Source organism: Salmo salar, chromosome 05 (genome assembly GCF_965601325.2).
Source record: "Salmo salar chromosome 05, fSalSal1, whole genome shotgun sequence".
NCBI lineage: Eukaryota > Metazoa > Chordata > Actinopteri > Salmoniformes > Salmonidae > Salmo > Salmo salar.
In genome coordinates this window covers 86,953,948-87,026,036 of record NC_138295.1, presented here as the reverse complement: position 1 = coordinate 87,026,036, position 72,089 = coordinate 86,953,948, and the positions used below count along the sequence as shown (strand labels likewise).

Sequence of the window (72,089 nt, the reverse complement as noted above, 5' to 3'; positions counted from 1 at the left end):
GAATATGACGCTAACTAAGCTGCTTAGAAAACCCTGAGTAGATTTAGCTTCATAGGATACCCCTTTGAGGGGCTGCTCTGGTGTTTACTTAGGCTTAACAGTCTGTATGTCTCCAGTCAGCATTTGCATTTGGGTTTCTGCCAGATCCAGACAAGCTTGCATTTGACAACCAGGGAGAGGGACCAGTTTGTCTGAGTCAATCAGACTGGACACAGGGATCAAGCTGCGATCATCATCATTTATCTCCTCCACAAAGTTTCTTGTGGGCGTGGAAAATCTTCAGTAGGAGGCAGACACAGAAATGGTAGAGGATGATGTCTCGGTTTGCAACAGATAACAAAAACACGACAAGAACATCAGATAAAATATACAATTACATTCAAATTGAAAAAGTTCACAGAAATGTAGGCTACTATTTAAACAAGTAAACGTTAACGGCATAGCTAATGACCCGAGTAGCAGACTGGATAGGCTCAGAAATCAGGGTTAGGAGGCTAGCTAAACAGACTAATCAAAAATATTGTGGTTATTTTCCCTGTATCAGTATGTTCAAAATAATTTATGCTGCTACCTGCAACCTACAAGAGTTATTGACCGTTTCCCGTGTCGATGTAATGAGTGCTGGGAGTCCGTTTCAAGTTGGTGAATGACAGCTAGCTGTTTGTTTGCAAACGGAAAAGCAGAACAAGTACACAAAAGTTATCTCCACCCCTTTTTCTAGCCAAGTGCACAGGAAGCGGTTTGGGAGAACTCCCTCACGCACACGCTTATTTCTATCTCCACCTCCTGGCCTCTATCTCCACCTCCTGACTGCACAACATGACTTTGCACCAGCCTCATAGTGAAAAATTTAATGATGTTGTAGCCATGATGATGCTAATATTTTATTACAGCTCCCTGGAACCTTCAATGCATAGACAAGCTTGGCTCCACGAAGACATGTATGACCTCAGCCTCAGCAAACCAAGCCTGTTCACCCCGCTACCATCTAGAAGGCTGGGTCAGGACAGGTGCATCCAAGCTGGGACAAAGAGACTGAAAAACAGCTTATATCTCAAGGCTATCAGACTGTTAACAACTGCAGATTTCTACCTCTGAGATTAGTTTCCATGGTACTTATAAAACCAGATAGAAAAGGTGTACATGTCAAATATGTATTTGCACCTGTCTAATGCCTTATTAATGGTTGAACTATATTGCTTTTATTTTATTTTCAGTTCAAAAACAAACTTATAGGTTTTAGAAGTGTATGTGTCAAGTCCTGACCAGTAAAGGGGCTTTTTGTTATTGTAGTTTGGTCAGGGCGTGGCTGGGGGTGATTGTTTAGGGTGTTTCGGGGTTGTTTGGGTTATGTTCTATTTTAGTGGATTTCTATGTTATTTCTAGTTGGTCTATTTCTATGTGGTGTTTATTGGGTTGACCTTCAATTGGAGGCAGCTGCTTCTCGTTGCCTTTGATTGAAGGTCCTATTTATAGGGGTGTTTGTTCTATGGGGGGTTGGTGGGTAGTTATTTCCTGGTTTAGTGTTTGTTGCACCTGACGGGACTGTTTGGAGTCGTTTGTTTTGTATACGTGTTTATTTTGTTTTTCCTTCTTCAAATAAAAAAGAAGATGAGTATACATTTTCACGCTGCGTTTTGGACCACTCCTTACGACAATCGTGACAGTTTGTGTGAGGAGGAATTATTAAAATGTGCTGCATATCCTCACTCTTGAGGAATCTTGATCATCTGACCATGTTTGTATCAATACTCATCAGAGAGCTATATGAATCTGTCTGAAAATGATCCACCATCATATCAGTGAGATTTGGAAGATGCAACATTTGGAACACCAAGCCTAAAGCCAAATGGCATCCTATTGCCTATTGTTACAGGCTTTGGTTTTTCCATTGGCATGCTGACTGCAGGAATGTCCACCAGAGCTGTTGCCAGAGAATTTAATATTAATTTCTCGACCATAAGCCACCTCCAACGGCGTTTTAGATAATTTGGCGATACGTCTAACCTGCCTCACAACCGCAGACCTCGTGTAACCACGCCAGCCCAGGACCTCCACATCTGGCTTCTTCACCTGCGGGATCGTCTGAGACGAGCCACACGGACAGCTGATGAAACTGTGGGTTTGCACAACCAAATAATTTCTGAACAAACTGTCAGAAACTGTCTCAGGAAAGCTCATCTGATTGCTTGTTTTCCTCACCAGGGTCTTTACCTGATTGCAGTTCTGCAGTTATGAGTCGTAACCGACGTCAGTGGACAAATGCACACCTTCGATGGTCACTGGCATGCTGAAAGTCAGTTATACATTTTTCTGTCCTGATTAAAAACAAGTTATCATCCAATAGGCTTTGATTAAATGTCCAATATCTGCGCCCACGTGGGAATTCTCAGAGAGTAATGTATATGCAAATGATTTGATGGTCCGACCGCATTCTGTCCCTTATCAACACTTTTTAAACTTTTGGTGCCAGTGAGAATGACATAAGAAAGTAGTCAAAACGACTAGCTTGATTAAGCCTCCGCCATGTATATCTCACTAAGTCAGGATATTTAAGCCTCCAGATGTGGGATACATACACAAATAAACACTCACCTGGCCCAGGTGCTATTTAAGAGTGGCTGTCCCAGTGCTCCAGTTGTCTTGAGAGATGTGGAGGGTTTAGTTTTCTCTCCCCATTTGAGTTGTAGAAAATCTTTTAACTGATCTTCCTTGTTTTCATTTTGCTCTACTTTATGGTTTGCTTCCTGTCTCTAAGTTTGGTTTGGGTTTTTATTTTGTTTGCCTATTCTTGGTGAATTTAGTGGGCGCTCGAGGTGGGTGTCTTTTAGGTTCCAGTTGTTGTTGCTAGTCAACTTTCAGTGGACACCCCCATGACTGTCTTTCAGAACCCCTCCTAAACCTGTTTTGTTTTGATTGTTGTCAGTGACTCTTTGTTAGTTACCTCCTTCTGTTTGAGCGAAAATGTTTGGTTTCTTGCTGGGGAGCGTAACAACTACATAGTGAACACATTTTGACTGGAGCCGTATGTAGGGAATAGGGTGCCATGCACATGTGGATACACAGACCTGTGAGCAACTGAGGCCCCTCATGATGAGTTTAGAATTTGTGGCCCCCACCCCCATCAAAGTTGACCATCCCTGGTCTACTTGGACCTTCCAGTTAAGCACATTGGACATACGTACACAGAGGTGCTTCTACGACCTAACCTGTGCTATGATGAATTACATGTAAGAACTACTCCCCAACACTGCTTCACTGCTATGAGGATGACAACACTTAAACAACATTATCCTTCCCTGTAACTTGGCATGTGCCAAGGACATAGCAATGGATGACAGCCAATTCCCTGCTCTTAAACACAAAATATTACAGGCATGTTGCTCCTTGAGTTCTAACTGCTTCTAGTGAAGTTATTTTCTCATGAAATAAAACAGAAGTGAAGAGCAGGAATGCAAGAGTGGAAGAGGACAGTTTCCCAAGAATAGGTTAAAGACACTCCTATGATTATGTAATGAATTCTTAGCTAATGCATTTAAGACATAGCATATTATTCTTAAGCCAGCTAATTAGCTTATTTTAATTTTTTAAAGATATGTTGAAAATGGGCATGGATTGATTCAATTGATTAAACCAACCCAAATACGTATAGCTACACTCTTATAAAAAGGGTTCCAAAAGGGTTCTTTGCATAGGGTTCTACCAGAGCCGTTTTCATCTGAAGAACCCTTTTTGGAAAATGATGGTTAAGGCAAAGGATTCTACCTTGTCAGTATGTAGTTCAAGGAAGCAGGAGAGGTAGAGTCAAGCGCAGAAGACAGTAAATTCTTGAACACACTTTTAATCCGTATGCACAAAACAGTCCAAAAAAGTCCCAACACGGCAGGGCAGGACGCCAAACAGATACCAAGCTCCAAACCCTTATTAGATGTCCAAAAATAGGGCCGCAGCCCATAAATACCTGTTTGATGAAAAACACAAACAATCACAGGCAGAGGAAAAAAACCCACACGTTTCCTCAACTTTCCCCAAACTTGACAAGGAACAATCAAGCACAAACACAGACATACCTTGCTAGACTAAATAACCCCCCCTACTAATAACTAAACCAAAACAGGTGCATGCCTACCTAGACCTAACCAACAGAAAGTGAAACAAAGGATCGATGGCAGCTAGTAGGCCGGCGACGCCGAGCGCCGCCCGGTCGAGGAGGGGCGCCACCATCCGTCGGTGTCGTGACATACCTAGAACTTTGTATATCCCCCAAACCATTTTTGTAAGAAAGGGTTCTTTGATGATTATTTGGAAGGAAAGAAGGGTTCTACACAGAACCCTTCTGAATCTGAATAAGCTTTTTATTGTACTTTTATTGGAAACCACATACATGAAAACCCTACAGTTGCGTGCTAGCAGCTAGTGCGCTGTTACAGCACAGTGTACAGTTGTAGAGAGAAACCTACATAGAATTCACATAGAAACCTGCTATTTTATACAGTGCATTGTGATTGTGGACTGGTTGGCATAGTTGGTTCAAGCTGTAATAGGACACTACTGTATTTAATCAAACTAGGAAACAAACTGTGGATGTATTTGGAATGCAGCTCCTGTGTCATTGTGAGAAGGAGGTGTGGCAAAGACACTCCTCAATGATGTGTTTACCAAAGAGACACCCTTAAACCCAGGTAAACTCCTGATGCCTTATTTAAAACCGTATGTTTCACAGTAAATATCAGCGTGCGACATTTCTTAAAATACGTACGCATGAAAATATTGAGAATTATAAACTTGGCGCATGTCACTTCCTAAAACTGTGCTCATGAATGAGCATTACAAAGCCAAAATCACACAAACGTTTATTTCTCATAATGGAAATAGAATGCATATGAGTGAATGTGAGAAAACAGACGGTTTACAAGCATTAATGGTGTCATAGGATGTCAAATTAGAAAGGAAGTCTATTTTTCTCACGTCTACGTGGAGCAATGCCGGTCAAATTAGTGGATAAATTGCCAGAAAATAGACTGATTTTACGATGTTACGTCTGGAATTTTGTAATGTATCGTTAAAAGTGCCAATGCTGATAAGTTTAACTGTCAGTGCCAATACTATGTACAGGCTAGGGCTTATGATAAACGGTGTAGCAATGCATGAATGCAACAAAATCCTATTAATTTATCAACTGGATTGTGTTTCAGAATTATATATCAGCTGTCAATGCCATTTATTGACAGTAGGCTGACACCATAGTAGCTTAAAGCCGAGTTGATTGATAAAGTATTTTCATAACCACTGAAGAATAAATTCATCACCTTTTCGGACTGTGATGGGTTAATATTCCCACATATAACATACCGTCAAATGTAACAGTTGAACAGACAGATTATATTTTACAGTGTAGCATACAACTACTATATGTTACTGTTGTCACAAAAAGAGCCGTGTTGAATAGACCAAACTGCAGCGGGGATATGGATACTCATATTTTAATTCAAAAAAATAAAATAAAGCATCCACTGGGAAAAGAAAAACCAATACACACGACAGGCCCACTCTTACAGGCATACAAAAACGCAGTGCAAGAACAACAACCCACAAACCCCAGGTGAAAAACATACTCCTAATATATGACTCCCAATCAGGAACAACGATAACCAGCTGTTCCTGATCGAGAGCCACACAGACCAACAAAGAAACAGACATACTAGAAAACACATACACAGACTTCTGCCACGTCCTGACCAAAATACTACACAACTACTCCCTCTGCTGGTCAGGATGTGACAACTGTGCAGTCATTGCAAAACATTGTTGAGTTCAAACATTCTGCTGACAGGTCCAAAACTATTTGCCATTGTTTTTTGTAATTTGAATAATTTAGCAGACAATCTTATCCAGAGCAGCTTACAGGAGCAATTAGGTTTAAGTACCTTGCTCAAGGGCACAGAGATTTTTCACCTGGTTGGCTCTTGGATTTGAACCAGCGACCTTTCAGGTTACTGGCCCAATGCTCCTAACCCCTAGGATACCTGCCACCCAGAAACTGGCATAGTCCTTTGGCGAATACAGCATAAGTTACTGCAAAATACCTCCAAAAACATTTGATCAAATTTGCCATTGCTCTTTCTTTTAGAAACTGCTGTGACCTTTTTCCAATATTCTCCAAATTATACAGCATTATTGTCACCATAAAAGGTGAATAGAGGACATGCTTTCCAGGCGGAGTTATAATGCTCGTTCACGGGTCTGATGTATAACGGGAACTGCGAATGTATGGCGTCTGCCAAGTTGGTAAATCTCAATTTTTAACCATAGGCCTACGTATTTGTTTCAGAAATTGCACACGCAACAAATATTTTGTTTGAAATGTATGCAATTGCTACAAATGCCTGAAGGTGCCACGTTCATCTGTACAAACAATAGTACGCAAGTTTAAACACCAACGGACCACGCACCCATCATACCGCTCAAGAAGGAGAGCGAAAAGTGCAAATCAATCCCAGAACAACAGCAAAGGACCTTGTGAAGATGCTGGAGGAAACAGGTACAAAAGTATCTATATCCACAGTAAAACAAGTCCTATATCGGCATAACCTGAAAGGCTGCTCAGCAAGGAAGAAGCCACTGCTCCAGAACCGCCATAAAAAAGCCAGACTACAGTTTGCAGCTGCACATGTGGACAAAGATCATACTTTTTGGAGAAATGTCCTCTGGTCTGATGAAACAAAAATAGAACTGTTTGGCCATAATGACCATCTTTATGTTTGGAGGAAAAAGGGGAGGCTTGCAAACCGAAGAACACCATCCCAACCGTGAAGTACAGGGGTGGCAGCATCATGTTGTGGGGGTGCTTTGCTGCAGGAGGGACTGGTGCACTTCACAAAATAGATGGCATCATGAGGAAGGAAAATTATGTGGATATATTGACATCTCAAGACATCAGTCAGGAAGTTAAAGCTTGGTTGCAAATGGGTCTTCCAAATAGACAATGACCCCAAGCATACTTCCAAAGTTGTGGTTTAAGGACAACAAAGTCAAGGTATTGGAGTGGCCATCCCAAAGCCCTGACCTCAATCCTATAGAAAATTTGTGGGCAGAACAGAAAAAGCGTGTGCGAGCAAGGAGGCTTACAAACCTGACTCAGTTACACCAGCTCTGTTAGGAGGAATGGGCCAAAATTCACCCAACTTATTGTGGGAAACTTGTGGAAGGCTACCCGAAACATTTGACCCAAGTTAAACAATTTAAAGGCAATGCTACCAAATACTAATTGAGTGTATGTAAACTTCCGACTTCAACTGTATATATACAGAAGGAAGAGCTGGAAGGATAAATTGAGAGACTCTGCCTTAGCCAGAGACCCTAGTGACGGAAGAAGGTCCCAAGCCAAAGGGACCGACGCCGGCCAGGAGTGGTGGCCCAGAAGTAGATGGTCATTGTAGAAGGAATCCTGAGGCAAAGGGGCTGACGCAGGCCTGGAGTATAGGCCCAGAAGTTAGACGTAGCAGAAGAACAGTACAATTTATTCCTGAGTAAAACTGAGTTGGTGGCTAAAGCAACCGTTGGTGAGAGGTCATGTTGGACCTGTGCGCTTGCTCCTCAAGGGTGAAACAAGGGACTATCATATATGGGAGTCATCCTGGGAATGAATTACACCCTAAGTGTGATGTCATTCCTGCCCTTTAACACCTATCCCCCAAAGAGACCAGATGACATGACCTTTTACCAGATGTATAAAGCCCCCAAACTCTGTGATGCTTATGCACGTACTGATAATAGTGGTAGCCCCCCTATCCCTTTTGTGGGTTCTCTGGTGGCCCCCTGGTGTATTAAAGGAAAAGGTAGTAATCATGTGAGAGAGACAGCCTGCAATTGTACATTGGACCAGGAGGGAGTCAACAATTACAGCCTGACTGTGCATAGTCTGGCCACCGGAGCCCCTTCTACTGTGTCTGTTGTTGTGAAAGTTAATGCTGTGTCAAGGGATCACCTTATTTTAACAGGGGCACCAAATGGAACATACTGGCTGTGTGGTAAGAACACCTATTATAACCTGCCCCCTAACTGGGGTGGTAAATGTACTGAGGGCAGAGCTAGAGGAAACTGATGCAAATGAGAGAAGCCTGTTTGCTCCTCGTGAAAGGAAAGCAAAGTGCCCCCTTGCTGGTATCACTCACGTTCATACATCTGGCTCGTGATTTCTGGGTGTGCTCGTGCCTCAATATGGGATAGCTTGTGCCCTTGATCAAATTTGTGATTTAGCAATGAAAATGGGAAATGCCACCAGAGATGCTAAATGGGGAGGTTTAAGCAATTGAGAATTCTTGCCCTGCAAAACAGGGAAGCGCTTGACTACCTTTTAGCAGGCCAGGGTGGCACGTGTACAATAATTGGAGATGAGTGTTGCACTTTTGTCCCAGATGTAATCTTTAATGTGACTCATCTGGCCAATTTTATTGCAGACACTGCCAAACGTCATCAGGGACCAGAGGGGTGGCAGCTTACCACATGGTCAGAGGGCTTGTTCAGGGCCTGGGGATCACAGATAGCCCAGTGGGTTATTGTTGGTTCAGTTGTCTTTGTTGGTATTGTTATGCTGCTTGCCTGTTGTAAAGTGATCTGTTCATATTTAGCTTCTCATATGACTGCAGTTTTGACGTTTAATGCCCGCCCCCCAGGCAATGACTGATCAGATGTTTTTTCATGCTGTTCTACCCTGAGGAGGAGAAGAACACACAGGAATGAGTGGTACAGTGCCATGTTGAAGTATTTACCACTAAGGGTAAAGGAATAAGGGTTAAGGCACACTGGGGTTTCTTGGGTGTTCTCTCTTCGTTTGAGTTTCTGATTTTAGTATAGATACCTCCTTTTTGATAGACAGGTGTAAAATATTCTTAATTATCATAAAGAAGTGATAAAAGGAGGGAAGTGTAGTGGAATTTTACTGTGACTCTTTCTGCTTACAGTGTGTCACACATACATGGTTGACCTGTTGCATACTTAGAAATGCTCCTGTGAAGACAGACAGGATGTCTGAGGTTTGCTCTCACAAGGTTGTCTCAGCGGGAGTGAAAATATTGGCTGAACGCCCAGACTCTGTGTTTGCCAGGTGTTTTCCTCCTCTGCAGCCGGTCTCTGGGAGTAAACGCTTTGCTGAGAAAATATGCACTTGGCTATGTTTGTGTAACCCGTAGTGATAGTATAAATTCCACATGAAGTGCTGTTTGTCTGTAATCTCTCCGCTGGCGGGAATAAACATAACTGAATTTAAGCTTGACTTTGGGGTCCTTAGTGGTAACTACCACGACAGTGTGACAGTTGAACTAAGCTCATAAGTTATATTCTTGAATAATCAATGGGTAACACTGTCCTTATTACAGTGTAATTACATGTGTAACAAGTGGTGTAGTTAAGTGTAACAAATCAGAATTACACTGCAATAACAACATGTAACTGGTGGTAATTGCAGTCTGGAACTATAGAAATTATTGTTACCATGCTTGCAACAAATGGTCAAGTTAACACTAAATTCACAAATTTTAGAAAGGTTGGATGAGCTCTAATTCACTACCTGTGAATGCGCACACTTCAAAATCTCCACTCAATGTTGTTGCTGTCTGTAAACAATTGTTGGACAAATTACTTGTGTCATTCACGAAGTAGATGTCCTAACCGACTTGTTAACAAACTATAGTTTTGGCAAGTGTATGTATAAACCTACCAGTCTGCCTCTATGACCTTTGCAACAATTTATCATTTTACAAATGTGACCTCTCCCATTCCAGTAGGCTAGCCAGACCGAGAATGAATGAATTCCATTAATTCATTAACCAGTGCAGCCTATGTAGGACTTTTGGATATTTATTAAAACAATTATTTATTGATGTTCTGGTCTCTTATCATCATTAAATATGTGCTAGATAACTACATGCCAACATAGCAACGTCGAATGAGTAGAATGATTAGAATGAAGACTGGGTCAAATCATGACAAAATAACTAAAGACCAGCCCTCGTTAAAATAATGTATTTTAATTAAAACATTTAATTAATATTTGTATAAATATGTTGGCAACCGTTTTATAAAAGCAATAATACCCTGGAACCCAGTGATTATCGTGTGATAACTCCCCCTAAGGGCTGTTTCCGGCCCTCGGCGAACAGCCCTTAGTCGGGAATTATCAAAACATTACAATAAAAATAATAATAATAATAATAAAGGTTAGGGATAAAAATACAAATGTGGCGAGATTTCTATCAACAACAATACACTTCTTCATACTTGTCAGCATCCACATATTATAGTTACATTTCAACCAACATCACAGATATTTCTAGAGGGTGATCAGGACAGAGGTCATTCAACACCATTAACTGAGTCTGTTATTTCACTTTGCTTTCCCTGTACGTCAGACTCATTGTTTTAAAACATTCAAAATATTCAAAACAACATTCAAAACAACATTCAAAACATTCCCAGTTCTATTTTTATTTCATCAGACCAGAGGACATTTCTCCAAAAAGTATGATCTTTGTCCCCATGTGCAGTTGCAAACCGTAGTCTGGCTTTTTTATGGCGGTTTTGAAACAGTGGCTTCTTCCTTGCTCAGTGGCCTTTCAGGTTATGTTGATATAGGACTTGTTTTACTGTGGATATAGATACTTTTGTACCTGTTTCCGCCACCATCTTCACAAGGTCCTTTTCTGTTGTTCTGGGATTGGTTCTAGATCCAAGATGGCGTAGCAGTTAGACGTCTTTGTCCTCATCTTGTCCCGTGTCCCGTGTATATATCTTTTATATATTTTTTCTTCGCATGTCTTTTTTATCTTTTTCCTAAACCTCAACTTCAATATACTCTCCTGCAACCCGCCTCACCCAATATGGTATGGATCTGCTATTTTCTAAAGTATTTTTCTTTACTTTCAAACCGGAATCCCCCTACAGAAGCCAGCTAGCTAACTAGCTACTAGTCAGCTAACCCCTGCTAGCGGTCATCAGCTAACCTCTAGCTTGGAAATCTCTCGCCAGTTTGCACAACGCGATTCAAACCAGAGCATACCGGACTTATTTTCTCTCCATATCCCCAGATTCCTACCGCCAGCTCGGAACCTTTTCACCTGGATCATCACAGCTAGCTAGCTGCAATCCGAGTTGCTAATCCTGGTTAACGTCTCTGTCCCGAAGCAAGCACCAATTAGCCTGGAGCTAGCCCATGCTAGGCCCATCTCCCGGCTAGCTGAAGAGGTCCATCAGCCACTCCTTGGGCTACAATACCTATTTTGGACACGTTTTACTAATCAAATCAAATGTATTTATATAGCCCTTCTTACATCAGCTGATATCTCAAAGTGCTGTACAGAAACCCAGCCTAAAACCCCAAACAGCAAGCAATGCAGGTGTAGAAGCACGGTGGCTAGGAGAAACTCCCTAAAAAGGCCAAAACCTAGGAAGAAACCTAGAGAGGAACCAGGCTATGAGGGGTGGCCAGTCCTCTTCTGGCTGTGCCGGGGTGGAGATTATAACAGAACATGGCCAAGATGTTCAAATGGACATGGGCAAATAATAATAATCATAGTAGTTGTCGAGAGTAAGTGTCAGTTGGCTTTTTCATAGCCGATCTTTGAGACTATCTCTACCGCTCCTGCTGTCTCTAGAGAGTTGAAAACAGCAGGTCTGGGACAGGTAGCACGTCCGGTGAACAGGTCAGGGTTACAGCAGGTCTGGGACAGCAGGTCTGGAACAGGTAGCACGTCCGGTGAACAGGTCAGGGTTCCATAGCCGCAGGCAGAACAGTTGAAACTGGAGCAGCAGCACGGCCAGGTGGACTGGGGACAGCAAGGAGTCATCATGCCAGGTAGTCCTGAGGCATGGTCCTAGGGCTCAGGTCTGCCGACAGAGAGAGAGAGAGAGAGAAAGAAAGAAAGAGAATTCACACAGGACACCTGATAAGACAAGAGAAATACTCCAGATGTAACAGATTGACCCTAGCCCCCCGACACATAAACTACTGCAGCATAAATACTGGAGGCTGAGACAGGAGGGATCAGGAGACACTGTGGCCACATCCGATGATACCCCCGGACAGGGCCAAAGAGGCAGGATATAACCCCACCCACTTTGCCAAAGCACAGCCCCCACACCACTGGAGGGAAATCTCCAACCACCAACTTACCGTCCTAAGACAAGGCCGAGTATAGCACACAAAGATCTCCGCCACGGCACAACCCAAGGGGGGGGCGCCAACCCTGACAGGTAGACCACGTCAGTGATTCAGCCCACTCAAGTGACGCACCCCTCCTAGGGACGGCATGGAAGAACACCAGTAAGCCAGTGACTCAGCCCCTGTAATAGGTTTAGAGGCAGAGAATCCCAGTGGAGAGAGGGGAACCGGCCAGGCAGAGACAGCAAGGGCGGTTCGTTGCTCCAGCCTTTCCGTTCACCTTCACACTCCTGGGCCAGACTACACTTAATCATAGGACCTACTCAAGAGATTAGTCTTCAGTAAAGACTTAAAGGTGGAGACTGAGACTGCGTCTCTCACATGGGTAGGCAGACCATTCCATAAAAATGGAGGTGTATATTGAGAAAGCCCTGCCTCCAGCTGTTTGCTTAGAAATTCTAGGGACAATTAGGTGGCCTGCGTCTTGTGACCGTAGCGTACGTGTAGGTATGTACTGCAGGACCAAATCGGAAAGATAGGTAGGAACAAGCCCATGTAATGCTTTGTAGGTTAGAAGTAAAACCTTGAAATCAGCCCTTGTGTCACGTCCTGACCAGCAGATGGAGCTATTGTATTAGTTTTGGGGTCAGGACGTGGCAGTTTTGTGTTTGTATTGTTGATTGGGACTTCCAATTGAAGGCAGGTGTGTTGAGTTGCCTTTGATTGGAAGTCCTATATAGGTGTGTGTGTTTTTCTTTGGGGTTGTGGGTGGTTGTCCTTGCACTGCTTTTCATGTGCCTGCAAGACTGTGAGTATCGTTTGTTGTTTTTTCCTGTGGATGCTTTACCTACGTTTTTTGTAACTAAAACATGAGTATCCACATACCTGCTGCGCCTTGGTCCATCTTTGAAGACTATCCTTACAGAACCACCCACCACCAAAGGACCAAGCAGCAGAAGAGGAGGAAGCCACAGGAGAGGAAAATGGAGGAATGGACATGGGAGGACGTCCTGGACGGCAAGGAATGCTACACCTGGGAGGAGATCCTGGCCGGAAGGGATCGCCTCCCATGGGAACAGGTGGAGGCACTGAGAAGAGCGGAGGCAGGTGGAAAAGGGAGCGAACGTTATGCTGGCTGGCGAGGAAGCCGGAGAGGCACCCCCAATAATTTTTTGGGGGGGAGCACACGGGTAGTTTGGCCAGGCCAGGGAAGAGCCGTAAGCCAGCTACCCGTGACTATAGGGAGGTGCGTATGAGGTGGAGGGCGCCATGTTACGCTAAGGTACGCACCATCTCGCCTATACGGACGCACAGCCCAGTCCGCCCGGTACCAGCGCCCCGCAGGTGCCAGGGCAAGGTGAGCATCGAGCCGGAAGGGGTGATGCCAACCCTGCACTCAAGACCACCAGTGCGCCCTTTCGGTCCGGTGTTTCCCGCTAGACGCACTAGCATGGAGGTGCATGTCTCCAGGCTGGCACGTCCAGTACCAGCCCCACGCATCAGGAGTCTAGTGCGTCAGCCCAGCCTCGCCAGTCGTAAGTCGCCAGAGCTGCCCGCCAGTCAACAGTCGCCAGAGCTGCCCGCCAGTCAACAGTCGCCAGAGCTGCCCGCCAGTCAACAGTCGCCAGAGCTGCCCGCCAGTCAACAGTCGCCAGAGCTGCCCCCCAGTCAACAGTCGCCAGAGCCGCCCGCCAGTCAACAGTCGCCAGAGCCGCCCGCCAATCAGGAGTCGCCAGAGCCGCCCGCTAGTCAGGAGCCGCCAGAGCCGCCCGCTAGTCAGAAGCCGCCAGAGTGGCCCGACTGTCCGGAACTGCCAGAGTGGCCCGACTGCCCGGAACTGCCAGAGTGGCCCGACTGCCCGGAACTGCCAGAGTGGCCCGACTGCCCGGAACTGCCAGAGTGGCCCGACTGCCCGGAACTGCCAGAGTGGCCCGACTGCCCGGAACTGCCAGAGTGGCCCGACTGCCCGGAACTGCCAGAGTGGCCCGACTGCCCTCCGGCCCAGCCCGAGTGGCCCTCCTGCCCAGCCCGAGTGGCCCTCCTGCCCTCCGGCCCAGCCCGAGTGGCCCTCCTGCCCTCCGGCCCAGCCCAAGTGGCCCGACTGCCCTCCGGCCCAGCCCGTGTGGCCCGACTGCCCTCCGGCCCAGCCCGAGTGGCCCGACTGCCCTCCGGCCCAGCCCGAGTGGCCCGCCTGCCCTCCGGCCCAGCCCGAGTGGCCCGCCTGCCCTCCGGCCCAGCCCGAGTGGCCCGCCTGCCCTCCGGCCCAGCCCGAGTGGCCCGCCTGTCCTCCGGCCCAGCCCGAGTGGCCCGCCTGCCCTCCGGCCCAGCCCGAGTGGCCCGCCTGTCCTCCGGCCCAGCCCGAGTGGCCCGCCTGTCCTCCGGCCCAGCCCGAGTGGCCCGCCTGTCCTCCGGCCCAGCCCGAGTGGCCCGCCTGTCCTCCGGCCCAGCCCGAGTGGCCCGAAATCGTCCCACCTACGCAACAGCCAGTCTAATCCTGTGGCGCGGTATTCAAATACCTTAACCTGTTAGGGCTAGGGGGCAGTATTTGCACGGCTGGATAAAAAAAATGTACCCGATTTAATCTGGTTACTAATCCTACCCAGTAACTAGAATATGCATATACTTATTATATATGGATAGAAAACACTCTAAAGTTTCTAAAACTGTTTGAATGGTGTCTGTGAGTATAACAGAACTCATTTGGCAGGCAAAACCCTGAGACATTTTCTGACAGGAAGTGGATACCTGATGTGTTGTATTACCTTTAAACCTATCCCATTGAAAAACACAGGGGCTGAGGAATATTTTGGCACTTCCTATTGCTTCCACTAGATGTCACCAGCCTTTACAAAGTGTTTTGAGTCTTCTGGAGGGAGATCTGACCGAACAAGAGCCATGGAACGATGATGTCCCATTAGACACCTGGCGCGCGAGTTCATGTTGGGTACCCTCGTTCCAATACGTTATAAAAGAGTATGCATTCGTCCACCTTGAATATTATTCATGTTCTGGTTAAAAAAGGCCCTAATGATTTATGCTATACAACGTTTGACATGTTTGAACGAACGTAAATATATTTTTTCCCCTCGTTCATGACGAGAAGTCCGGCTGGCTTATATAATGTGCTAACAAGACGAAGATTTTTGGACATAAATGATGAGCTTTTTTGAACAAAACTACATTCGTTATGGACCTGTGATACCTGGAAGTGACATCTGATGAAGAGAATCAAAGGTAATGGATTATTTACATAGTATTTTCGATTTTAGATCTCCCCAACATGACGTCTAGTCTGTATCGCAACGCGTATTTTTCTGGGCGCAGTGCTCAGATTATTGCAAAGTGTGATTTCCCAGTAAGGTTATTTTTAAATCTGGCAAGTTGATTGCGTTCAAGAGATGTAAATCTATAATTCTTTAAATGACAATATAATATTTTACCAATGTTTTATAATTTTAATTATTTAATTTGTGGTGTTGACTTGACTGCCGGTTATTGGAGGGAAACAATTTCCTCAACATCAATGCCATAGTAAAACGCTGTTTTTGGATATAAATATGAACTTGATAGAACTAAAAATGCATGCATTGTCTAACATAATGTCCTAGGAGTGTCATCTGATGGAGATTGTAAAAGGTTAGTGCATCATTTTAGCTGGTTTTATGGTTTTGGTGACCCTGTCTTTGAATTGACAAAACATTACACACAACTCTTGTAAATGTACTGTCCTAACATACTCTAAATTTATGCTTTCGCCGTAAAACCTTTTTGAAATCGTAAAACGTGGTTAGATTAAGGAGATGTTTACCTTTCAAAGGGTGTAAAATAGTTGTATGTTTGAAAAATTAGAATTTTGACATTTATTTGGATTCAAATTTGCCGCTCTTGAAATGCACCTGCTGTTGATGGAGTGCACCACGGGGGGGACGCTAGCGTCCCACCTAACCCATAGAGGTTAAAAATGCTATTACTTCAATTTCTCAAACATATGACTATTTTACACCATTTTAAAGACAAGACTCTCGTTAATCTAACCACACTATCCGATTTCAAAAAGGCTTTACAACGAAAGCAAAACATTAGATTATGTCAGCAGAGTACCCAGCCAGAAATAATCAGACACCCATTTTTCAAGCTAGCATATAATGTCACATAAACCGAAACCACAGCTAAATGCAGCACTAACCTTTGATGATCTTCATCAGATGACAACCCCAGGACATTATGTTATACAATACATGCATGTTTTGTTCAATCAAGTTCATATTTATATCAAAAAACTGCTTTTTACATTAGCATGTGACGTTCAGAACTAGCATACCCCCCGCAAACTTCCGGGGAATTTACTAACAATTTACTAAATTACTCACGATAAACGTTCACAAAAAGCATAACAATTATTTTAAGAATTATAGATACAGAACTCCTCTATGCACTCGATATGTCCGATTTTAAAATAGCTTTTCGGATGAAGCACATTTTGCAATATTCTAAGTACATAGCTCAGCCATCACGGGTTAGCTATTTAGACACCCGGCAAGTTTAGCCTTCACCAAAATCACATTTACTATAAGAAAAATGGTCTTACCTTTCCTGTTCTTCGTCAGAATGCACTCCCAGGACTTCTACTTCAATAACAAATGTTGGTTTGGTCCCAAATAATCCATCGTTATATCCGAATAGCGTCGTTTTGTTCGTGCGTTCTAGACACTATCCCAATGGTAAATAACGGTCGTGCGCATGGCGCATTTCGTGACAAAAAAATTCTAAATATTCCATTACCGTACTTCGAAGCATGTCAACCGCTGTTTAAAATCAATTTTTATGCAATTTATCTCGTAGAAAAGCGATAATATTCCGACCGGGAATCTGCATGTCTGTAAATAGAGGGAAAAACAGAAAGACGGGGGCGGACAGTGCACGCGCCTAAAGCCCTTTGTCTACTGATAGACCACTTAGCAAAAACGCTCGTGTGTTTCAGCCAGGGCTTTGAATTACGTCATTCAGGTTTTTCCCGGGCTTTGAGAGCCCATTGGAGCCGTAGGAAGTGTCACGTAACAGCAGACATCCTGTGTAATGAATAGAGATGACAAAGAAGGGGAAGAAATGGTCAGACAGGGTACTTCCTGTACAGAATCTTCTCACGTTTTGGCCTGCCAAATGAGTTCTGTTATACTCACAGACACCATTCAAACAGTTTTAGAAACTTTAGGGTGTTTTCTATCCATATGTAATAAGTATATGCATATTCTAGTTACTGGGTAGGAGTGGTAACCAAATTAAATCGGGTATGTTTTTTATCCGGCGGTGTAAATACTGCCCCCTAGCCCTAACAGGTTAACATCAGTACATAGCATCTCAACGTATTCCAAATAGCTTTATCCTTGTTAATACATTTTATACAACCATTTAGATGCAAGTCCTATAGCTGAGGCTATTATATAAACAGTATTATGGTAATATGACTATATTGTCTCTTCTGAGTATCACAAAATTGTACCAAGCGGACCAGTTCGTAGCTGGATTCTTTACCGATCTTTTATACTTTCTCCAGAACATAAATGCCGTTCGGTTCCCCAATTCTGTGAGTTGGAAGAATTTCCTTTGTCTCTCTATGAACCCCTCTCTGTCTCAACTGGGCCACGCGGCAGGACATTCTCCTTTAGAATTTTACAACCCCTTCACCCAGGGCCTGGGTGGGGGGAGGTAGGTTGGGGGATGGTGCAAGGGGGAGGGGGTCAACTGTCCTCCCTGTACTCAAAGAGGGCAACGTCATGACACACTCTAGACCCAAACTGCTACAGACCCCTATCTATCCTACCCTGCCTTTCTAAGGTCTTCGAAAGCCAAGTTAACCCGTATTTGCAGAGCCAGGTTAACAAACAGATCACCGACCATTTCGAATCCCACCGTACCTTCTCCGCAATGCAATCTTGTTTCCGACCTGGTCATGGTGCACCTCTGCCACGCTCAAGGTCCTAAATGACATCATAACTGCCATCGATAAGAGACAATACTGTGCAGCCGTATTCATCGACCTGGCCAAGGCTTTCGACTCTCTCAATCACCACATTCTTATTGGCAGACTCAACAGCCTTGGTTTCTCAAATGACTGCCTCGCCTGGTTCACCAACTACTTCTCTGATAGAGTTCAGTGTGTCAAATCGGAGGGCCTGTTGTCCGGACCTCTGGCAGTCTCTATGGGGGTGTGTCGTGGATGAATCAGAATTAGTTGGGTAACATAGATAATTAAGATGTTTCATTAGTTTAAAGAAAGAGGTGAGCAAAACACACTTGAAGTTGAGTCTTTAGAAAAGCCTCTGTTACGTGAGCTCTGAGTGTGTATTCCTTTGTGAGGGGGGTACCTTGGAGGCGTAAACAGGGCCGAGTCAAAGGAGAGTAATCTGAGAGTTTGCTGATTCAATGATACTCTGCCACTGGTTGGTTGCGGGCGACCTAGAGCCGTCCTGACACTGAATTAATCACAGTGGGGATTGGTGCGGTTTGTGGGGGTGAGGGGCCAGGGTGACTGTGTGTTCTGTGTGAAACATGGTATTTGGTGAAGCCCTATTGGAATAAGGACCTAGTTCTGAGAATGTCTGTGTGACTGTCTAAGTGACCCTCAGAAGTGGTGACTTCCAATTATTTTAAATGTGCTAGCCAGGTATGCCCTGGGCTACTCTGTGTGAGTATTTTGTTAAAGTTACCACTAGGTAATCTTTGTAGGAGCGTTCTGTGTGAGCGTGAGTAGGTTTACTCTGTGTGAGTAACCTTTCAATTATGTTCTGATGTTCTGTGTGAATATCGGGCCAATCCTGTGTGGGTGATCCTTAACCTCTTGGGTCTAGGTGGGACGCTAGCGTGCCACCCGTGGTGCACTCCATCAACAGCAGGTGCATTTCAAGAGCGGCAAATTTGAATCCAAATAAATGTCAAAATTCAAATTTTTCAAGAATACAACTATTTTACACCATTTCAAAGATAAACATCTCCTTAATCTAACCACGTTTTACGATTTCAAAAAGGTTTTACGGCGAAAGCATAAATTTAGAGTATGTTAGGACAGTACATTTACAAGAGTTGTGTGTAATGTTTTGTCAAGTCAAAGACAGGGTCACCAAAACCATAAAACCAGCTAAAATGATGCACTAACCTTTTACAATCTCCATCAGATGACACTCCTAGGACATTATGTTAGACAATGCATGCATTTTTAGTTCTATCAAGTTCATATTTATATCCAAAAACAGCGTTTTACTATGGCATTGATGTTGAGGAAATCGTTTCCCTCCAATAACCGGCAGTCAAGTCAGCGTCACAAATTAAATAATTAAAATTAGAAAACATTGGTAAAATATTATATTGTCATTTAAAGAATTATAGATTTACATCTCTTGAACGCAATCAACTTGCCAGATTTAAAAATAACCTTACTGGGAAATCACACTTTGCAATAATCTGAGCACTGCGCCCAGAAAAATACGCGTTGCGATACAGACTAGACGTCATGTTGGGGAGATCTAAAATCGAAAATACTATGTAAATAATCCATTACCTTTGATTCTCTTCATCAGATGTCACTTCCAGGTATCACAGGTCCATAACGAATGTAGTTTTGTTCAAAAAAGCTCATCATTTATGTCCAAAAATCTCCGTCTCGTTAGCACATGATGTAAGCCAGCCGGACTTCTCGTCATGAACGAGGGGAAAAAATATATTTCCGTTCGTTCAAACATGTCAAACGTTGTATAGCATAAATCATTAGGGCCTTTTTTAACCAGAACATGAATAATATTCAAGGTGGACGAATGCATACTCTTTTATAACGTATTGGAACGAGGGTACCCAACATGAACTCGCGCGCCAGGTGTCTAATGGGACATCATCGTTCCATGGCTCTTGTTCGGTCAGATCTCCCTCCAGAAGACTCAAAACACTTTGTAAAGGCTGGTGACATCTAGTGGAAGCAATAGGAAGTGCCAAAATATTCCTAAGCCCCTGTGTTTTTCAATGGGATAGGTTTAAAGTCAATACAACACATCAGGTATCCACTTCCTGTCAGAAAATGTCTCAGGGTTTTGCCTGCCAAATGAGTTCTGTTATACTCACAGACACCATTCAAACAGTTTTAGAAACTTTAGAGTGTTTTCTATCCATATATAATAAGTATATGCATATTCTAGTTACTGGGTAGGATTAGTAACCAGATTAAATCGGGTACATTTTTTTTATCCAGACGTGCAAATGCTGCCCCCTAGCCCCAACAGGTTAAAGTTCTGTGTGAGTACCTAAACATTTCTAACGTTTTATATGGATTCTGTGAATATATGAAAATATGATAAATTGTATGTGTGTGTATAATCGATTACTAGAGATTTGATAAAGAATGCTTAGAATATAATTAGATACAATTTAAACCACCCATTCGTAGACGTAAGTAGGTTTTGAGTTGGTATCTTTAATGGATAATTTGATAAAGATGAGGTTTTAAGCGTTATTAAACTGTCTACAATGTTTGGGAAATTGTGATCTAGAAACTGATTGGAGTGAGTCCACTTTGGTTATCTTACCCTAACGATGTAACTATAAATGCTTATTGGATTATCTCCGTCTGGGTAAAACAGTTGAAATAAAACTGCCCTTAAGGTCTGAAACTGTTTTATTTTTTCCTCTCAGCATGAGAGGAGTTGCTGGATTTATTGAATAAACCGTTTTCCATAAAGTTAGAGCGAATTAAGATGGAATCTCGACGTAATTTATAAAGACTGACAAAGCCTAGGGTATCCATCAAACTAATTAGCATTGTCTGATTTTAATATGATTAAGTAAAGTAATTGAAATACGTTGAGAAAACATAATCTACTTTTATTAAAAGGCGCAAGATCTGTTTCCTAGTCTATGAATGTTGATTTTACTCTGACTGCTAAATCTATTCATTTTGCATGTGATAATCATCGCCGGAGAAAAGCTTGGACGTTGAAATTAAGGCTATGTCCTGGGAATTGTCTTGGTAGTACGTGCCTGATTTTACGACTACATACAATTGTAAATGGGTTTATTTGCTGGGAGTCTTATTCATATAAATAGCATTGGTGGTACAGGAGTAGAATTGTCGCCTGCCACGCAAGAGGCCAGGGTTCGTATCCTAGCCCATGCACCAGGGGACTAAATGTTAATTTAACTATTGATATGTTTTGCCTGGAGAGAAACGGTGTTTGTTTAAGATATAAACTTAACGTTTTGATAGCTTGATTAGTTTAAATTGAAAGACTAATTCATTAGAAAATAATAGCGAGGCAATTTTGATATAATACTTTGTCTGTTGCTGGAAATGATATGTAGAGTAAAAGAGTTGAATGATGTATGTTATAAGTATGGACATTTCATAAGTGTGAAGCTGAAAGAGAAGAGGAAGTTGTAAAGTTTGGTTTTAATCTTACGATAGAGTAGTGGGTTATATTTTTGCTTACGGGTGAAACAAAAGATGAGAAGAGAAGAGAAGAGAATTGGTTATGTGCGCTGAGCTATGCTTGGGCTATGTTTGGCTGGAAGAAAACATTTTGTGATGTGAAAGCTGGTTATTGATTCTTGGTTTGAATGTTTAGGTAACACCAGTGAAATTGAAAAGGAAGTTTATGTATTTAAACATTATACTCTGTTTCCATTATGTGGAACAATGTCAGGACAGTACAGTGAATTGCAGGTTGAGTTAATTTTATTTTACAGGGGCAGTGCAAATTAATCACAGTTGTGCGTGTGCTTGGACGGTGGGCGCGTTCCTGTAAGACGTTGAGTCGCAAGATAGCGCGAGGACGAGCTCTTTGTAAGGGGGGTGAGTGTAACCGAGGTGGTGCGCGCTAATAGCGTTTCAATCGGTGACGTCACTCGCTCTGAGACCTTGAAGCATAGTTTTGTTACTTCTGTAGTAAAACAATTTCATATGTTTTGGAAATTAGCTAGGTTGCATTTGGTTATTTGAATTACCTTTTTCATTTGCTTTTAAAAGAGAGGCTGGTATCAAGTATGATGCCGTGGAACTTAAAATCAGATATCATGTGGAACCTTTCCCCTGATACATAGACATCTGTCTCAGGGGCATCAGCTGTTTTCTTTGTGAGGAACATGCAGACTGTGTTTTGTGTTTTTTAAAATTTTATTGAGATGCAAACATGAGTCTCTGAGCAACTTTGTCATCTCAACCATTACAGTAGTGAGTTCTTGTGTAGGTTGTTTGTTAATTGAATGCATTGATCAATGTATCATCTGCATACATTGGAACTTCAGACCCTGTACAGACAGAAGGAAGATCATTCATGTATGAGCTGAACAGTATTGACCTTTGGGGAATGAAAACATTGTGTATTATGAGTGGAAAAAAGTTAGTTTTGATTCTTACGCTGATGAGACAGCACAATTGTTTACTGTTTATTGTTTATTTTTGGTGTTGTTTTCACTTAATTAAACATTGTATTGTCTGATGTGTTTGAGTAGGATTTTTTCCTCCAGGACGGATGGAAGTCAACTGAAGTATGTATGTTAAAGGCGACATGGGAGAAGACGTCTCAAACTACATTTTATTAAATGCCTGGGATTAAATATTGCTGATTCCTTATGCTGTGAAATGTACTACATTTGCGACAGTATTTTTTTTTTCATTTAGTGGGGTAACAGGAACAATCCAGAGGTGAAAAAGCTATCACATTTGTTGGACATTGGTCTAGTAATGATACCAGGATAATTGTATCTAAGGGTCAATTAAGCATAGATATACATTGATGTAGATTAAATAAATGATTAAGCATTCTCTCAATTGGCAAACTGTTGTTATACTAGCTAATCACACCCTTTAAGTACAGTATGTCATACATTTGAGGATTTTATTGATCATTTGGTGTGTGTCTAAATAAAAAGTTTAATTGCTGTTACTCAATTTAAATGAAGGGAAATTACATTGGGGGCAAAATACTTAATCATATCTCTTTAGTAAACTATTTTTAAAGGGTTAATGACCTTAGATTTGGACATAAATGCTGCATACTTTACATGTCGTCTCAAGTGAAAATGACCTTCCGTGGTCTGGATTGAATCTAGACCCTACGATTCTTTAGTGTTATGCTGATTGTGATAGCAGCGAGTATTCTAAGCTGTATTCTAAGTATGAGGAAATTGCTAAACCATTACAGTTCCACTTCTTTGTTATCTGACAGAACTTCAACCAGAAAACGTCCTTTTTACAACCAGTATACAACCTGACCATGATGTCAGAAAAGATGCCAGCATGACCGCATTGCAATCCATTTTGCCCGCTGGTCTTGGGTCTAAATATTGACTCTTTGGGCAGGTGAACCGTATGATTGTAGTTAACATACCAACATGGACTCAGGGATCGAAGTAAACATAAATCTGTCTCTCTCCATTTAGTGTAATTTGTTACGTTTCGTATGTATTCATTTGTGGATGTCCATCATTCATTTCGTATGATATGATATGAAATACGATTTGTATGACATGTTACTAATTGCAATTCGTACAATATGTTATGAATTTGCAATACGTATGATATGTTACGAATGTCACTTTGCTGTGGCTAACGTTAACTAGGTGGCTAGATGGGCAACGTTAGCTAGGCGCTAGGGTTAGGGTCAGAGGTTAGGGTTAAGGTTAGGAGTTAGGGCTAGGAGAAGGGTTAGCTAACATGATGTGATTCGAACACACAACCTCCCTCTTTTTGTTTTTGGCTCATGTAACCATATGTATCATACTAATTTGAGTGTCACAGATTTACATTTACGATGTTACGTCTTTTAGGCCAGGCTGAATATACACTGAGTGTACAAAACATTTACACCTTACTAATATTGAGTTGCACAGCCCCCGTTTACCCTCAGAACAGCCTCAATTCGTCGGGGCATGGACGCTACAAGGTGTCGAAAGCGTTTCACAGGGATGCTGGCCCATGTTGACTCCAATGCTTCCCACAGTTGTGTCAAGTTGGCTGGATGTCCTCTGGGTGGTGGTCCATTCTTGATACACAACTGTTGAGCGTGAAAATCCTAGCAGCGTTGCAGTTCTTGGCATAATCCGGAGCGCCTGGCACCTACTACCATAGCCCGTTCAAATGCACCTACATTTTTTGTCTTGTCCATTCACCCTCTGAATGGCACAATTAATGTAGGAGAATATAACACATTAGATCTGGTGAAAAATAATACAAAGAAAAAAACATGCGTTTTCACATTTGCTTTTTGTTCCATCATCTTTGAAATGCAAGAGGAAGGCCATTACATAACTTAGGAGTCTAGCTGCAATTTAGATGTTGTCCACTAGATGGCAGCAGTGTATGTGCAGAGTTTTAGACTGATCCAATGAACCATTGCATTGCTGTTCTGCCCAAATGTGCCTAATTGGTTTATTGATACATTTTCAAGCATATAACTGTGCACTCTCCTCAAACAATAGCATGGTATTCTTTCACTGTAATAGCTACTATAAATTGGACAGTGCAGTTAGATTAACAAGAATTTAAGCTTTATTCACATATAAGACATGTCTATGTCCTGGAAAGTTTGCTGTTACTTACAACTGTCATGCTTATCACATTAGTGCATGTTAGCTCAACCGTCCCGGTATAGGGATCCCGATCCCGTAACCGGTCTCCTCCCCTTCATCTACACTGATTGAAGTGGATTTAACAAGTGACATCAATAAGGGATCATAGCTTTCACCCAGATTCACCTGGTCAGTCTGTCATGGAAAGAGCAGGTGTTCTTAATGTTTTGTACACTCAGTGTATGAACAGTATAGAGCAACTCACTTGTCTTTCGAGTAGTTAACCAACTCCTTCACTTCCACCGCCTCTTTCTTCAGTCTGCCAAAGGACGACTCTTGTTCGTTGAAGCGTTTTAAGCACAAGTTAAGTTTTAAATCAGCCGCCAATCCCTCCACATTTCCATCTGAGTTGATTTCTTTCTTGTCACCAAATGTCCCACTGTGGTCCACGAAGTCCGACTTCTTCACATCTGAGGGAACATTCAACATTAGAATAGACACATGATCATTTTCATCATTTTTCATGAAGGGGGAATTCAGACCTGAGTTATGAGCACATACATTTCATTTATTTCACTTCTATGCACTTTTCTCTCTACACGCATTCTGACCTTGAACTTAAGCATGGAGAAACGCAGGTGCCAGCCAGATATTCATTTGGGGTGGAGATCACAGACATGCAGGTGTGTCTACAGATACACCGTATTCTGACCTTGATTTAATTCCCTCATAATTCCACCACCTTCACACACAAAGAAACCATGAATAAGGTGGAGCAACCTGTGGGTTCCAAGTGGAAAACATGGACTTGGTCCTGCGTAGCTCAGTGGGAAGAGCATGGGGTTTGGTGATATTTCACTCACGTTAGTCTGTCAACCATGTCCAATCACCCACCATCTCCATGTCTACATTTCAAAAGCCAATCATGTATATAGCCATAGCTCACATTACCTATATATCTATGAGGGGCGGCAGGTAGCATAGCGGTTAAGAGTGTTGGGTCTGTATCCGAAAGGTTGCTGGTTCAAATCCCAGAGCCGTCAAGGTGGAAAATCTGCCGTTCTGGTCTTGAGCATGGCTAGGACTCCCCATGTCCCAATGATGTTGATTAAGGCAGCCCCCCACCTCTCTGATTCAGACACAGTTCAGTTGAATGTCCAATGATGTTGATTAAGGCAGCCCCCCACCTCTCTGATTCAGACACAGTTCAGTTGAATGTCCAATGATGTTGATTAAGGCAGCCCCCCACCTCTCTGATTCAGACACAGTTCAGTTGAATGTCCAATGATGTTGATTAAGGCAGCCCCCCACCTCTCTGATTCAGACACAGTTCAGTTGAATGTCCAATGATGTTGATTAAGGCAGCCCCCCACCTCTCTGATTCAGACACAGTTCAGTTGAATGTCCAATGATGTTGATTAAGGCAGCCCCCCACCTCTCTGATTCAGACACAGTTCAGTTGAATGTCCAATGATGTTGATTAAGGCAGCCCCCCACCTCTCTGATTCAGACACAGTTCAGTTGAATGTCCAATGATGTTGATTAAGGCAGCCCCCCACCTCTCTGATTCAGACACAGTTCAGTTGAATGTCCAATGATGTTGATTAAGGCAGCCCCCCACCTCTCTGATTCAGACACAGTTCAGTTGAATGTCCAATGATGTTGATTAAGGCAGCCCCCCACCTCTCTGATTCAGACACAGTTCAGTTGAATGTCCAATGATGTTGATTAAGGCAGCCCCCCACCTCTCTGATTCAGACACAGTTCAGTTGAATGTCCAATGATGTTGATTAAGGCAGCCCCCCACCTCTCTGATTCAGACACAGTTCAGTTGAATGTCCAATGATGTTGATTAAGGCAGCCCCCCACCTCTCTGATTCAGACACAGTTCAGTTGAATGTCCAATGATGTTGATTAAGGCAGCCCCCCACCTCTCTGATTCAGACACAGTTCAGTTGAATGTCCAATGATGTTGATTAAGGCAGCCCCCCACCTCTCTGATTCAGACACAGTTCAGTTGAATGTCCAATGATGTTGATTAAGGCAGCCCCCCACCTCTCTGATTCAGACACAGTTCAGTTGAATGCATTCAGTTGTGCAGCTGACTAGGTCATTTCTTTGTGAATTAAAATCAGTCAGGGCATGATATAGCCAAAGTTAACTAATTTGCCATGATGCTTGATTAGCATACTTGCTTGAATACTGACTAATTTCCCAATAACACCATGTGTTATTGTAGGCTAAATGTTTTAGCCTAGTTTACATTAGGTTTCCATTGTATTGCTAATTGTTCTTGTGGTAGTGTGTTACATTCATCCTGTTGGTTACAGCCCCATAAGGGAGTGGATGTCCCACTTGCAGACATTTGCCACCACAGGGGTTTGGCCTGTCGATGCGGCAACATGCCAGCTCTGAGGAAGAAAAGGTGGCATGACCTCTTTCAGAAGGTACTGTATGTATTATGACAAGAGATAATGGCCATGCATAGGCACATGACATCTGAACTTTGTGTTCATCTAGAAAACAGACTGTATTACTAGAAATACCTGTCATTAAATGTAGGTCTTAAATACTAATGAACTGCAACTTTATTACAATATTAGGCCATCAAATTGTCATGGCATATTGTAACAAAGAGGCTACACACAGTGTCAAAGTCTCAAGCTGTGATCTTGTCAACCAATCACGACAGGTTAAGGAAAGTTCCAGAGAGAGCTAGAGTTCATCACCCCTTGACTCCCGGGTTCAGGTGTGGGGGATGCGTAGTGGGGTGAGCTGCTTGAGAGTGGTGTGAGATGGTGGACACCAGCTGGGACTTCCTAACACATGCTTCCTTACGTATTGTTACAGGTAGAGAATTGCCCAATGTAGGTTTGTGGACAACTCTGCTCGGGGGCTTCAGAGAGGGGCTTCAGAGAGGGGCTTCAGAAAGGGGCTTCAGAGAGGTGTCTGTGGATTTCACCCCCAGGAGGTAACATTAATAAAGCTTTTAAGCTAAAACAACATTTCTTTTTCTGATTTAATGATTTAGATACCATAGCGCTATCTCTGTATTTTCCCCCCTATGTTTTAAGCACATGGTGTTATTGGGAAATTAGTCAGTATTCAAGCAAGTATGCTAATCAAGCATCATGGCAAATTAGTTAACTTTGGCTATATCATGCCCTGACTGATTTTAATTCACTGCGGACCTGCTGGGCGGCACCCACAACTCCACCAGCGCCTGCGTCTGCTGTTCAGACTCCTGCATTGAGGACTACATTGAACTTGTTGTCAATGGTAAATATGAAGAAAAAAAATCCTTCAACTACTATGGCTCTGCTGCCATGAGTGAACACTGATTCAGATAATCCTTTTGACAGGTGACTTGATTCCCTCCTCCGTTAATTGTGACTATTAGGTTTTGCAGTTCATTAAGCAAAGTTTTTGGGGGCTCTCGTGTCTGCAGCAAGACCCAACCTTAACTTAGCAAGGAAGCCTGCTCAGGTAAATAAAATACAAGCTAACCTGTCAAAAGTGTGGTTTGTATTGATTGGTTCTATAACAGTATGACCTTCAATAATCTTAATGCAACTACATATATTTTACAGACACAACATGTCTGTAGCCTGGCCACGTTGTCTACAGCCTCTGTGAGTACCTCAACCCTTCCTCTGGCCTCTGTGAGTGCCTCAACCTTTCCTCTGGTCTCTGTGAGTGCCTCAACCTTTCCTCTGGCCTCTGTGAGTGCCTCAACTCTTCCTCTGGCATCTGTGAGTGCCTCAACCTTTCCTCTGGCCTCTGTGAGTGCCCTCAACCTTTCCTCTGGCCTCTGTGAGTGCCCTCAACCTTTCCTCTGGCCTCTGTGAGTGCCCTCAACCTTTCCTCTGGCCTCTGTGAGTGCCCTCAACCTTTCCTCTGGCCTCTGTGAGTGCCCTCAACCTTTCCTCTGGCCTCTGTGAGTGCCTCAACTTTTCCTATGGCCTCTGTGAGTGCCCTCACCTTTACATGGTGTATGCGAGTGCCCCAATGCCTGCATTGCTGTCTGTAAGGGACATTTTACCTACTACATTGTGTGTCATGTTTTAAATATCACATGACCATATGGTCCGTATTGTTGGATTCGACATTTCGAACATTGAGATATTAAATAAATGATAGAGAAGAAGCAAAGAATATGAGGAGTGAAAGAGACGACTGGGTTTTATGTCAGAAGTTAATGGTTTTCTGTAGAAAGACAGATGGTGTTGGAATGTGTTGGGGGACAGAAGGAGAGCACCGTGTTGATACAGGAAAGACAGATGGTGTTGGAATGTGTTGGGGGACAGAAGGAGAGCACCGTGTTGATACAGGAAAGACAGATGGTGTTGGAATGTGTTGGGGGACGGAAGGAGAGCACCGTGTTGATACAGGAAAGACAGATGGTGTTGGAATGTGTTGGGGGACAGAAGGAGAGCACCGCGTTGATACAGGAAAGACAGATGGTGTTGGAATGTGTTGGGGGACGGAAGGAGAGCACCGTGTTGATACAGGAAAGACAGATGGTGTTGGAATGTGTTGGGGGACGGAAGGAGAGCACCGTGTTGATACAGGAAAGACAGATGGCGTTGGAATGTGTTGGGGGACGGAAGGAGAGCACCGCGTTGATACAGGAAAGACAGATGGCGTTGGAATGTGTTGGGGGACGGAAGGAGAGCACCGCGTTGATACAGGAAAGACAGATGGCGTTGGAATGTGTTGGGGGACGGAAGGAGAGCACCGCGTTGATACAGGAAAGACAGATGGCGTTGGAATGTGTTGAGGGACAGAAGGAGAGCACCGTGTTGATACAGGAAAGACAGATGTACATCTGTGGATTAGGTAAGGTCAGGAGGTGAGGTCAGATCCCCTTAAGGGAGTAATAAGGGTTAGATATCCTGTTACCCTTTTCCTGTTGAACCATAAGATCTAAGGATTGGAGAGAGGGAGTGTCTTAAGTGGGATGTATATAACTGTGATGGTGAGAAATGTTTTTCTGTCTGAATTACAGCTGTACAGAACCTTTGGGCAGAATTAAACTTGGTTAAAGCTTCTCTAGCGTCCGTGAGTTATTTACTCAGAAAAATAAGAACCTAACAGATGCACTGCGAGCAGGGTTCACCACGATTTGTAGTCAAACCAAAGAGTCCACATCAGTGGAGCAGAGTTGGCAACAAACAAGGTAGGCTAGTTCCTATATCTGTTTCCACTCATTTTGACATCTTGGGGAGATGAGAATCGTTGGCTGAACTAATTATGGGATACAGACCTGGACAGCCTAAGTTTAATTCTATAGGCCCATTGTGTAACGACCGGTCGTAGCTTTATTGTAAATGGTAAGGCCCGGAAGGTAAACTCACACAGGCTGGTCCCTGTAGGGTAAGTCCCAGGGGGTAACTCCCTAGTAGGTTGGTTCCTGCTAGTACTATAAAGTCAATAGTAAATCCCAGTGGATTAATATCTGTGATTACTATAAATATAGGGTGAGTCCCGGAAAGTAAGCCCCCGTAGGCTGGAACCTGCGAAGGGTGAGTCCTAGGGGGTAAATCCCGGCGGGGTTGGTTCCCTGCATAGCTATAACGGGGTGAGAGCCTAGTTGTATTGGCCATACAAGTGTGTGTGTGAATGGAAGGTTAGTTGTGTGCCCTGTTGGGCTGGTGAACCATGGCAGATTATGTGGAAATAGGAAGACAAGTGTGAATAATTTTGATGATGTGGGTTATCAATAATAGTGATATTTGAGGAAGTACTGGAATAGGACATGAAATTATGTGTAAGGAAAGAAAATTATGTGGATATATTGAAGCAACATCTCAAGACATCAGTCAAGATGTTAAAGCTTGGTTGAAAATGAGTCTTCCAAATGGACAATGACCCCAAGCATACTTCCAAAGTTGTGGCAAAATGGCTTAAGGACAACAAACTCAAGGTATTGGAGTGGCCATCACAAAGCCCTGACCTCAATCCTATAGAACATTTGTGGGCAGAACTGAAAAAGTGTGTCCAAGCAAGGAGGCCTACAAACCTGACTCAGTTACACCAGCTCTGTCAGGAGGAATGGTCCAAAATTCACCCAACTTATTGTGGGAAGTGTCACATCCTGACCAGTAATAGGGGTTATTTGTTATTGTAGTTTGGTCAGGACGTGGCAGGGAGTATTTGTTTTATGTGGTTCGGGCTGGTGGTGTTAGTAGTAGGGTGTTTGATTTATTATTCCCGGTTTTGGGCACTGTTCTATGTTAATGTATTTCTATGTTCAGTCTAGTCATTTGTATTTCTATGTTTAGTTAATTGGGGGTTGGACTCTCAATTGGAGGCAGGTGTTTTCTCGTTGCCTCTGATTGAGGGTCCTATAAATAGGTATGTGTTTGTTTTAGTATTTTGTGGGAGATTGTTCTTGTTTAGCTGTTTGCCTGACGAGACTGTCAAGTTCGTTTGTGTTTTTGGTTTTCCTTCTTTGTCCGCTAATAAAAGAAGATGAGTGTACATTTTCCCACTGCGTCTTGGTCTCAACCCTACGACAACCGTGACAGGAAGCTTGTGGAAGGCTACCCGAAACATTTGACCCAAGTTAAACAATTTAAAGGCAATGCTACCAAATACGAATTGAGTGTATGTAAACTTCTGACCCACTGGGAATGTGATGAAAGAAATAAAAGCTGAAATATATCATTCTCTCTACTATTATTCTGACATTTCACATTCTTAAAATAAAGGGGTGATACTAACTGACCTAAGTAGGGGGATTTTTACCAGGATTAAATGTGAGAAATTGTGAAAACCTCAGTTTAAATGTATTTGGCTAAGGTGTATGTAAACTTCCGACTTCAACTATATATATATATACACTGCTCAAAAAAATAAAGGGAACACTTAAACAACACAATGTAACTCCAAGTCAATCACACTTCTGTGACATCAAACTGTCCACTTAGGAAGCAACACTGATTGACAATAAATTTCACATGCTGTTGTGCAAATGGAATAGACAACAGGTGGAAATTATAGGCAATTAGCAAGACACCCCCAATAAAGGAGTGGTTCTGCAGGTGGTAACCACAGACCACTTCTCAGTTCCTATGCTTCCTGGCTGACCACTCCTTTATTTGGTCACTTTTGAATGCTGGCGGTGCTTTCACTCTTGTGGTAGCATGAGACGGAGTCTACAGTCCAGAGCATGGAGGCGCTACCAGGAGACAGGCCAGTACATCAGGAGACGTGGAGGAGGCCGTAGGAGGGCAACAACCCAGCAGCAGGACCGCTACCTCCGCCTTTGTACAAGGAGGAGCAGGAGAAGCACTGCCAAAGCCCTGCAAAATGACCTCCAGCAGGCCACAAATGTGCATGTGTCTGCTCAAACGGTCAGAAACAGACTCCATGAGGGTGGTATGAGGGCCCGACGTCCACAGGTGGGGGTTGTGCTTACAGCCCAACACCGTGCAGGACGTTTGGCATTTGCCAGAAAACATCAAGATTGGCAAATTCGCCACTGGCGCCCTGTGCTCTTCACAGATGAAAGCAGGTTCACACTGAGCACATGACAGACGTGACAGAGTCTGGAGACGCCGTGGAGAACGTTCTGCTGCCTGCAACATCCTCCAGCATGACCGGTTTGGCGGTGGGTCAGTCATGGTGTAGGGTGGCATTTCTTTGGGGGGCCGCACAGCCCTCCATGTGCTCGCCAGAGGTAGCCTGACTGCCATTAGGTACCGAGATAAGATCCTCAGACCCCTTGTGAGACCATATGCTGGTGCGGTTGGCCCTGGGTTCCTCCTAATGCAAGACAATGCTAGACCTCATGTGGCTGGAGTGTGTCAGCAGTTCCTGCAAGAGGATGGCATTGATGCTATGGACTGGCCCGCCCGTTCCCCAGACCTGAATCCAATTGAGCACATCTGGGACATCATGTCTCGCTCCATCCACCAACGCCACGTTGCACCACAGACTGTCCAGGAGTTGGCGGATGCTTTAGTCCAGGTCTGGGAGGAGATCCCTCAGGAGACCATCCGCCACCTCATCAGGAGCATGCCCAGGCGTTGTAGGGAGGTCATACAGGCACGTGGAGGCCACACACACTACTGAGCCTCATTTTGACTTGTTTTAAGGACATTACATCAAAGTTGGATCAGCCTGTAGTGTGGTTTTCCACTTTAATTTTGAGTGTGACTCCAAATCCAGACCTCCATGGGTTGATAAATTGGATTTCCATTTATTATTTTTGTGTGATTTTGTTGTCAGCACATTCAACTATATAAAGAAAAAAGTATTTAATAAGATTATTTATTTCATTCAGATCTAGGATGTGTTGTTTTTGTGTTCCCTTTATTTTGTTGAGCAGTATATTAACACGCTAGAACTGATGCGGACCAAGAAATAACGGCGACAAAACACTGGAAAGACTTTGGGACCACGAGAGCGCAATGGAAGCAAGTCGGTCGGAGGTGGTTTAAACTTGATTCTAATGTAATCTTTTCTTACATGCTGACCAGACCGGACACCGTGTACGCAAGTACCCACGTGCCATCTCCTCATTGGTTATACCCACACGGGTGATTGAAAGACTGAACTGTTTTTCGGGTAGTCGTGGTAATACCATGAAAGTTTAGATGCCAATCACCATGTAAGTTCAAAGATGAAAAAGCCTGGAAGGAGGAGAGGTGACTAGAAACTATTCGGTTGACTGTTTTATGTGTGGATTAATTGTCGGAGTAGAGGACCTTGTGCATTTCAGGTAAAATAACAACTCAATGTTTATATCCCAGGACAAATTAGCTAGCAACAGCAAGCTAGCTAAATAGGACAAATTAGCTAGCAACAGCAAGCTAACTAGCTAAATTGCCATACATGTTTAATGCTTTTCGACCTGTCCCCAAATTAATGTCATTGGTTCAGAGTTTGTTTTGATATTTTAACCTGCGTGTCGTGATCATGTTTGGTGTGGGGGGGACAAAATAAATGTATGCAGGATGGCGCACGCGCAGCCGGTTTGGGTTCAGTGTTATGGAAAACAGTATCAAGCATAGTGTTTTACACATGCTCAGTTCTAGGGTCTCGGGGGCTGCGTGAGTGGAAATGTGAAATCTAAGTTATGGAACTCCCTCGCGTGATTCTGTTGTGGGGAAGAATCCTCAATGAAACTTACATTAAATGTGAAGAATGACACATTTGCATCTGTTGGCCATCCAGTAGCCTATTAATTGATATGCCATTGTAGGCTACTGTAGAATATCATTTGACAAAATAGAAAAGACTATATCACTGGAGTCATTCCAAATCAATTTGTACCACTTGTGTAGCCTACTTAGAGCTGGCACACGGATTTAATAAATAGCCTATAACTTCAGTTTATTGTTGTTGTAGCCTTGTGTTATTATGCAGTTATTAATGGCCATGTTTAGTTCATTAAATTGAAAGTTATCAAAGCTCTATCACAATTGCCGATCAATTGTTAGAACACATTAGAATGACGGTAACAGTCAGTCAGATTAGGCTACAGGTAAACAAACACTGGCTGTTGTTGACGAGCATATTCAGTTCATATACATGTTATTCATATTTCATTCAGTGATTGAAATGATGACCTCATCCCCAGTAGCCTATTCCAGCAGGCTATTGGTTAACACAAGCACCCTGCCTGAGGGGCTGCTCTGGTGTTTCAAATCAAATTTGATTTGTGACATGCGCCGAATACATCAGGTGTTGTATTGTATTGTACCTTACAGTGAAATGCTTACTTACAAGCCCCTCACCAACAATGCAGTTTTAAGAAAATACCTAGAAAAAAGTAAGAGATAAGAAAAACAAATAATTAAAGAGCAGCAGTAAATAACAATAGCGGTGCTATATACAGGGGGTACCAGTACAGAGTCAATGTGTCAATGTACAGGGGCACCGGTGTCGAGGTAATTGAGGTAATTATGTAGATGCAGGTAGGGTTGTTAAAGTGACTATGCATAGATAATAACAGAGAGTAGCAGCAGCGTAGGGGGGGGATAGTCTGGGTAGCCATTTGATTAGCTGTTCAGGAGTCTTGTGGCTTGGGGGTAGAAGCTGTTTAGAAGCCTCTTGGACCTAGACTTGGCGCTCTGTTACTGCTTGCCGTGCGGTAGCAGAGAGAACAGTCTATGACTAGGGTGGCTGGAGTCTTTGACAATTTTTAGGGCCTTTCTCTGACAACTCCTGGTATAGAGGTCCTGGATGGCAGGAAGCTTGGCCCCAGTGATTTACTGGGCCGTTCGCACTACCCTCTGTAGTGCCTTGCTTTCGGAGGCCGAACAGTTGCCATACAAGGCAGTGATGCAACCCGTCAGGATACTCTCGATGGTGCAGCTATAAAACATTTTGAGGATCTGAGGACCCATGCAAAATCTTTTCAGTCTCCTGAGGGGGAATAGGTTTTGTTGTGACCTCTTCACGACTGTCTTGGTATGTTTGGACCATGTTAGTTTGTTGGTGATTAGAGGCAGAGAGAGGGGAAACTCTCAACCTGCTCCACTACAGCCCCGTCGATGAGAATGGGGGCGTGCTTGGTCCTCCTTTTCCTGTATTCCACAATCATCTCCTTTGTCTTGATCATGTTGAGGGAGAGGTTGTAGTCCTTGCACCAAACTGCCAGGGTTCTGACCTCCTCCCTATAGGCTGTCTCATCGTTGTCGGTGATCAGGCCTACCACTGTTGTGTCATAAGCAAACTTAATGATGGTGTTGGAGTCGTGCCTGGCCATGCAGTCATGAGTGAACAGGGAGTACAGGAGGGGGCTGAGCACGCACCCCTAAAATACCCCGGAGTTGACGATCAGTGTGGCGAGTGTGTTGTTACTTACCCTTACCACCTGGGGGCGGCCCGCCAGGAAGTCTAGGATCCAGTTGCAGAGGGAGGTGTTTAGTCCCAGGATCCTTAGCTTAGTGATGAGCTTTGAGGACACTATGGTGTTGAACACTGAGCTGTAGTCAATGAATAGCATTCTCACATAGCTGTTCCTTTTGTCCAGGTGGAAAAGGCAGTGTGGAGTCTGTGGATCTGTTGGTGTGGTATGCAAATTGAAGTGGGTCTAGAGTTTCTGGTTAATGGTGTTGATGTGAGCCATGACCAGCCTTTCAAAGCATTTCATGGCTACAGACGTGAGTGCTACGGGTCTGTAGTCATTTAGGCAGGTTACCTTAGTGTTCTTGGGCACAGGGACTATGGTGATCTGCTTGAAACATGTTGGTATTACAGACTCTGACAGGGAGAGGTTGAAAATGTCAGTGAAGACGACGTTTACCTGGGTTTAAAGGATTTATCTATAGTTATGCACATGCACAAAAGGGATGTATTTACAATTATAAACCGGGTTCGAGCCCTGAATGCTGATTGGCTGAAAGCCATGCTATATCAGACCATATACCAAATGTATCACAAAACATTTATTTTTACTGTTCTAATTACGTTGGTAACCAGTTAATAATAGCAATAAGGCACCCAGGGGGTTTGTGGTATATGGCCAATATACCACAGCCAGAGGCTGTATCCAGGCACTCTGCGTTGCATCATGGTAAGAACAGCCCTTAGCCGTGGTATATTGGCCATATACCACACCCCCTCGGGCCTTATTGATTAATCAGAGGATCCCTGTCTTATAAGAGTTGATTGTTTATCTTGTCATTATTGTACTGCCGTGTTTTGTTTATATGGTCTGTCTTTGAGTTTAATATCGACATCCATTGATGGAAAATTATCTGGTGAGTTTAATAATATATTTTCTCTTGCAACATATTCAAATTCCTTTATTACATCATGTTATAGTTCACAAATAAATATAATTTGGATGAAAAAACACATTTTGCTTCTAACGTCATTACAAGTTACGTCGATATTGCTTCTTAATTGGTTCGATTAAATTATGGAAAAAGGGTTTATTGTATAAATGTAGCAACTCCTCTCTTGCTGTAGGAAATAAAGGTTGGACTAGTTATCAGGCTTTTTGGGTGGGTTTTGAGTAGTCAACGTTCCGGGAATTTTTTTCTAAACCTGGCAACCCTGCCGGAGGAGCTGTTCTGGTGTTTACCTGGGTTTAAAGGTTTGTCTTCAGGTTCTCCAGGCTTCAGCACATCACTCAGGGAAAAGCCTCTGGACTGGTATTTCGGTTCCTGCCAGAAGCATCCACATCTGGGCCTGGTCTTCACAATGAGTGAGAGGAGATTCAGTTTACCAGAGCTGTCGTTCAGACTGGACACAGGGATCAGGCTACCGTTAGAATCTACTTCCTTCAACATGGATTTTACGGCCTTGGAAATCATGATGGTGGTGGATCGTGTTTCTGGCTGCAGCAAATGACAAAGACATAAATGACAAAGACGTCTAAGATGAACTAAGATGAACACATAAACATTCAATCAATACAACAGCTTCCCGAAGTGCATTCTAAATACATTTCACACACATGAAAGATGGCAAGACAATCAATACAAACACAAGATTCACTTTCCCTGGGAAAAGAGTGGATCAGAACGGAGTAGCATTGCTTTTGACAAGACAGGAATACAAACAGGAAATCATTTCAGTCAAAAATGCTGGTCATTCAAGTCTATCCAAAGCATGCTGTATATTTTTCTGATCGCAACACTGCAAGAGCTTCAATACCAGGTTCTCGCTGCTTTTTCCTCTGGGTCCTTATGACTTAGAGATACGTTATTAAGAATGAGATATGAATATGTCTGAAATGCATTAGCTAAGATTTCATTACATACTAGTAGGAGGAGTCTCTTTATCTTAACCCCTTGCTGGGAAACTGTCCTGGTCCACTCTTATGTTCCTGCTCTTCACTTCTGTTTTATTTCATGACAAAATCAGTTAGAACTACATGCCACATTACTGGGAAGTATATTCCGGTTTGATGTGTTGTCATCCTCATAGCAGTGAAGCAGTGTTGGGGAGTAGTTTCAAAATGCAATTCAACAAAGCAGACAGTTAGTTCCTACAAGTACCTGGATGTTCATATGAACAATGTGCTTAGCTGGAAAGTCCAAGTAGAGTGTCTGCTCCAGTGTCCAACAACACCTCTATTTCCTACACAGACTCAGGGTTATTGGAGTTTACCAGAGAATAATGCTCCTGTTCTTACATGTAATAACTCAGTAACTCATCCACTTTCACTTTCACTTTCTTCAGGCTACTGAAGCACAGCTTTGTTTTTATACTGCTGCTACTTCCTGTTTATTATCTATGCACAGTCACTTTACCCCTTCCTACATGTACAAATTACCTCAACTAACCTGTACCCCCTGTATATAGCCTCGTTATTGTTATTTTATTGTGTTACTTTTTATAACTTTTTACTTTAGTTTATTTGGTAAACATTTTCTTAATGGCTTGTGAGTAAGCATTTCACTGTAAGGTCTACACCTGTTTTGTATTTGGCGCATGTGACAAATAAAGTTTGATTTGATGAGGAATGTTTCCTTTAAGGCCCTGTACACACTGAAGTTGTAGAACTAATAATGCACAACTCATTTGGTAAAACTGTTTTAATACAACAGAGTGTTTCTGCACAAACAGTGTTGTTTGTGAAATATTTGGTTGTGTGAAATATTTTGTGTAGATGAACTCTGTTATAGCACAGGAATATCAGTATTAGCCTACAGTATTTTAAGGCTCCCGAGTGGCGCAGTGGTCTAAGGCACTGCATCTCAGTGCTAGAGGCGTCACTACAGACCCTGGTTCAACCCTGGGCTGTATCACAACCGGCCGTGATCGGGAGTCCCATAGGGCAGCGCACAATTGGCCCAGCATCGTCCAGGTTAGGGGAGGCTGGGGTAGGCCGTCATTGTAAAATAAGAATTTGTTCTTAACTGATTTGAATAGTTAAATAAAGGTTAAATATATATATATATATATATATTTTTTTTTTTAAGTATCATTCACAATCTTTGTGTCCAATGTGTGGTAAATCAGTTGTCCAACCTGAGTGTGTACGGGGCCTAACTGTTACTACAGGGTCAGAAAGTCACATCCATATACTTCACCACTGTACTGTAGGAGAGTCAAACACTAACAGACAGTTATCAGTTCCAAAGTGCAATAACAGTTCTCAAGGTCAAGTTTCAGTTTCAATTTGAACAAATCCCAGGAGCCTTGCAGTAATAACATACTGTGGTATAGGGTTTCTGATGACAACATGTCTATGTTGTTCAAACACTGTGAATCAGACATCACAGAGATGGACTATCATACTGACTATCTATGTTGTTCAAACACTGTGAATCAGACGTCACAGAGATGGACCATCATACTGACTCCACATATTGGGGATGTTATCTCTGAGTATAGAATCATTATTAAAAAGATGGAAAACTTAATCACACTGGTATTCTAAACATCAAGATTACCAGGGTGATGGACTTCATCTTTGTTTTAATAAGTATACTTTTTACACACTGTAGCACAGTAATGTGAGAAAGTTTACACTTTCAAATGAGTATAGAATAATAACAGACTTCACAGACTTGTTTTTGGGACATGATTCTGGTGAACAGTATTTTGAACAGGATTCTGTTTCTGTTGTTGTCATAAGGGTCACTTGACAATGCAAAACATGTAGGACCCCCCTGACTCCCCCCCAAAATGTATTTAATTTAACTGTACTGTCTATAAAGATATGAATGTGTATATATGAACAGTGTGTAAATAGTATTTTTGTTGTCTCTTGGTGTCTTTCCAATAGACACTGAGTATAACAAACATTTGGAACACCTTCCTAATATTGAGTTGTACCCCTCAGAACTCTCAGTTCATCAGGACATGGACTCTACACGGTGTCTAAAGCATTCAACAGGGATGCTGGCCCATGTTGACTCCAATGCTTCCCACAGTTGTGTCAAGTTGGCTGGATGTCATCTGGGTGGTGGATCATTCTTGATACACAACTGTTGAGAGTGAAAAACCCAGCAGCATTGTAGTTGTTGACACAAACCAGTGCGCCTGGCATCTCTACCATTCTCTGTTCAAAGGCACTTAAATATTTTGTCTTGCCCATTCACCCTCTGAATGGCACACATACACAATCCATGTCTTCATTGTCTCAAGGCTTGAAAATCGTTCTTTAACCTGTCTCCTCCCCTTCATCTACACTTGCTGAAGTGGACTTAAAAAGTGGCATTAATAAGGGATCATTCACCTGGTCAGTCTATGTCATGGAGAGAGCAGGTGTTCTTAATGTTTTGTACACTCTGTGTTTAACTATTATTTTAATGTAATATCTTATGTTGTTCTTGTCTATAACTGTTCTGTAATTTGTCATGTATTTGTACGTTTCATGTGGACTCCAGGAAGAGTAGCTGCTGCATGTGCAGTATCTAATGGGGATCCTAATAAACTAACCCCCCCCCCCCCCCCCTCACCCCCCCTCTGTAATGTCCCACTTTATGTTGTATTATCTAATGATTAGAAGAATGGAGGTCGGGACGTCTGATATCGTTTGTTGAACTTTATTGAAAGCGTTACAAGGATACATACACTGTTGTTCACTAGTTCTTTAGCTCAACTAGTGCAGGAGTAAAATACTGGAATGGTTCAAATAGGATTTATAATTGACATAATATCTGCCATTTAGCAGACACTTTTATCCAAAGCAACTTACAGTCATGTGTGTGTACCTGTTACGTATGGGTAGTCCTGGGAATCAAACCCACTACCATGTGACTCTACCAACTGCACTACAGAGGACCATATTCTCTCTCTCTCTCAATTCAAATGGCTTTATTAGCATGGGAAACATATGTTTACATTGCTAAAGCAAGTGAAATAGATAATAAACAAAAATGAACAGTAAACATTACACCCACAAAATATGATGTAAGAATATTGGAAGATAAATTCACAACGCAGTGAATTAACGATCAATGGAAATAGTTGTTTTTCAGTTCAGCGTCTGTTTAGAACCTGCGTGTGGGATTCTAGTCCAGGACTCATAGCTACATAAGGCAAGTTCTCATTGGTCCAAATTGTCTATACATTGAGCCTGAAACGGGATACTTGGTTATTTGGCCGTTGGCCCAATTTTACTGCAAGGATTTATATTTGGTCAACCACTGTCACGACGTCGACTGAAGGTGGCGCCTCTCCTCGTTCGGGTGGCGCTCGACGGTCGTCATCGCCGGCCTACTAGCTGCCACCGATCCTCTTTTCATTTTCTTTTGGTTAGGTCTGGTTTATGTGTGCACCTGTATTGTGTTAGATCGTTAGTGGAGGGTTATTTAGTCTCTCTGTTTAGGTTTGGGTATTGTGTTAGATCGTTAGTGGGGGGGTTATTTAGTCTCTGTTTAGGTTTGGGTATTGTGTTAGATCGTTAGTGGGGGGGTTATTTAGTCTCTCTGTTTAGGTTTGGGTATTGTGTTAGATCGTTAGTGGGGGGGTTATTTAGTCTCTCTGTTTAGGTTTGGGTATTGTGTTAGATCGTTAGTGGGGGGGTTATTTAGTCTCTCTGTTTAGGTTTGGGTATTGTGTTAGATCGTTAGTGGAGGGTTATTTAGTCTCTCTGTTTAGGTTTGGGTATTGTGTTAGATCGTTAGTGGGGGGGTTATTTAGTCTCTGTTTAGGTTTGGGTATTGTGTTAGATCGTTAGTGGGGGGGTTATTTAGTCTCTCTGTTTAGGTTTGGGTATTGTGTTAGATCGTTAGTGGGGGGGTTATTTAGTCTCTCTGTTTAGGTTTGGGTATTGTGTTAGATCGTTAGTGGGGGGGTTATTTAGTCTCTCTGTTTAGGTTTGGGTATTGTGTTAGATCGTTAGTGGAGGGTTATTTAGTCTCTCTGTTTAGGTTTGGGTATTGTGTTAGATCGTTAGTGGGGGGGTTATTTAGTCTCTGTTTAGGTTTGGGTATTGTGTTAGATCGTTAGTGGGGGGGTTATTTAGTCTCTCTGTTTAGGTTTGGGTATTGTGTTAGATCGTTAGTGGGGGGGTTATTTAGTCTCTGTTTAGGTTTGGGTATTGTGTTAGATCGTTAGTGGGAGGGTTATTTAGTCTCTCTGTTTAGGTTTGGGTATTGTGTTAGATCGTTAGTGGGGGGGTTATTTAGTCTCTGTTTAGGTTTGGGTATTGTGTTAGATCGTTAGTGGGAGGGTTATTTAGTCTCTCTGTTTAGGTTTGGGTATTGTGTTAGATCGTTAGTGGGGGGGTTATTTAGTCTCTCTGTTTAGGTTTGGGTATTGTGTTAGATCGTTAGTGGGGGGGTTATTTAGTCTCTCTGTTTAGGTTTGGGTATTGTGTTAGATCGTTAGTGGGGGGGTTATTTAGTCTCTGTTTAGGTTTGGGTATTGTGTTAGATCGTTAGTGGGGGGGTTATTTAGTCTCTCTGTTTAGGTTTGGGTATTGTGTTAGATCGTTAGTGGGGGGGTTATTTAGTCTCTCTGTTTAGGTTTGGGTATTGTGTTAGATCGTTAGTGGGGGGGTTATTTAGTCTCTTTGTTTAGGTTTGGGTATTGTGTTAGATCGTTAGTGGGGGGGTTATTTAGTCTCTCTGTTTAGGTTTGGGTATTGTGTTAGATCGTTAGTGGGGGGGTTATTTAGTCTCTCTGTTTAGGTTTGGGTATTGTGTTAGATCGTTAGTGGGGGGGTTATTTAGTCTCTCTGTTTAGGTTTGGGTATTGTGTTAGATCGTTAGTGGGGGGGTTATTTAGTCTCTCTGTTTAGGTTTGGGTATTGTGTTAGATCGTTAGTGGGGGGGTTATTTAGTCTCTGTTTAGGTTTGGGTATTGTGTTAGATCGTTAGTGGGGGGGTTATTTAGTCTCTCTGTTTAGGTTTGGGTATTGTGTTAGATCGTTAGTGGGGGGGTTATTTAGTCTCTCTGTTTAGGTTTGGGTATTGTGTTAGATCGTTAGTGGGGGGGTTATTTAGTCTCTCTGTTTAGGTTTGGGTATTGTGCGTGATTGTTTTTCTCTGGTTTGGTTAGGTTGGGGTTGAGGCATTTTCCTCTGCATTTTGTGTATTTAAGGCAACGAGTTTTTGGGCTGCGCCCCTACTCTGTTTTCGGGCTCTTGCTGTATTTGGTATTTTTGCCCTGCTTTACATGTTGTTGGCAGTTTGGACTATTGCCTATTAAACGTGTGTTCACGGACCTTGGTCTCCTGCGCCTGACTTCACCCCTCCTGCTGCTTTGAGTTCCCTGACAACCACAAGCTAGGCTTGGGTATAAACTACATCCTGTCTCTTTGTTCAATAGAGAAACATTGAGGACAGGGAAGAATAACCATCTATCATCTACTTTCTAGCACAACCACTATGATTTGTTCTCTTTGAAAAAAAATGTTTTTCTCCCCCTGATTTGCATTGGGCTCTGTGTTGTTGAAGAACAGCATCAACTGCTAACAATGTCAATATACAGTGATGTAACGATCTGCAAATAGTTAAAGTACAAAAGGAAAATAAATAAATATAAATATGAGTTCGTCACTGGTTGCCCTTTTCTTGTGGCAACAGGTCACATCTCTCTGTCTCTCTGTCGCTCTGTCTCTTTCTCTCAGCTTACAGTAAAGAGGCCAGGCCTTTCACCGTGATACTCATGACTAGAGGAAGGTATCCAGGCTGGTCCTTCATCTCTGTCCTCAGTGTGTCCTGCTCTCTCTTCAGTGTAACTTTAGAGTGACCAAAGAGACTCTCTGTCCTCCCAAACACCTCCTCCTCAGTCAGAACAGCCAGACCTGCATCTCTCAGAGAGAGGGTCTCCCCACTCCCTGCTGCCACATGCTGCACCTGGAGGACAAGCAGCACAGGAATACATGCTTTATTTTCTGGGTCATTCTCGAGTTACTGTTGAATTTCCATCCCTCGACCTTGCAATTGTGACAAACACTTTAAAATGACAAATAGTTAGAGATTATACATGTTTTAATTGATATTTAACTGTTTATCAATGTGAAACATAATGGAAGTCTTTATACTGCAAAACTTTCTTAGTGACATGTTTTTGGGATGTATTGTTTTGAATGTTATAAAATTAAACAAAAGTATTTGATATATTTTATAGATCAATAAAAACAAATATAATACATTGTTACCCCTTGAACATCACTCATTACAAATACATGTAATGAGTAATATATATATATATATATATATATATATATATATATATATATATATATATATATATATATATATATATATATATATATATATATGGCCAGGACGCTCTTGAAAAAGAGATTTTAAATCTCAATGAGCCCTTCCTGGTTAAATAAAGGTTAAATTTAAAAATATATATATATATACTACAAAGTAAACAAAATTAATGAATACACTGTATATAGATCAATAAAGCAAAGAAGGCCATTAAAATATATATATATATTTTTAAATGCTCAAGGTCCTTGATTTGAGTGATTGAGTGATTTTTAAGGCGGTAACACTAATTACATAAAACTTAGGGACACATAATAATTGTAAATATATATATATATATACTACAAAGTAAACAAAATTAATGAATACACTGTATATAGATCAATAAAGCAAAGAAGGCCATTAAAATATATATATATATTTACAATTATTATGTGTCCCTAAGTTTTATGTAATTAGTGTTACCGCCTTAAAAATCACTCAATCACTCAAATCAAGGACCTTGAGCATTCCTTGCAATGGCAAACTGTTATCAGGGTAGGGGTCAATATTAAAGAAGATTATTAGCTAATGACACCCTTTATTATGTCATCAATGTTATGATTCCATAGATCATTTGGTGTGTTTAAATAAAACATATCATTGGTGTAATACATTTAAATGAAGGGAAATTACACTCTGAGCAAAATGATTAATCAAATATCTTTAGTAAATGATTTAGTCAATTATTTTTAAAGGTTAAATGACCTTAGATTTGAGATCGGTGGCCTCCATTTAAGAAAATCCTAAAATACTTACAAAAAGTAATTGGTGAGACCTATACTTTGATGCAACTCATCATTCAGGGCAGCCCCACCACTATCCAGTAGATGGTGCTGTTCTGCATGTAATTCTGGCTTTCATTCATGTCACAACATTATATCAGTATGCAAACACATTTGATTTGTAATTTCTTGAGCTAATAAGGCATATGGTACATGCTAGCTTCCCTGTTGAATTGCTATTTAGCCAAATTTTATTTGAGGAAAGGCAGCTCGCTAATGCAGCTGTTTCATTCTCACTCAGTGATCTGTTGTGGAGAGGCTAGCCTGGGGACTCAGTCAGCTGTAGCCCGCTTGGGTGCTGCCAAAGAGATTCATTAGTAATGTCCGCCCAAGAAGACTTGATGTCATTTGCCACAGATAAATAGACATCTTTTCTCCGGTAGCAATTTCATACTTGTTTATCGTCTTCTAGTTAGCTAGCTGAAAAGTCATCATGAATCATGTCAACAATCGCCCAGCAAATGATTTTCAAACTTGTAGAGATAAAACATCTTTGTGCTCATCAACCACTGAACAGGCCTCAGTTAAATTAGAGCAAGTTAGAAAATAATTAAACCTGAGTGGTTTGGATGGAACTTGCGGTGGCTAACAGCTGTTTGAGGTAGCTAGCTAGCTAGCTACTACGTGTTGTTAATGATTGATGTCAGAATGTAATAACCCAGGGAACTGTATCTATACAATGGTTGAAGCGAGGCAGGGAGTAGCTTTATAAACGTTGTTGCTTTATTCATAACCTGAGCATCTTGTTAACAGACAGGCAACTGCACTCAGAATGGTGTTCTGCTGCGTCCCAATACTCTAACAATGATTAGCAATATTGCAGACCGATGGTGATATATTTCTGAAGTAAAATAGACTTTACTCTATAAAGTATGCTGGACTACTGTGGTCTTCCTTGCAATAGGAGCCAAAGATCTGGGCAGGAGCCTATACACTGGTAATAACCCTTATGTTATAACGTTTGTGTGTGTGGCTCAAACTCACTGCTGGGATTGGTTATTATTTAGGATGGTGCATTCAATGTGTAGTGTGGTAATTTATCGATGCATATTCACCTTTTTCATTGAGTTTCCCCACCAATATTTTTATGTTAAAAATCGCCACTGGTTACCATCATTGGTGTTACTACTGTTACTGGTGGTACAATGTTATCATAATGGTATAAATATTAGTTTATTTAACATGGAAGATATGCCCCAATACATTTACATGAACAAAAAGCTAGAAAAATGAACTCCAGGTCATACAGGACTGGAGACTCAATCAAGCAGGTGTGTACTCACCAGGATCTGCAGGGCCTGTAAGACTGGAGGACTGCAACAGGATCCCAACACAGAGAGACCCTCATCTGTCATTCCTGAAGATATAAATATGGACACACATAAAACCACATTAGTGAACATGGTTTCCCAGGAACTGATCAAATAATAACTGGAGAATAACTGAAAACTGCTCTCTATCTCACCGTCCATGGCACTGACAATGAGGTGGACGGCACTGAGAAGTGAGGATCTGAACTCATCCTCATCCTTCCCAACACATTGGTCTACAAGATCCAGTATGGCCTGGACTGTTTCCCTCTCAGACTCTTGCAGATCACCCAGGTCAGGAGTCTCACCATCACACATCTGATCCAGCTGTGATAAGACAGAGAGAGAGACAGAGAGAGAGAGAGAGAGAGACAGAGAGAGACAGAGACAGAGAGAGAGAGAGAGAGAGAGAGAGAGAGAGAGAGAGAGAGAGAGAGAGAGAGAGAGTCGGTCGGACGGACGGACGGACGGACGGACGGACGGACGGACGGACAGACAGACAGACAGACAGGGAGAGAAAGAGAGAGAGAAAGAATGGTAAAAAGAGACAAGGCAAGAAGGGCCTTTGCTCTAGGTTGCGACAGGTAGCCTAGTGGTTCGGGCGTTGGGCCAGTAACCGAAAGGTTGCTAGATCAAATCCCCGAGTAGACAAGGTAAAAATCTGTTGTTCTGCTCCTGAACAAGGCAGTTAACCCACTGTTCCTCAGATGTCATTGTAAATAAGAATTTGTTCTTAACTGACTTGCAGGGTTAAATAAAAAAATGCCATCAAAATGAACATAAAATTTGACATTCCAATTAGGATTTTGCTAAAAATACTTGAATCAGATATAGAACCTGTTGCCACTGGTAATGGTTGTGAGGTCTGGGGTCCGCTCACAAACTGGGACAAACGCCAAATTGAGACTCTGCATGCAGAATTCTGCAAAAATATCCTCCGTGTACAACATAAAATACCAAATAATGCGTGCAGAGCAGAATTGGGGCGATACCCACTAATTATCAAAATCCAGAAAAGAGCCATTAAAACTTCTTGGTGACAGGGGGCAGTATTCAGAAATTCAGATGAATAACGTGCCCAAATTAAACTGCCTGCTACTCAGGCCCAGAAGGTAGGATATGCAAATCATGAGTAGATTTGGATAGAAAACACTCGGAAGTTTCTAAAACTGTTTGAATGATGTCTGTGAGTATAACAGAACTCAAATGTCAGGCAAAAACCTGAGAAAATATCCAACCAGGGAGTGGTTTGTAGTTTTTCTATCTAATCCCTATTCAAACTACAGTGTCTGTGGGGTCATTTTGCACTTCCTAAGGCTTCCACTAGATGTCAACAGTCTTTAGAACCTTGTTTTATGCTTCTACTGTTACTGGGCAGAGAATAGGAGCTGACTCAGAACAAAACATAAATATGGAGTTTATCGAACAAAACAAACATTTCTTGTGGAAGTGGGAGTCCTGGGAGTGCATTCCGACGAAGATCAGCAAAGGTAAGTGAAGATTTATAATACTAATTCTGAGTTTAGTTCACTCCAGAACTTGGCGGGTAACTGTATAGCTTGCTTTGATGGCTGAGCTCTGTACTCAGAATATTGAAAAATGTGCTTTCGCCGTAAAGCTATTTTAAAATCTGACACAGTGGTTGCATTAAGGAGAAGTGTATCTATAATTCTTTCAATAACTGTTGTAAATTTGATCAACGTTTATGATGAGTATTTTTGTAAATTGATGTGCTCATTCACCGGCAGTTTTGGAGGGAATACATTTTCTGAACATCACGCGCCAATGTAAAATGGGGTTTATGGATATAAATATGAACTTTATCGAACAAAACATACATGTATTGTGTAACATTGAGTCCTGGGAGTGTCATCTGATAAAGATCATCAAAGGTTAGTGATTCATTTTAGCTGTATTTCTGAGTTTTGTGATGCCTCTCCTTGCTTGGAAAATGGCTGTGTGGTTTTTCTTGTTTAGGCGCTGTCCTAACATAATCTAATGTTATGCTTTCGCAGTAAAGCCTTTTTGAAATCGGACACTGTGGTTGGATTAAGGAGAATCTTATCTTTAAAATGGTGTATAATACTTGTGTGTTTGAGAAATTTGAATTATGAGATTTTTGTTGTTTTGAATTTGTCGCCCTGCTATTTCACTGGCTGTTGATAGTGTGTACCACGGGTAGGACATATCCCAGAGAGGTTAAATTCTACAACCACCTAAAAGGAAGCGATTCCCAAACCTTCCTTAACAAAGCCATCAACTACAGAGAGATGAAACTGGAGAAGAGTCCCCTACCAAGCTGGTCCTGGGGCTCTGTTCACAAATACAAACAGACCCCACAGAGCCCCAGGACAGCAACAGCAACATAATTAGACCCAACCAAATCATGAGAAAACAAAAAGATAATTACTTGACACATTGGAAAGAATTAACAAAAAACTGAGCAAACTAGAATGCTATTTGGCCCTAAACAGAGAGTACACAGTGGCAGAATACCTGACCACTGTGACTGACCCAAAATTAAAGAAAGCTTTGACTATGTACAGACTCAGTGAGCATAGCCTTGCTATTGAGAAAGGCCACCATAGGCAGACCTGGATTTCAAGAGAAGACAGGCTATGTGCACACTAGCTACAAAATGAGGTGGAAACTGAGCTGCACTTCCTAACCTCCTGCCAAATGTATGGCCATATTAGAGACACATATTTCCCTCAGATTACACAAACCCACAAAGAATTTGAAAACAAATCAAATTTTGATAAACTCCCATATCTATTGGGTGAAATACCACAGTGTGCCATCACAGAAGCAAGAATTGTGACCTGTTGCCACAAGAAAAGGGCAACCAGTAAAGAAAAAATACAATTTTAAATACAACCCATATTTACGTTTATTTATTTTTGCTTTTGTACTTTAACTATGTCTACATCGTTGCAACACATTTGAAAAATGTCTTTATTCTTTTGGAACTTTTGTGAGTGTAATGTTTACTGTTAATTTTTTGTTTATTTCACTTTTGTTTATTATCTATTTCACTTGCTTTGGCAATGTAAACATACAGTACCAGTCAAAAGTTTGGACATATCTACTCATTCAAGGGTTTTTCTTCATTTTTATTATTTTCTATATTGTAGAATAAGTGAAGACATAAAAACGATGAAATTACACATATGGAATCATGTAGTAACCAAAAAAGTGTTAAACAAATCAAAATATATTTTAGATTCTTCAAAATAGCCACCCTTTACCTTGATGACTGCTTTGCACACTCTTGGCATTCTCTCAACCAGCTTCACATGGAATGCTTTTCCAACAGTCTTGAAGTAGTTCCCACATATGCTAGGCACTTGCTGGCTGCTTTTCCTTCACTCTGCAGTCCAATTCATCCCAAACCATCTCAATTGGGTTGAGGTCGGGTGATTGTGGAGGCCAAGTCATCTGATGAAGCACTCTATCACTCTCCTTCTTGGTCAAATAGCCCTTACACAGCCTGGAGGTGTGTTTTGGGTCATTTTCCTGTTGAAAAACAAATGATAGTCCCACTAAGCACAAACCAGATGGGATGGAGTATCGCTGCAGAATGCTGTGGTAGCCATGCTGGTTAAGTGTGCCTTGAATTCTAAATAAATCACAGACAGTGTCTCTAGCAAAGCACCCCACACCATCACACCTCCTCCTCCGTGCTTCCCGGTGGGAACCACACATGCGGAGATAATCCGTTCACCTACTCTGCATCTCACAAAGACATGGCGGTTGGAACCAAAAATCTCAAATTTGGACTCATCAGACCAAAGTTGTGACGTGATGAGGTTGGATACAGGTGCAGAGAAGAGACCAGACGAGGAATCAGTGGTTAAACATAAATACTTTACTGAGAAACGATATCCAAAGGATCACAGTAACAACAAACACTAAGTCTGGAAACTCACTCAGGAAACAAACGCACACAGTAAACAATTGAAGCTTCAGCAAAGGAAACCAGAAAACACACCTCTTTTAACCTGTTGGGTCTAGGGGGCAGCATTTGCACGTCTGGATAAAAAAAATGTACCCGATTTAATCTGGTTACTAATCCTACCCAGTAACTAGAATATGCATATACTTATTATATATGGATAGAAAACACTCTAAAGTTTCCAAAACTGTTTGAATGGTGTCTGTGAGTATAACAGAACTCATTTGGCAGGCAAAACCCTGAGACATTTTCTGACAGGAAGTGGATACCTGATGTGTTGTATTGACTTTAAACCTATCCCATTGAAAAACACAGGGGTTTAGGAATATTTTGGCACTTCCTATTGCTTCCACTAGATGTCACCAGCCTTTACAAAGTGTTTTGAGTCTTCTGGAGGGAGATCTGACCGAACAAGAGCCATGGAACGGTGATGTCCCATTAGACACCTGGCGCGCTACTTCATGTTGGGTACCCTCGTTCCAATACGTTATAAAAGAGTATGCATTCGTCCACCTTGAATATTATTCATGTTCTGGTTAAAAAAGGCCCTAATGATTTATGCTATACAACGTTTGACATGTTTGAACGAACGGAAATATATTTTTTCCCCTCGTTCATGACGAGAAGTCCGGCTGGCTTACATCATGTGCTAACGAGACGGAGATTTTTGGACATAAATGATGAGCTTTTTTGAACAAAACTACATTCGTTATGGACCTGTGATACCTGGAAGTGACATCTGATGAAGAGAATCAAAGGTAATGGATTATTTACATAGTATTTTCGATTTTAGATCTCCCCAACATGACGTCTAGTCTGTATCGCAACGCGTATTTTTCTGGGCACAGTGCTCAGATTATTGCAAAGTGTGATTTCCCAGTAAGGTTATTTTTAAATCTGGCAAGTTGATTGCGTTCAAAAGATGTAAATCTATAATTCTTTAAATGACAATATAATATTTTACCAATGTTTTCTAATTTTAATTATTTAATTTGTGACGCTGACTTGACTGCCGGTTATTGGAGGGAAACGATTTCCTCAACATCAATGCCATAGTAAAACGCTGTTTTTGGATATAAATATCAACTTGATAGAACTAAAAATGCATGCATTGTCTAACATAATGTCCTAGGAGTGTCATCTGATGGAGATTGTAAAAGGTTAGTGTATCATTTTAGCTGGTTTTATGGTTTTGGTGACCCTGTCTTTGACTTGACAAAACATTACACACAACTCTTGTAAATGTACTGTCCTAACATACTCTAAATTTATGCTTTCGCCGTAAAACCTTTTTGAAATCGTAAAACGTGGTTAGATTAAGGAGATGTTTATCTTTCAAATGGTGTAACATAGTTGTATTTTTGAAAAATTTGAATTTTGACATTTATTTGGATTCAAATTTGCCGCTCTTGAAATGCACCTGCTGTTGATGGAGTGCACCACGGGTGGCACGCTAGCGTCCCACCTAGCCCCAAGAGGTTAACAGGGAACTCATGAGTAGTAGGACATAGCTGAGAAGTGTTAATGTCTCAAGGTGACAGGTGGAACCATGACAAAGGACATATTTCCACCCGTCTAATGTTCATTGCTTGTGTTTCTTGGCCCAAGCAAGTCTCTTCTTATTATTGGTGTCCTTTAGTAGTGGTTCATCTTTGTAGCAATTCGACCATGAAGGCCTGATTCACACAGTCTCCTCTGAACAGTTAATGTTGAGATGTTTCTTTTACTTGAACTACATAAGCATTTATTTGGGCTGCAATTTCTGAGGCTGGTAACTCTAATGAACTTTCTTTCCTGTGGCGGTCCTCATGAGAGCCAGTTTCGTCATAGAACTTGATGGTTTTTGCGAAGTTTTCCGCATTGACTGAACTTCATGTCTTAAAGTAATGATGGACTGTATTTTCTCTTTGCTTATTTGAGCTGTTCTTGCCATAATATGGACTTGGTCTTTTACCAAGTAGGGCTATCTTCTGTCTACCACCCCTACCTTGTCACAATACAGCTGATTGGCTCACAAGGCTGATTGGCTCAAGGACCGACGCTGGAGTAGAGAAGCAGGTACGGGAGTCAAACATTTAATCGGAACAGACATGGAACAAGACAGGAACAGCATCAGCACAATGCTGAAGCAGGGAACAGAGGGGGGGAACAGACAGATATAGGGGAGGTAATGAAAGAGGTGATTGAGTTCAATAATCGCTGATGCGTGTGACGGGGAAGGCAGGAGTGCGTAATGCTGGGGAGCCTGGCGCCCTCAAGCGCCAGGGTGAAGAGCGGGAACAGGCGTGACACAAACGCATTAAGAAGGAAAGAAATTCCACAAATTAACTTTGAACAAGGCACACCTGTTAATTAAAATGCATTCCAGGTGACTACCTCATGAAGCTGGTTGAGAGAATGACAAGAGTGTTTAAAGCTGTCATCAACGCAAATGTGTAATTTAATAGTTTTAATGCCTTCACTATTATTCTACAATGTAGAAAATAGTAAAAGTAAAGAAAAACCCTTGAATGAGTACAGGTTTCTCCAATCTTCTGACTGGTACTTTATTTTTCCCAAGCCAATAAAGCCCCTTAAATTGAGACTGAATTGAATTGAGAGAGAGAGCGAAAGAGAGAGAGAGAGAGAGAGAGAGAGTATGTTACAAATATTCTGGTTGATATATTCATTCCTGCCATTAGCTGTGTGTGTGTGTTTGGGCCCTGTTTCTGTACGTCCCACTCACCACACTCTCCAGCACACTGACTGCCTCTCTGTCCTCCATGGTTGTCTTGAGGAGCTGGAGCAGAGAGGAACATGTGGCTGCTGACAGGACTGACAGCAGCTGGAAATGACCACTCAGTTTCTCCAGTTCTACCAACACACAACAGACAGACCATGTTACTTTGTCAAAGTGTGGGAACTTCATAATTACTAATCAAAAAGAACAACTTAAATACTGAACATTCCATTCAGTAGACTACATGTTGACCAGACGTTCCATTCAGTAGACTACATGTTGACCAGACGTTCCATCCAGTAGACTACATGTTGACCAGACGTTCCATTCAGTAGACTACATGTTGACCAGACGTTCCATCCAGTAGACTACATGTTGACCAGACGTTCCGTTCAGTAGACTACATGTTGACCAGACGTTCCATTCAGTAGACTACATGTTGACCAGACGTTCCATTCAGTAGACTACATTACATGTTGACCAGACGTTCCATCCAGTAGACTACATGTTGACCAGACGTTCCATTCAGTAGACTACATGTTGACCAGACGTTCCATCCAGTAGACTACATGTTGACCAGACGTTCCATTCAGTAGACTACATGTTGACCAGACGTTCCATTCAGTAGACTACATGTTGACCAGACGTTCCATTCAGTAGACTACATTACATGTTGATCAGACGTTCCATCCAGTAGACTACATGTTGACCAGACGTTCCATCCAGTAGACTACATGTTGACCAGACGTTCCATTCAGTAGACTACATGTTGACCAGACGTTCCATTCAGTAGACTACATGTTGACCAGACGTTCCATTCAGTAGACTACATTACATGTTGACCAGACGTTCCATCCAGTAGACTACATGTTGACCAGACGTTCCATTCAGTAGACTACATGTTGACCAGAAGTTCCATTCAGTTGACTACATGTTGACCAGACGTTCCATTCAGTAGACTACATTACATGTTGACCAGACGTTCCATTCAGTAGACTACATTACATGTTGACCAGACGTTCCATTCAGTAGACTACATTACATGTTGACCAGACGTTCCATCCAGTAGACTACATGTTGACCAGACGTTCCATTCAGTAGACTACATGTTGACCAGACGTTCCATTCAGTAGACTACATTACATGTTGACCAGACGTTCCATCCAGTAGACTACATGTTGACCAGACGTTCCATTCAGTAGACTACATGTTGACCAGACGTTCCATTCAGTTGACTACATGTTGACCAGACGTTCCATTCAGTAGACTACATTACATGTTGACCAGACGTTCCATTCAGTAGACTACATTACATGTTGACCAGACGTTCCATTCAGTAGACTACATTACATGTTGACCAGACGTTCCATTCAGTAGACTACATTACATGTTGACCAGACGTTCCATTCAGTAGACTACATTACATGTTGACCAGACGTTCCATTCAGTAGACTACATGTTGACCAGACGTTCCATTCAGTAGACTACATTACATGTTGACCAGACGTTCCATTCAGTAGACTACGTTGACCAAACATTCCATCCAGTAGACTACATGTTGACCAGACATTCCATTCAGTAGACTACATTACATGTTGACCAGACATTCCATTCAGTAGACTACGTTGACCAAACATTCCATCCAGTAGACTACATGTTGACCAGACATTCCATTCAGTAGACTACATGTTGACCAGACGTTCCATTCAGTAGACTACATTACATGTTGACCAGACATTCCATTCAATAGACTACATGTTGACCAGACATTCCCTTCAGTAGACTACATTACATGTTGACCAGACATTCCATTCAGTAGACTACATGTTGACCAGACGATCCATTCAGTAGACTACATGTTGACCAGACGTTCCATTCAGTAGACTACATTACATGTTGACCAGACGTTCCATTCAGTAGACTACATGTTGACCAGACGTTCCATTCAGTAGACTACATTACATGTTGACCTGACGTTCCATTCAGTAGACTACATGTTGACCAGACGTTCCATTCAGTAGACTACATTACATGTTGACCAAACATTCCATCCAGTAGACTACATGTTGACCAGACATTCCATTCAGTAGACTACATTACATGTTGACCAGACGTTCCATTCAGTAGACTACATGTTGACCAGACGTTCCATTCAGTAGACTACATTACATGTTGACCAGACGTTCCATCCAGTAGACTACATGTTGACCAGACGTTCCATTCAGTAGACTACATGTTGACCAGACGTTCCATCCAGTAGACTACATGTTGACCAGACGTTCCATTCAGTAGACTACATGTTGACCAGACGTTCCATTCAGTAGACTACATGTTGACCAGACGTTCCATTCAGTAGACTACATTACATGTTGATCAGACGTTCCATCCAGTAGACTACATGTTGACCAGACGTTCCATCCAGTAGACTACATGTTGACCAGACGTTCCATTCAGTAGACTACATGTTGACCAGACGTTCCATTCAGTAGACTACATGTTGACCAGACGTTCCATTCAGTAGACTACATTACATGTTGACCAGACGTTCCATCCAGTAGACTACATGTTGACCAGACGTTCCATTCAGTAGACTACATGTTGACCAGACGTTCCATTCAGTTGACTACATGTTGACCAGACGTTCCATTCAGTAGACTACATTACATGTTGACCAGACGTTCCATTCAGTAGACTACATTACATGTTGACCAGACGTTCCATTCAGTAGACTACATTACATGTTGACCAGACGTTCCATTCAGTAGACTACATGTTGACCAGACGTTCCATTCAGTAGACTACATGTTGACCAGACGTTCCATTCAGTAGACTACATTACATGTTGACCAAACATTCCATCCAGTAGACTACATGTTGACCAGACATTCCATTCAGTAGACTACATTACATGTTGACCAGACGTTCCATTCAGTAGACTACGTTGACCAAACATTCCATCCAGTAGACTACATGTTGACCAGACATTCCATTCAGTAGACTACATGTTGACCAGACGTTCCATTCAGTAGACTACATTACATGTTGACCAGACATTCCATTCAATAGACTACATGTTGACCAGACATTCCCTTCAGTAGACTACATTACATGTTGACCAGACATTCCATTCAGTAGACTACATGTTGACCAGACGATCCATTCAGTAGACTACATGTTGACCAGACGTTCCATTCAGTAGACTACATTACATGTTGACCAGACGTTCCATTCAGTAGACTACATGTTGACCAGACGTTCCATTCAGTAGACTACATTACATGTTGACCTGACGTTCCATTCAGTAGACTACATGTTGACCAGACGTTCCATTCAGTAGACTACATTACATGTTGACCAAACATTCCATCCAGTAGACTACATGTTGACCAGACATTCCATTCAGTAGACTACATTACATGTTGACCAGACGTTCCATTCAGTAGACTACATGTTGACCAAACATTCCATCCAGTAGACTACATGTTGACCAGACATTCCATTCAGTAGACTACGTTACATGTTGACCAGACATTCCATTCAATAGACTACATTACATGTTGACCAGATGTTCCATTCAGTAGACTACATTACATGTTGACCAGACGTTCCATTCAGTAGACGACATGTTGACCAGACGTTCCATTCAGTAGACTACATTACATGTTGACCAGACGTTCCATTCAGTAGACTACATGTTGACCAGACGTTCCATTCAGTAGACTACATGTTGACCAGACGTTCCATTCAGTAGACTACATTACATGTTGACCAGACGTTCCATTCAGTAGACTACATTACATGTTGACCAGACGTTCCATTCGGTAGACTACATGTTGACCAGACGTTCCATTCAGTAGACTACATGTTGACCAGATGTTGCATTCAGTAGACTACATGTTGACCAGACGTTCCATTCAGTAGACTACATTACATGTTGACCAGACGTTCCATTCAGTAGACTACATGTTGACCAGACGTTCCATTCAGTAGACTACATTACATGTTGACCAGACGTTCCATCCAGTAGACTACATTACATGTTGACCAGACGTTCCATTCAGTAGACTACATGTTGACCAGATGTTCCATTCAGTAGACAACATGTTGACCAGACGTTCCATTCAGTAGACTACATGTTGACCAGACGTTCCATCCAGTAGACTACATTACATGTTGACCAGACGTTCCATTCAGTAGACTACATGTTGACCAGACGTTCCATTCAGTAGACTACATGTTGACCAGACGTTCCATTCAGTAGACTACATGTTGACCAGACGTTCCATTCAGTAGACTACATTACATGTTGACCAGACGTTCCCTTCAGTAGACTACATGTTGACCAGATGTTCTATTCAGTAGACTACATGTTGACCACTAGACAGGAGACATTACCCTCCACTGGCATTATTACCTTCGTTCAGATTTAGGGGGCTGTTGGCATCAAAGTCGCCTCCCAGGTCCATAATTCCATCTACTTCCAACCCGTCCTTTGACTTATCTATTTCAAAGCCCCCATTGTTGCAGATGAGGCACAGCTCTGTGGACAAGAGCAGACAACAGTCATAACCAGTCACACACAGACAGATACAGTGGATATACTAAATACAATGGCTATACTAAATACAGTGGATTTAATAAATACAGTGGCTATACTAAATACAGTGGATTTAATAAATACAGTGGCTATACTAAATACAGTGGATATAATAAATACAGTGGATATACTAAATACAGTGGATTTAATAAATACAGTGGCTATACTAAATACAGTGGATTTAATAAATACAGTGGATATACTAAATACAGTGGATTTAATAAATACAGTGGATATACTAAATACAGTGGATATACTAAATACAGTGGATATACTAAATACAGTGGATATACTAAATACACTGAGGAACATAGACGCTGGCTGTGTACTTTACCATGGTACTTAACTATGCAGCTATACCTGGGACATTGATAAACCATACACTTCCTCACCAAACTTTCCATTGCATTTGACGTAGAGTTCAATCAGACTGTAGGCCATGACAGTATTTGCAGGAATACCGAGTGACACATCACTATCTGTCTGAGTACTGCCGCTCTGCTTCATAGAGGCCTGTGGAAAACATTTAAAATCAGTCAGAGATGTTTGGTACAAAGATGACCCAGATTCTAACCCAGACAGTCATCTATACTACACCATTGCATTTTCAGGAAGTGGTTCTAATGTCAAGAACAGGAAATGATGTGGTAACTAGAGCTGGGTCGTTCCACCAATTCGGTTTGAGAAGTGTGACTTGAAAAAACAACGTGCATTTCAAGAGGTAACCTTCTTTTATGACTATAGTAAGTGCCTGTTAAGTGCCAAATAAAGTAAGTAAGGCTGAACATAACTAGGGATATCCTTGTGACAGGGGGAATGTAAGCTTGTTGTTTGCAGGGATTGGCAATTGAATGCAAGCTTCACAAAAACATTTAAATTGTTAAAACATTTCTAGCATGTCTATCTATGGCGTGTTGTGGTCGACCTGCTCAGCTTCCACCACAAAATACAAGAAAATTGGCAAAAATAATAAAACCAGCTCACCTGCTTTTACACTATAATTTGAATATTAGATGTTCAATATTTCTTCTGAAAAAAATATTTAAAAAGGAATAGTTTTGAGAGTTCAGTTCACATAAAAGTGTTGACCTTAAAATGAGGGACGGACGTATGTCACACTTGTCGTACTGGAGAGAAGACCAAGGCGCAGCGGGTTGCGTGCTCAACATATTTATTAATCAAAATGCGAACACCACGGAAAAACAATAAACAAACTACTGACAGGGACAGAGAAGCAGGCTCAACAGAAGCAGTGCTCTCAAACAACTACCCACGAAAAACAAAGACAAACACACCCTACTATATAGGACTCCCAATCAAAGGCAACTCAACACACCTGCCTTCAATTGAGAGTCCAACCCCAATCAATTAGACATAGAAACACAGACATAGACCAGTGACAACCCCATAATATATACATCAACTACCCTCTGCCACGTCCTGACCAAACTACAATAACCAAATATACTCTATACTGGTCAGGACGTGACAGTACCCCCCCCCCCCCCCCCCCCCCCCAAAGGTGCAGACCCCGGAATGCACCTACACAAAAAAAAAAAACCAAAACAACCAGAAAAATCCCCTAAACAAAAAGGGAGGGAAGGGAAGGTGGCTGCCGTCAACGACGGCACAGTGCTACACACACCCTCCCCAACCCACCTATGTGGGAGGTGGCTCAGGTGCGGGACGTGGACTCCGCTCCATCCCTGACGTATTCCACTTAAGTGGCGCCCCTGACCTCGCCCGACTGGCGGGCGATTCTTGCCGCGACTGGCTGGCGGGTGTCTCTGGCTGCGCCCGGCTGGCGGGGGCGACCCTTGCTGCGCCCGGCTGGCGGGCGGCGATGACTGTGCCCGGCTGGCTGTCGACCCTTGCTGCGCCCGGCTGGCGGGCGACCCTGGCTGCACCCGGCTGGCGGGCGGCGATGGCTGCGCCCGGCTGGCGGGCCACTCTAGCAGATCCGGCACGGCGGGCCACTCTGGCAGATCTGGCACGGCGGGCCACTCTGGCAGATCCGGACAGGCGGGCCACTCTGGCATATCCGGACAGGCGGGCCACTCTGGCAGATCCGGACAGGCGGGCCACTCTGGCAGATCCGGCACTGCGGGCCACTCTGGCAGATCCGGCACTGCGGGCCACTCTGGCAGATCCGGCACGGCGGGCCACTCTGGCAGATCCGGCACGGCGGGCCACTCTGGCAGATCCGGCACGGCGGGCCACTCTGGCAGATCCGGCACGGCGGGCCACTCTGGCAGATCCGGCACGGCGGGCCACTCTGGCAGATCCGGACAGGCGGGCTACTCTGGCAGATCCAGACAGGCGGGCCACTCTGGCAGATCCGGCACAGCGGGCCTCTGGCAGCTCCGGAAAGACGGGCCACTCTGGCAGATCCGGCACAGCGGGCCTCTGGCAGCTCCGGACAGACGGGCCGCTCTGGCAGATCTGGCACAGCGGGCCTCTGGCAGCTCCGGACAGACGGGCCGCTCTGGCAGCTCCGGACAGACGGCCGCTCTGGCAGCTCCGGACAGACGGCCGCTCTGGCAGCTCCGGACAGGTGGGCGGCTCTGGCAGCTCCTGACTGGCGGGCGGCTCTGGCGGCACCAGACTGGTGAGGCTGGGCTGACGCACTAGATGCCTGATGCGTGGGGCTGGTACAGGATGTGCCAGTCTGGGCACACGCACCTTAGGGCTAGTGCGGGGAGCGGGAACAGGCCGAGTCAGACTGGGCTGACGCACCTCAAGGCTCGTGCGTGTAGCAGGAAACACTGGACCGTAGAGGCGCACCTGCGGTCTTGAGCGCAGGACTGGCATCACCCCTACTGGCTGAATGCCCACTTTCCCCTGGCACATGCGGGGCGCTGGTACTGCGCGTACTGGCCTGAAAATGCTCGGCCTCGCCACCGTACCCATCACCCCAAAGCACAGGACCTGTCCAGTTCGTCTCTGCCTAAAAAGGGTACGGGGAGCTGGCCTGGGGCTCCATCCTCGCCCCGCCAAACTGCCCTTGTGCCCCCCCCCAAAAAATTATTGGGGCTGCCTCTCGGGCTCCTTTACCAGCCGTGTTCCCCGGTCCTCGCCAGATATCCTCCGCTGCTTGGTCCTGGTATGGTGGGTAGTTGTCACACTTGTCGTACTGGAGAGAAGACCAAGGCGCAGCGGGTTGCGTGCTCAACATATTTATTAATCAAAATGCGAACACCACGGAAAAACAATAAACAAACTACTGACAGGGACAGAGAAGCAGGCTCAACAGAAGCAGTGCTCTCAAACAATTACCCACGAAAAACAAAGACAAACACACCCTACTATATAGGACTCCCAATCAAAGGCAACTCAACACACCTGCCTTCAATTGAGAGTCCAACCCCAATCAATTAGACATAGAAACACAGACATAGACCAGTGACAACCCCATAATATATACATCAACTACCCTCTGCCACGTCCTGACCAAACTACAATAACCAAATATACTCTATACTGGTCAGGACGTGACAACGTAAATGAATGCTGCCTGGATGGACAATATGCTGAATGGTGGCACTTTATCAAGTCTTTATTCATATTAAAAATCTGATTTATTGAATTCTCCATGAGGTCTATATTAATGAAAGGGCACTTCATTTAATATAACATGCTTTTACAATTCAATATTGGTGCACAATTTATACTTAAAATATCAAGGCACTCTTTTCATGGAACAACCCAGGTACAGCATTCTGACTAGAGCAAGAGGCAGTATTACCATTACTGAACAGACATCTGTGACTATTACCACTACTGAACAGACATCTGTGACTATTACCACTACTGAACAGACATCTGTGACTATTACCACTACTGAACAGACATCTGTGACTATTACCACTACTGAACAGACATCTGTGAGTATTACCACTACTGAACAGACAGCCATTGTGAATATTACGACTACTGAACAGACATCTGTGACTATTACCACTACTGAACAGACAGCCATTGTGAATATTACGACTACTGAACAGACATCTGTGAGTATTATGACTACTGAACAGACATCTGTGACTATTACCACTACTGAACAGATAGACATCTGTGACTATTACCACTACTGAACAGACATCTGTGAGTATTACCACTACTGAACAGACAGCCATCTGTGAGTATTACGACTACTGAACAGACAGCCATCTGTGAGTATTACCACTACTGAACAGACAGACATCTGTGACTATTACCACTACTGAACAGACATCTGTGACTATTACCACTACTGAACAGACATCTGTGAGTATTACCACTACTGAACAGACAGACATCTGTGACTGTCACCACTACTGAACAGACATCTGTGAGTATTACCACTACTGAACAGACAGACATCTGTGACTATTACCACTACTGAACAGACATCTGTGACTATTACCACTACTGAACAGACATCTGTGAGTATTACCACTACTGAACAGACAGACATCTGTGACTATTACCACTACTGAACAGACATCTGTGACTATTACCACTACTGAACAGACATCTGTGACTGTCACCACTACTGAACCGACATCTGTGATCTGTCAATATGGTCCTGACATTTACTTTATTTATGAAGGCCTAGCTATCATAAAGTGAGATTACTGAGATTAAAAATCTATTTTACAACTAAATTACCAGTCAAATATGAGGAAAATATAATTCACTTCAGTAGAACACTTGGTAAGCTTTCCTCCTACCTTCCCGCTCAGGAACACACAGGCACTCACGTTGGCTCCTACATTTCCACGCTTCTGGACATTGTTTGTGACCGGGCAAGGTAGTGATGTCATAATCCTCTCCGTCAAGACGCCTAACACTGCCCTGGGATTCGCACGGGTCTGCTTGATCACAGGATGGGACATGTCCAGAACTCTGCAGGAGGGCACATTTTAGGTCATATTACATAGAAATCTGGAAACACTGGAAAGCTACTTTAAAAGTAAAAAGAATTGATGTAACAATCACAGATTGTCCCTTTAAGCTAAGCTAGTAGTGAAAACAGTGAGGATGTTGTTTAAATTTAAGGAAGTTGCTAAACCAGTACAGTTCCACTTCTTTGTTATCTGAAAGCACTTCAACCTGAAAATGTCATTTTTACACAAAAGATGCCAGCCTGATGTCATTGCAAACAGTTTGCTCGCTGATCTTGGGTCTGAATATTGACTCCTTGGGAAAGTGAACTGTATGATGTATTATGACTGTATTGGGACTGTATTATGATGTATTATGATGAATTATGAATGTATTATGATGTATTATGACTGTATTATGACTGTATCAGGATGTTTTATGACTGTATAGGACTGTATTGTGACCGTATTGTGACTGTATTATGATGTATTAGGACTCTATATGACTGTATTATGATGTATTATGACTGTATTATGACTGTATTATGATGTATTATGATGTATTGTGATGTATTATGATGTATTGTGACTGTATTGTGACTGTATTATGACTGTATTGAACATACGTACAGTATAGGGTAACTCACCTGTCTTTTGAGTAGTTGTGTAACTCCTTCACATCAACCTTCTCTTTGTTCAGGCTGCCAAGGGACAGCTTCTGTTTGGTGGACCATTTCCCTCTCACGGTAATGTTGAAATCAGCCAACTTAGCCTCAATGTTTCCGTCTGTGTTCATTTCTTTCTTGTCACCAAATATCCCACTGTAGTCCACAAAGTCAGACTCCTTGACGGCTGAGGGAATGTTCAACATTTGAATGGACTCTATGCTATTATACCACAGCACATATCTATAACAGCCACATCCATGACATTATCATTGTCCTATTCTGCTCAGAAAAACAAGAGTAGAATAAGTAAGTAAATCAATGGGCAGATATTTTAGAACAACAACAACCCATAGTTATTTGTCACTAGCGGGATGCTCTGGTGCTTACTTGGGCTTAAAGGTGTGTTTCCAGGCTCTCCAGGCCTCAGGACATCACCGAGGGTAAAGCCAGGGGACTGGTATTTGGGTTCCTGCCAGAAGCATCTGTGCTTGGTCTTGACAATGAGTGATCGGAGATTCAGTTTGTCTGTGTCATTCAGACTGGACACAGGGATCAGGCGTCCCTCATGATCTGTGTCCTTCACGAAGGCTTTTGTGGCTTTGGCAAACATCTGAGAGATGGTGGTGGATCGTTTTTCTTCCTGCAGCAGATGACAAAGACACAAATGACAAAGACATCTAAGAAACAAAACTAGGATGAACACATCAACACTCAATACATACAACAGCTTCTGAATAGCTTTTAAATACATTTCACACACATGAAAGATGGCAAAACACTCAGTAATGCAAACATAAACTTTGAAAGGTTCACTTTCCAGTGAAAAAGAGCGTATCAGAACAGGGTAGCCAACAGGTAATACAAACAGGAAATAATTTCAGACCAAAATGTTATATATCATTATATATTATATATCATTCAAGACTATACAAAGCATGCTGTATATTTGTCTTAATTATTTCATTTCAACAATCTGCAAGAGCTTCAATACTAGGTTCTCACCAATTCTTCCTCTGGGTCCTTATGACTGACAGGTTGTAGAGACATACTCTTAAGAAGGAGATACTAGTATGTCTGAAGTGCATTAGCTAAGAGTTCATTACATACTAGTAGGAGGAGTCTCTTTAACTTAACCTCTTCCTGGGAAACTGTCCTGTTCCACTCTTACAAACCTGCTCTTCACTTCTGTTTTATTTCATGAGAAAATAACTTCACTAGAAGCAGTTAGAACTCAAGGAGCAACATGCCTGTAATATTATGTGTTTAAGAGCAGGGAATTGGCTGTCATCCATTGCTATGTCCTTGGTACCTGCCAAGTTGCAGGGAAGCATTATGTGGTTTAAGTGTTGTCATCCTCATGTCAGTGAAGCAGTGTTGGGGAGTAGTTCTTACATGTAATTCAACATAGCACAGTTTAGTTTGTACAAGTACATGAGTGTACATATGGTGAAGGTGCTTAGCTGGAAGGTCCAAGTGGAGAGTGGGCTGTAGGTCCAAGTAGCTGGAAGGTCCAAGTAGAGAGTGTATTGGAGGACCAAGTAGCTGGAAGGTCCAAGTAGAGAGTGTGTTGGAGGACCAAGTAGCTGGAAGGTCCAAGTAGAGAGTGTGTTGGAGGACCAAGTAGCTGGAAGGTCCAAGTAGAGAGTGTGTTGGAGGACCAAGTAGCTGGAAGGTGCAAGTAGAGAGTGTGCTGGAGGTCCAAGTAGCTGGAAGGTCCAAGTAGAGATTGTGCTGGAGGTCCAAGTAGCTGGAAGGTCCAAGTAGAGATTGTGCTGGAGGTCCAAGTAGCTGGAAGGTCCAAGTTGAGATTGTGCCAGTTTACTCTCTCAAATGACACCTTCTTAATAATAATAACAGACTTCACAAAAATGTCACCACTATGATATTTAATTAGATCTCATGGGGCATCTAACATACAAGCCAGTTACAGTTGAAGTCTGAAGTTTACATACACCTTAGCCAAATACATTTAAACTCAGTTTTTCACAATTCCTGACATGTAATCCTAGTACAAATGCCATGTTTTAGGTCAGTTTGGATCACCACTAAGAATGTGAAATGTCAGAATAATAGTAGAGAGAATTATTTATTTCAGCTTTAATTTCTTTCATCATATTCCCAGTGGGTCAGAAGTTTACATACACTCAATTAGTATTTGTTAACATTGCCTTTAAATTGTTTAACTTGGGTCAAACGTTTCAGGTTGCCCTCCACAAGCTTCCACAATAAGTTGGGTGAATTTTGGCCATTCCTCCTGACAGAGCTGGTGTAACTGAGTCAGGTTTGTAGGCCTCCTTGCTTGCACACACTTTTTCAGTTCTGCCCACACATTTTCTATAGAATTGAGGTCAGGGCTTTGTGATGGCCACTCCAATACCTTGACTTTGTTGTCCTTAAGCCATTTTTCGACAACAAGAATGCTTGGGGCCAATGTCCATTTAGAAGACCCATTTGCGACCAAGCTTTAACTTCCTGACTGATGTCTTCCCACGGGGGACCAGTACAGGAATTTAAAAATAAAATAAAAATAAAAAATAAATAACATGTATGAAATGTATGCATTCACTACTGTAAGTCGCTCTGGATAAGAGCATCTGCTAAATGACTAAAATGTAAAATGTAAAAAATGTCTTGAGATGTTGCTTCAATATACTTCAATAAGTGCACCAGTCCCTCCTGCAGCAAAGCACCCCCACAACATGATGCTGCCTCCCCCGTGCTTCACGGTTGAAATGGTGTTCTTCGGCTTGCAGCATCCCCCTTTTTCCTCCAAACATAACGATTTATTTCAGCTTTAATTTCTTTCATCACATTCCCAGTGGGTCAGAAGTTTACATACACTCAATAAGTATTTCTAAGCTAACAGCTGGAGGCAGGGCTTTCTCCTATAGAGCTCAATTTTTATGGAATAGTCTGCCTACCCATGTGAGAGACGCAGACTCAGTCTCAACCTTTAAGTCTTTACTGAAGACATATCTCTTCAGTAGGTCCTATGATTAAGTGTAGTCTGGCCCAGGGGTGTGAAGGTGAACGGAAAGGCTGGAGCAACGAACCGCCTTGCTGTCTCTGCCTGGCCGGTTTCCCCTCTTTCCACTGGGATTCTCTGCCTCTGCCCCTATTACGGGGGCTGAGTCCCTGGCTTACTGGTGTTCTTCCATGCCGTCCCTGGGAGGGGTGCGTCACTTGAGTGGGTTGAGTCACTGACGTGGTCTTCCTGTCTGGGTTGGCGCCCCCCCCTTGGGCTGTGCCGTGGCGGAGATCTTTGTGGGCTATACTCGGCCTTGTCCCGGGATGTTATTTTGGTGGTTGGAGATATTCCTCCAGTGGTGTGGAGGCTGTGCTTTGGCACATTGTCTGGAAACAATTGTTGGAAAAATTACTTGTGTCATGCACAAAGTTGATGTCCTAACCGACTTGCCAAAACTATAGTTTGTTAACAAGAAATTTGTGGAGTGGTTGAAAAACAAGTTTTAATGACTCCAACCTAAGTTTATGTAAACTTCCGACATACACTTAGGTTGGAGTCATTAAAACTTGTTTTTCAACCACTCCACAAATTGGCTGTCATGAAGACCGCCACAGGAAAGGAAGACTCAGAGATACCTCTGCTGCAGAGGATAAGTGCATTAGAGTTAACTGCACCTCAGATTACAGCCCAAATAAATGCCTCACAGAGTTCAAGTAACAGACACATCTCAACATCAAGTGTTCAGAGGAGACTGCGTGAATCAGGCCTTCATGGTCGATTTGCTGCAAAGAAACCACTACTAAAGGACACCAATAAGAAGAAGAGACTTGCTTGGGCCAAGAAACACAAGCAATGGATATTTGACAGGTGGAAATCTGTCCTTTGGTCTGATGAGTCCAAATGTGAGATTTTTGATTACAACCGACGTGTCTTTGTGAGACACAGAGTAGGTGAACGCATGATCTCGGCATGTGTTGTTCCCCCGTGAAGAATGGAGGTGTGATGGTGTGGGGGTGCTTTACTGGTGACACTGTCTGTGATTTATTTAGAATTCAAGGCACACCAGCATGGCTACCACAGCATTTTTACCAGCTATATGCCATGCCATCTGGTTTACGCTTAGTGGCACTATCATTTGTTTTTCAACAGGACAATGACCCAAAATACACCTCCAGGCTGTGTAAGGGCTATTTGACCAAGGAGAGTGATGGAGTGCTTCATCAGATGACCTGGCCTCCACAATTACCTGACCTCAACCCATATGGTTTGGGATGAGTTGGACCGCAGAGTGGAGGAAAAGCAGCAAACAAGTGCTCAGCATATGTGGGAACTCCTTCAAGACTGTTGGAAAAGCATTCCTAATGAAGCTGATAGAGAGAATGCCAAGAGTGTGCAAAGCTGTCATCAAGGCAAAGGGTGGCTATTTTGAAGAATATAAAATATAAAATGTATTTTGATTTGTTTAACACTTTTTCGGTTACTACATGATTCCCTATGTGTTATTTCATAGTTTCACTATTATTAACAAAGTAAAAAATTGCAAAAATAATGAAAAACTCTTGAATGAGTAGCTGTGTCCAAACTTTTTACTGGTACTGTATATACTGTGTATCATTTCAAAACACTCTATCCACCAATTATTCACGTGTCTTTTATAATCAGAAATGATTGCTTATGGGTTCCTTCATGTGTGTGTAAAATATTACTGTTCTCAGATTTTTTATTCATAGACTTTATATGTACATATTTTCTTGTTGCTAAACACTATGCTGTATATATCCATTGTTTATCTGGAAAGGAATGTTCGTATCCTGTATATTTGACTGTGATATGTGGTTGTCTCACCTAGCGATCTTATTAAGTTGAATGCATTAACTGTGTCACTCTGAATGAGATGTCAAATGTAAATACTTTACATACATACACTATATACACAAAAGTATGTGGACACAAGAACTGTTCGTCGGGAGCTTCATGAAATGGGTTTTCATGGCCGAGCAGCCGCACACAAGCCTAAGATCAACATGTGTAATACCAAGTGTCGGCTGGAGTGGTGTAAAGCTCGCCGCCATTGGACTATGGAGCAGTGGAAAAGCGTTCTCTGGAGTGTTGAATCACGCTTCACGATCTGGCAGTCTGATGGACGAATCTGGGTTCATGGGATGCCAGGAGAACGCTACCTGCCCCAATGCATAGTGCCAACTGTAAAGTTTGGTGGAGGAGGAATAATGGTCTGGGGCTGTTTTTCATGGTTCGGGCTAGGCCCCTTAGTTCCAGTGAAGGGAAATCTTAACGCTACAGCATATAATGACATCCTAGACAATTCTGTGCTTCCAACTTTGTGGCAACAGTTTAGGGAAGGCCCTTTCCTGTTTCAGCAAATGGTTTGTTGAGATCAGTGTGGAAGAACTCGACTGGCCTGCCCAGATCCCTGACCTCAACTCCATCGAACACCTTTGGGATGAATTGGAACGCCGACTGCAAGCCAGGCCTACAGTAATTGCCCAACAAAGTGCCCGACCTCACTAATGCTTTTGTGGAATGAGATGTTCGACGAGCAGGTGTCCACATACTTTTGGTCATGTTGTGTATCTCATATTATTTTATTGAATTTTTAAATCTTTTAAAAAATATAACATTTGTACAGTTCTCTATTAAAAATGTAGTTATTTGTCACATTTCACTGTGTAAAACCTAGCAATACTACTTATTCCTCTGAGACTGAGGTATATAGCGTTTTGCAACAAAACATGATTATTTGTTTTTCCCATTCTTGTCTGCAGATCCTCTCAAGCTCTGTCAGGTTGGATGGGGAGCGTCGCTGCACAGCTATTTTCAGGTTTCTCCAGAGATGTTCGATCGGGTTCAAGTCCGGGCTCTTGTCCCGAAGCCACACCTGCGTTGTCTTGGCTGTGTGCTTACTCTCGTGGTCCTGTTGGAAGGTGAACCTTCTACCCAGTCTGAGGTCCTGAGTGCTCTGGAGCAGGTTTTCATCAAGGATCTCTCTGTACTTTGCTCTGTTCATCTTTCCCTCGATCCTGACTAGTCTCCCAGTCCCTGCCGCTAAAAAACATCCCCACAGCATGATGCTGCCACCACCATGCTTCACTGTAGGGATGGTACCAGGTTTCCTCCAGACGTGACACTTGGCATTCAGGCCAAAGAGTTCAATCTTGGTTTCATCCGACCAGAGAATCTTGTTTCTCATGGTCAGAGTCCTTTGGGTGCGTTTTGGCAAACTCCAAGCGGGCTGTCAGGTGCCTTTTACTAAGGAGTGACTTCCGTCTGGCCACTCTACCATAAAGGCCTGATTGGTGGAGTGCTGCAGAGATGGTTGTCCTTCTGGAAGTTCTCCCATCTCCACATAGGAACTCTGGAGCTCTGTCAGAGTGACCATCGGGTTCTTGGTCACCTCCCTGACCAAGGCCCTTCTCCTCTGATTGCTCAGTTTAGCCGGGTGGCCAGCTCTAGGAAGTCTTGGTGGTTCCAAACTTCTTCCATTTAAGAATGATGAAGGTCACTGTGTTCTTGGGGAAATTCAATGCTGCAGAAATGTTTTGGTACCCTTCCCCAGATCTGTGCCTCGACACAATCCTGACAATTCCTTCGACCTCAAGGCTTGGTTTTTGCTCTGACATGCACTGTCAACTGTGGGACCTTATATAGACAGGTGTGTGCCTTTCCAAATCATGTCCAATCAATTGAACTTACCACAGGTGGACTCCAATCAAGTTGTAGAAACATCTCAAGGATGATCAATGTAAACAGGATACAGGATGCAACTGAGCTCAATTTCGTGTCTCATAGCCAAGGGTCTGAATACTTATGTAAATTAGGTAAGAGAATACAATGTTACCAGTGTTTGACATGGGGGAGGGGCCAGTAGCTTTATGATCAAACTTGATCAATATAGAAGCAACGGTCATTTTTCATACTTTGGTCATCAATACTTTAATCTGGTTTCCTTCAAATATCATCCAATTTCATGAAAAACATGATTTTGACTGTTCATGACCTTTAAACAATAAAAGCTAAATCACCAACATTTCTGAAAATGGATATATAGCATTTTAGAATGAAACTTCAAAAACATACTTCATTCTTTAAAGAATTCCTCCTCACACAAACACACGTGTCCTTCTGAAACATTTCAGTTTGTTTTTAAACAGAAATTAGAGTAAAATGCAATATAGTTCACCCAGTAAGGCATTAGACAGGTGCAGAATAAATATTTGACATGTACACCTTCTCAATGGTGTTACAAGTACCATGGAATCTCATCTCAGAGGTAGAAAACCGCATGTGTTAAGACAGTGTTGTACAGTCAACAGCTGTGCTAATGTAGACTAGTAGCTAAGTTAGCGAGGAGCGGCAATACAAAATGGGAAGGATTATTTTACAGTCTTTGCAGAACCAACAAGGCTAGTAATTCATTCTTTAGTACCTTGTTGAAATATACAGTATTTCTTATGTGTTCAATTCTGCACGATGAGACACTACAGGTGGAAAAACAGGACACAATTTTTGCATAAGAGTCCCTGCATTCGAAGGGTATGCTATATAAAGACGCTACATTAATACACTACTCGGATAAATGTTGTCTATTAAGGCAATAAACTGGATAAACTCTCAAATGAAAAAATGAAAACAACAATGAATTATAAAGCAGCAACATGCGTGGGGGGGATAATGGATAGTAGATGGACAGGTAAATGATGGATAGTAGATGGACAGGTGAATGATGGATAGTAGATGGACATGTGAATGATGGATAGTAGATGGACAGGTGATTGATGGATAGTAGATGGACAGGTGAATGATGGATAGTAGATGGACAGGTGAATGATGGGTAGTAGATGGACAGGTGAATGATGGGTAGTAGATGGACATGTGAATGATGGATAGTAGATGGACAGGTGAATGATGGATAGTAGATGGACAGGTGAATGATGGGTAGTAGATGGACATGTGAATGATGGGTAGTAGATGGACAGGTGAATGATGGACAGTAGATGGACAGGTGAATGATGGGTAGTAGATGGACAGGTGAATGATGGATAGTAGATGGACAGGTGAATGATGGGTAGTAGATGGACATGTGTATGATGGGTAGTAGATGGACAGGTGAATGATGGACAGTAGATGGACAGGTGAATGATGGGTAGTAGATGGACATGTGAATGATGGGTAGTAGATGGACATGTGAATGATGGATAGTAGATGGACAGGTGATTGATGGATAGTAGATGGACAGGTGAATGATGGATAGTAGATGGACATGTGAATGATGGGTAGTAGATGGACAGGTGAATGATGGATAGTAGATGGACAGGTGATTGATGGGTAGTAGATGGACAGGTGAATGATGGATAGTAGATGGACATGTGAATGATGGGTAGTAGATGGACAGGTGAATGATGGATAGTAGATGGACAGGTGAATGATGGATAGTAGATGGACATGTGATTGATGGGTAGTAGATGGACATGTGAATGATGGATAGTAGATGGACAGGTGAATGATGGATAGTAGATGGACATGTGAATGATGGATAGCAGGTGGACATGTGCAAGAGGGTAAGTCCCAAATGGCACCCTATTCCCTTTAGCGTATGATGCACTACTTGGGCCCATTGGGCTCTGGTCAAAAGCAGTGCACTATGTAGGGAATAGGGTGCCATTTGAGGCGTAACCAATGAGACGGACAGAGCAGCAGGACTCCAGCCCCCAGAGCCAGCCTGGGTCACAGTACAGACAGGAAGTCCAAGCATGGTCGTGTTCATAAGTGCACACCGTAGCAAAACGTTTTGCAACTGAAAACAAAAAAATTAAGTTTCTTATTGGACTGGAAGTTCAGGTAGTTCCCTCCGTTGCAGTCTGTTTTCTTCCGTTTGGTGCCTTATGAACGCACAAGCGTTTCTTATTGGACAAGCTCAGGTAGTCCCTCCCTGTTTCAGTCCTGTGCCTAATAAACATGACCCAGGTGTGTGACCAGTGGCCACAGAAGTCACACTAAGGTCACCACAACACTGGACAGTCCAGGTGGTGATAGTCTGGTCCCCTCCTCAGGTCACCACAACACAGGACAGCCCAGGTGGTGATAGTCTGGTCCCCTCCTCAGGTCACCACAACACTGGACAGTCCAGGTGGTGATAGTCTGGTCCCCTCCTCAGGTCACCACAACACAGGACAGTCCAGGTGGTGATAGTCTGGTCCCCTCCTCAGGTCACCACAACACAGGACAGTCCAGGTGGTGATAGTCTGGTTCCCTCCTCAGGTCACCACAACACAGGACAGTCCAGGTGGTGATAGTCTGGTTCCCTCCTCAGGTCACCACAACACAGGACAGTCCAGGTGGTGATAGTCTGGTCCCCTCCTCAGGTCACC

The 72,089-nt window shown here is 42.7% G+C and overlaps 3 protein-coding genes across 6 annotated transcripts in view; all 3 read right to left on the bottom strand.

The window, feature by feature from the left end:
• Positions 1 to 24,415: 24,415 nt before the first annotated feature.
• On the bottom strand, positions 24,416 to 37,850 carry LOC145879592 (gasdermin-E). Of its 2 annotated transcripts, none has more exons than XR_014392443.1 (3): positions 37,325 to 37,458; positions 36,750 to 37,005; positions 24,416 to 25,176 (listed from the first exon to the last, which is right to left on the bottom strand). XR_014392443.1 is itself a non-coding variant. In XM_082975841.1 (3 exons), the coding sequence occupies exons 1-3, from the start codon at positions 37,678 to 37,680 to the stop codon at positions 24,968 to 24,970; spliced, it is 477 nt and encodes a 158-aa protein (XP_082831967.1). In that variant the 5' UTR covers positions 37,681 to 37,850; the 3' UTR covers positions 24,418 to 24,967. The 2 variants fall into 2 exon arrangements, 1 of the variants encoding a protein (XP_082831967.1); XM_082975841.1 differs by lacking the exon at positions 37,325 to 37,458 and adding an exon at positions 37,669 to 37,850 and having other exon boundaries at positions 24,418 to 25,176.
• A 2,301-nt stretch (positions 37,851 to 40,151) lies between these two features.
• LOC106596197 (gasdermin-E) lies at positions 40,152 to 63,837 on the bottom strand. Of its 2 annotated transcripts, none has more exons than XM_082975839.1 (10): positions 63,738 to 63,837; positions 63,123 to 63,375; positions 62,715 to 62,919; positions 61,915 to 62,089; positions 57,595 to 57,715; positions 57,020 to 57,145; positions 52,612 to 52,739; positions 46,087 to 46,258; positions 45,905 to 45,978; positions 40,152 to 43,428 (listed from the first exon to the last, which is right to left on the bottom strand). In XM_082975839.1, exons 1-10 carry the CDS (start codon positions 63,780 to 63,782, stop codon positions 43,201 to 43,203), a joined length of 1,527 nt encoding a protein of 508 aa, XP_082831965.1. In that variant the 5' UTR covers positions 63,783 to 63,837; the 3' UTR covers positions 40,152 to 43,200. The 2 variants fall into 2 exon arrangements, with proteins under 2 accessions (XP_082831965.1, XP_082831966.1); XM_082975840.1 differs by having other exon boundaries at positions 61,945 to 62,089.
• A 5,791-nt stretch (positions 63,838 to 69,628) lies between these two features.
• LOC106591933 (oxysterol-binding protein-related protein 3) overlaps positions 69,629 to 72,089 on the bottom strand; it is a 149,325-nt gene continuing 146,864 nt past the window's right edge. For both annotated transcript variants that reach the window (XM_082975837.1, XM_082975838.1), the window contains one exon: positions 69,629 to 72,089. This exon is cut by the window's right edge and continues 1,860 nt beyond it. The gene's annotated coding sequence lies outside the window, so the exon portion shown is untranslated.

Excerpts from the sequence above, each read along its gene's own strand:
- LOC145879592 (XM_082975841.1), bottom strand. Across the intron at positions 25,177-36,749 it reads AGACAAACCTTTAAACCCAG|ATGTGAAGAAGTCGGACTTC; the intron begins GTAAACACCAGA and ends ATGTTCCCTCAG.
- LOC106596197 (XM_082975839.1), bottom strand. The coding sequence starts at position 63,782 with ATGTCTCTACAACCTGTCAGTCATAAGGACCCAGAGGAAGAATTG. Across the intron at positions 62,090-62,714 it reads CACAACTACTCAAAAGACAG|AGTTCTGGACATGTCCCATC; the intron begins GTGAGTTACCCT and ends GCCCTCCTGCAG. Across the intron at positions 46,259-52,611 it reads TCAGTGTGCTGGAGAGTGTG|CTGGATCAGATGTGTGATGG; the intron begins GTGAGTGGGACG and ends GTCTTATCACAG.